A 70,994-nucleotide genomic window follows, 5' to 3' on the forward strand; every position below is an offset into this window, starting at 1 on the left:
GGTTACTGCTGGGGTGCAGGGACTGCTGATGTGGCAGTCACATGTGAGCACAGAACACAGCCTGGGACACAAACCAGGGTGACACTGCCATTTACTTGGAGAGGTTTTCCCATGCTCAGCCCTACAATTTCCATGAACTCAAGTTTAGAGTGGCATTTTATTTTGGGTGGAACTCTGAGCAGCCTGGTCTAGTGAAAGGTGTCCCTGCCCATGGCAGGGGAGTTGTAACCAGATGATCTTTAAGGTCCCTTCCAACCCAAACCATCATGATTCCATGATTCATTCTATGATTCTTTAATATTATTTTGAATTTTTAAGAAAAGGAGGGGAGGAGTGTGCCCATGCTGCCTGTCAGGACTCATCCACTGCAGCAACAGATGAAGAGCTAGAAAATGTAATAGCCTCTAATTAACCTGGCCTTACTTACTCACTGCCTCCCTATTTCTGCTGGGATTTGCAATTCTGCTTTGGACCTTGCCCATTCCTGAGCACTTCATGGTCTCTGGACTCATATGTCAGGAATCACCTGTAGCTGCAAACTCCAGCTCAAGCTGCTATCAGACTTTCCCTTTTATTTTCTCTCTCTTTTTTTTTTCTTTTCTTTTTTTGGAACACATAATTTTTCATCCCTCCAGGGGGATTTCCTCAACCTCTCCACCTTCCAAAGGCACCCCAAAGCATGATGAGGATGAGGGAGCAGGAATACATGTATAACAGCAAAAATTCAATTTTTTTTCAATTTTTGCACCAATTCTCCTAAAATAACATGTCTCAGCCCCGAATGTTGCAGCACTCATAGACAAGCCCAGCCAAACTCTCAACTTCTTGTTTGCTGAGCAGCTTTTCCATCGTCTCCAGCAAAGTGTGCCCCTGTACATGTCTGGCTGGGGGTCCCCGGGACATTTTCCATGCAGAGCATCCCCGGGAGCGCCGTGGACCAGCGGCTCTGCCGGCGAGTCCCAAATCACTAGATGGCGGCAGTGCCTCGTGTCCAGGCGTCCTGGAGGCGCCGCACGTCCTTTCTCTGATCCCCTCCAGCCTTTCCCACCCTCCCACAGGTCCCTCCGCCCTTCGGGTTACGGATATGTCCCAACAAACGCCGGGGAACACCTCTCCAGAGTTTTGGAGCTGAGGAAGAGGAAGCACGGGCGGTGTCCTGCGGCAGGAATGTTGGATACAAAGCTGGTGCAAGAGCTCATCGGGGTGGGAAGGAGGTTCTTCATGTTCACCCATCTTCCCCCCCAGAGGATTCCATCCTGGGATTTTATTACCTTCTTTTCAGCGAGATCTCTCCTGTCCCCAGTGAGACACTCGGAAAAGGGCACACAGAAAGGACCTCAACTCTCATGCAGGTCCAAAAGGCACCACATTTAATAAAATAGTAACATATAACCCTGAGCAGAACAAAAATGTCCCCATTACTCCCAGTCCTGTCTCTGCCCACAAATTGTCTGGGGTCTGAAAACTGCATTCAAACAAAAGCTTTCAGACATATAAGTGACCCAGACAACACCAGGCAGGTCAGAAAGGCAGTGATCAGGATGTTTGGGATTTTGCAATGCCATTTACTGCCCTGTACAGAGTACCTCCCAGTGGGAAGTGTGTTATATTGGCTGAGAAAAATTACAGGAGCTTATTGCTGGGGGTTGTGGAAGTTATGTGTCCCCTGCCCTCTCATGTTCAGAAGCCTGAACATTCACAGAGAGAACAGGGAGATTCTAGGTACAAACTGCAAGGTTATGACCACAAATGAAAGTATTTCAGTTGTGCCTTCTCAGAGGCAGGCACAACTTAGTCAGGCTCAGAATCTACATCAGAAAGGGGGCTAAGGAAGTTTGCAGAATGTCTGCAGCTGCACAGGCAAACATGCACTCAGAATTATTTATTTGAGCCTCATGTCAAGGAGATACAAGACAGAAATGTATGACTGTAAATAAATTAAACTGTACAAAGCTTCATCTGTGCTACAGCAAAGGTGGCTCTTTCCCCCACTTTCTAAATGTGATCTAAATTGCCAGTATCTCAGCTGATGTGAGGCAGAACTTCCACATGGATCATTGGATCACGTCCTCTCATCTGCAAATGTGCACATGGAGACTTTTCCACCTCTGCTGATTTTGCAGGGCAAGGAGCTGCCAGCATGTCAGCCCTTTCCCCACATTTGGGTGCAACACTCTTGCCTCAGAGCAAGGTGTTTCACAACCAGGTCAGGGACATCTGTGTTGTGGTTTGGGTCTTATAGGCCAAGGAAGGGAGCTCAAGGAATTGTGCAGTGCTGGCACCCTGGTGAGATATTGGAGGAGCTGTTGTATTCTGGAGAAGGTTGTGCAATCTGGTTCTACCATGCTGAAGTTCACATTTTTTTATCAATATCTGCAATCCCATAGCGTGTGGGCTCTATGACCCCCAGTTAGGGACTGGACAAGGAAGATGCTTTATCAGCTTCTCCAGGTGACTTTGGAAAAATCAGGCTCCATAATGTGCAAAATGGGGATACCTGTGCTCAGGGAGGCACTTTGCCTATAACAACACAATATAACCAAATGGGACACGGACAGTGCAATCCAGGTCCACAGCTCTGGTGGTGCTGGCACCATGGTTGCTCCCCATGGAGCATCTCTGTGGCCCTGAACCCTCAGGGTGAAAGCTCAGTTGCTGTCAGACTCCATGCAATTCTCTGCCCTCCTCACAGCTGTGTCTGCCTCAGCACTGACCCTCTGGCTGGTGCATCACTCTTGGCTTGTTGCTTTCCCCGGCCAAGAGGCACCCACCATCTCACTTTCCTTCATTTTATATATAGATTGTGGTTATATATTTACCTCAGGGAGAGACAGGAACAGGCTCCTCCCCACACTTGTCTGGCCCCAGGATTCTCTCCTTGACTCATCACCTGCAGCCCTCTGTGAGGAGCACCGAGTGAGCCACTGTGCTTGATAAATCAGCATGAAGGGGAGCACAGCTGGACAGCCAGGTGTCCCTCCAGGACTGGAGTTCATCTGACACCTGTGGGCACTTGGAGGCTGCCCAACACACCAGTCTCCTGCACTTGCTCAGATAAAAGTTTCCTTGTCCCCGCTGTGTCTCAGGGCCTCTTCATGTGCCTGGGTCAGAGGGAAATGTTTGCACTGCAGATGTGTGGTGGGGTCAGATGCAGCATTGGTTAAATCTTCACTGGCTCTGCTCTGGGGGTCTCTTCCAGACCTTTCTCACTCAAGAACATTGACTGCTAATGCCTCCATTTCTTTCCCAACATTTTCTTTGCTTGTCCTGGCACAAACTAGTTCCATAAGCAATGAGCACCATTTCCAGTCCTTTACCCTGACTGCACAAGGGCTGTGGGATGGAGAGCAGCCTCACCCCACCAAAGGCCAACCTGCTGGGACAATGCACATCCTCTGAGGGCATAAACAGAGGGTCCCTGTGCCTGGAGAGAGACCACAGCTCTACACCACAAATGTTGGAGGCAAGAGAATGGGAAGTGGGTGGTAGAGTCAGCAGCTTTATTCCTATTGTAAAGCAAGATCCCAGCAGCCGAGTCCAACTCTTCTGTAAGCTCTGGTCCCCAGGAGATCATTGATAAGCAGAGCTAAGGCTCTTTTGCTATCAGTGCTAGAGCCACCTTGACCTTGAAGAAGCAATACAAACCCTTTGCTCCCTTTGGCACCTTTGCAATAAGATGACAAGGGCTGAGGGCTGCTCTTTTCTGAATAACAGCATCGATGGAAAGCTTTATCAAGCAGCAGCTCTCTGCACAAGCTCCTGCTTTTGCATTCTTATCAGGGCTCTGATAATGACATATCTAATCTAAACCTATAGGAAATGGCATTTGCATATCTGCAGCTTGGAAGATACAGCTTGGAGGCAGGAATCTCAGCAGACTGCCAAGGGCATTTTAAAAAGAGAAGAATTTGGGAAAGATGCTGTATTTAATCTCAGTGCTGTCTTGGTAACACACCACAAGGAAAACCAAGGGGGATGGAGAGCTCTCAGCAGCAGCAGCATCTTCTCCATCCCATCCAACCTTTCGAAGCAATGCAGTCATGTGGCCTGATGAAGAAACCTTTGTACCACAAGGTTCAAACGAATGATACCAGAAATGTGAAAACTTGGCAGCAGACCAAGTTTCCAGGTTCAAGGGCAGCAGAAATAGAATTACCCAACAATACTATAAGTTGAGACAGAGGGGAGCCCACCTGGGGATCCATGACTGTCAAGCTTGTGACCAAGCTTTTTTAAAAAATGTCTAGGGGTTTTGGGGTGTTCAACTGGACCTGCACTAGAAAAATCCAGGACTGAATCATCAAAGGTCCTGCCTTGTAGCCTTTCACATTTGGGCCAAGAAAATCCTGGTGTAGAGCCCAACCCTGGCTTCCCAAAGCACTGATGTGCTGGGCTCACTGGAGTCTGGGGAGTCACTGGTGGGACAGATAAGAGAAGCAAATGAGCTGATAGAGGGGAGGTGCATGAAGACATTCCCAGACCTCCACAAGGCTGCCAGGGACCCTCCCCTGGGCCACAGGAAGTGCCTCTCCCCATACTTTGCCTGTAAAGTCATTTTTGTAGTTCAGAACTTAATTAAGAATTTCAGTTTGAACTGGAGGAGGCAGAAACTTTTTTTTTTTTTCCCCTGTAGGAGTTGTAAACCTGAAAATCTAGTTATAATGTTCAACTTACCAAGGAGTGCAGGTAGGAGGGTGGCTTCCCAGAGGCTGAGTGAAAGTGAGAGCTGAGAGCTGAGCTCAGGAATCCAGCGAAGGATTGAGGGGATGTCATAAAAGGATGCAACTGCTCCACAGGCAGCTACAGAGGTGACCGAGCCAAACTCTTCTTGATTGTGGAAGATGTTGTAACGTGAGGCACCAGCCACAAATTGCAGTTTGGGAGGTTTGGGTTGAGCACCTCTCCTTCAAGAGGTGGGTCTTGGAGACCCAGGATGAGTGCCCAGGGAGACAGAGGAGGTGGGGTTTAAAATTTGGCCAAAACCATGGCTGATCCACTGGTGATATTCTTGCCTAAGATGTTCTGGCTGTCCCTATATCTGATTCAGGTGCAAAAAGCAGAAATAAGATACTTCAGTCTTTTTTTTTCTGACAAGCTTCTAAGACCCTCAGCTTTATTTTCAAGGCAGCTTAAAGACAGAAGTACCTGCTGGCTTCCCTCAAGATGTAGCTTCCTCAATAATTTTTGAAAATGATCCATGCATTTTCTCTTTATACAAACCAGATTCAAATTTTAGGATGTGGATTTACTTTAATCAAATTATCAATTGACATGGCCTCATGTTAATGCAAATCAAGTGCATTTTCTTGAAAAGTAAAATGATATCATACTTTAAAAGATGCTGTATTCTGTTGGGGAGATGTATAAGTATTCTGAACTTTGCTATTGAGATTAAGTTTATCTCACCTGCCATTTGCTCAGCAGGCCTGGCTGGATAATAATTACCTTGGCCAAATTTCATTCAATAAGCATTTCTCCTTTCTTTAGTACGACCTGCATATCTTTGCTAAAGAAAATAAAATAATATTGAGCCCAACAGAACACAAAGTTCCAAATTTCTAACAGCAATCCATAGTCCCCACTTATAGCAACAGCAAATCAGGAGCAAGGATGTGTTATAGCTATTTACAGTTAGCAGAGGAAGAGAGGATACCTACAGAGACCAACTTGAGTTCCAAATGGGGTGAATTCTCTCATGAGTTGCCCATTTATGTGAATGGAAAAATTTCTACCCTGTTACCAAGAGAGTCCTGGATAATTATATTCCCCTTTTAACATTTGATGAGGACATGCAGCCCTTAGGAGCTTCATCTCCATGGACACTGTGGGCCTGGGAACTCTGCAGTTTTTTCAAGCCTAATCTCTCTCCCCATCATGCAAAGAGAGGGAACCTGAATTGCCTGGAGGAGCAGCTGGAGGTCCAGGGCATGAAAATGTGGGAGGCACACATGTTCTTCCAGGTGTCCCCTGGCCAGAGAATGTTGGCTGACAGGAGGCAGGGATCTGGCCAGGACACAGCAAAAGAGGTCAGTCACCGCTGTCCCCATGAGGAGGACACTGAAAAGGGACATGTCAGCACAGCCCCACGTGACACCAGGCTATTCACCTGAGGCAGGCATAAAAATGAAATGCAATTCCTAACGTGGCATCATTCCTGAGGGAATAAAATGGAAAAGAACCCAAAAGCTGTTTGGAGAAACCCAAAAGCTGTTTGGAGAAATTGCTGAGTCAATCCACCCCTCCATGAATGCTCTCTGAACCGGCCTGGCTCCCTCCATGGCGCACAGGGATGATGTCCCTGCGGATTTTCCCCCCTCCCAGCCAACTTCATCCACTGTCCGTCCCACCAGCCAAGGTTTTCCCTCTCTTGCCTCATCTGCCAGGCACTGCCTGTACTAATTAACCAGAAACTGAGGCTCACTGCTGCAGCACAGAGAGCAGGCTGAGGTGGCAGCAGCAGGACAGACAGCGGCAGAAGGCTCTGACAGCATCTCCAAATTGGATGGAGATAGGTCTTTGTCATTCTTATACATTATTTCACTTCAAAAAAGGACAAAGATGTGAGCTGACTTTGGGAGGGAGGAGGAATACATTGAGGCAAGAAGCCCAGCCTGGGAGTTCACACCCAAGAGGATGGATGCTCAGAAGCCATGAAGCAATCCTGGGGTGCTCAGCCAAAGGGACTGGAGGAGGAGCCCAGCTCTGAGTCCTGCTTTGGAGGGAGGAATTGGGCTCAACTTGGAGGCTGCTGCTGGCCCTTCTGATGTGGCACCTGGGAGCATTGAATTCCAAGGTTTGGAAAGCTTCTTCAGTACACAAGTGACTGTGGCCCCTACAGGAAAAGGAGATGAAAGTGATTTGGTAGATCACTAATGGCACCAGCTCTCTATCCACACAGGACCATAGAGGTGGAGCCTGATTCAAACTGCAGTCTTCAGGTGGGCCAGTGCAAGGCCAGGAATTGATTTGGAGCATTTTTCTTAGAGGACAGCGATGGGTTTGTGCTGCTGCTACATCTGGGTTACACCAAACCCCACCAGCACAGGTGTGTGAGTGAGTCAGTCCCTGCCGGTGTGCAGCCACTGCTCTGCCAGTGCTAAAGACCCACCATGCACACACCAGTGAGCAGAAGCCCCCAGGGCCAGCCCCAGGGCACACACAGTCACCACATTCTCCTCCTCCACATACGTGCTCCCAGACTGCAAACTCATTAGATGATTTGGTTCCTCTGATAATGAGACTCTTTGCACAATTATTATAATATTTTTATCATTTGTTTATGGATGCTACATTGCAACCTCCATAAAATGTATTTTATGGGGTTTTCCCTGCCCCCACGTTGTAAATTGTGATCTGTAAAATGCAGAGAAATTTATCACTGACCATTGCCCAGTTTTACGTTAATGTTTGAACATGCCCATAAACCAATTACATCATCTTACCTCTGGCCAACTTTTAAGGCAGAAGGATGATATAAAACCAAGCTCTGCTTACCAGCAAGGCACCTTCTCTTGTGTTAGGAGCACAGAGAGCTTTTCCACAATGAGCTTCACTGGAAAATACGAGCTCCAGCACCAGGAAAACTTTGAGCCCTTCATGAGAGCCCTCGGTATGTGCCTTCATGTGCTGTGTACTGCTTTGTCTCTGCAGATCCCACTGATTTTTGGGAGCCAGCTGTGCTGATGTGCTGATGATGTAGATTGAGACATCTCTGAGATTTGCTATTTCTGTCCGTCACCTTGTAATTATTGGGATTTTAAATGTATTTGTGTGGAGATGTGATCTCAAAATAGAAGAGAAAGCATCTCTCTGTCTGGAGTGGGAGGTCAGGAGATGATGGGTGAAGTTTATGGCTTGCAGGAAGTCAGTCCTAGCGGGTTCTGCAGCCTCTGGCCAGCATGGCTGAGTGCTGCACACACGTGGTAAGCCTGCAGGACCTTGGTGGCTTAGGGGCACTGCAGACCTGCTCCATCAGGCTGTGAAATTTGGGGACAAGCAGGACATTGCTCAGCCACTGTGCTCTGATGCTGCACAGCCTCACATCCCACCATTCATCAGAACAATAGTTGGTGTTGTTTAAATGCTGAATGATGAATGTGTCTGATAGATTTCCAGTTGTGTCTGTGACAGGGAATGTGGTCCTGCAGGGATCCAGGGGGCTTTGCAATATTTCTGCATGGTTATGTGCCAGAAGGGCTCTACCTGTCAGATCACCTTCAGGCTTTGGGAAAAGATTTTATAAACTGGTTCTGAGGAACCCTGAATCTCATTAAAAACCCACTTTGTTCCTTTATTCTTTCTTATTTAATCCATTTTTCCTTGCCTGTCAGTGAAGGAAGGAAAGCAGGATTTATTCTTAGACAGGGAGGTGGTGTTTGTGCTCCCAGTCAGGTCAGCAAGACACGGGACATGTCTAGCTCCCACACAAAATTCAGGATGACAGAATTAATCTTCCTCCCCAGCAGACTCAGGGACATATGGCTCTTGGGGAAGCACCATCACTGAAAGGTTTTTGCACACTGGAATAGAATTTTTCCCAACTGTAGGTCCCCGAATCCTGCCGCATTGATTTGTTCAGCAGCAGCATTCTGCCCACAGATGGCTCCACTGTTCACTCCGTGTCTTTTGTTCCTGGGCAGGGCTCCCTGAGGACCAGATCCAGAAGGGCAAGGACCTCAAGAGCGTCTCAGAAATTGTGCAGGATGGGAAAAAGTTCACGGTTACCGTGACCACTGGCTCCAAAGTGATGAAAAACCAGTTCACCATTGGGGAGGAGAGTGAGATTGAGCTGCTGAATGGAGAGAAAGTGAAGGTGAGTGAGCAGCCCCTCCTCTGCCAGGGCCGTGGGGGTTCAGGGACATTAAATCTCCTTTCCAGCCATTCCCTCTGCATATGAGCAAAGGGATTGACCATATCACAGGTATTAATTAATACACTGCACTTCCTGCAGAAGAAGTCTTGTATTTCTGAATCTATTTCAATAGTAATTTTGGAAAACACTAGAAGCCAGTGTTTTAATATCCCATTTGGAAAAGGGGGATAGAGATGCTTTGGTAAAAATCTTTGACAGGAAGACTTCTGAAAGATTTGAGGTGGAAAAGGATTGACTTTGTGTCATGTTGCAACACAAAATATACCTCTGCCTTAATTTGTTGATTCAAAGGTAGTGCAGGAAAATCAGAGAATCAGTTATAAACCAAAAAATTTCCTTTTGTAGTCCCAGTAGCTGTTAGCTGCTCTGTTAGCCTTTCCCACTGCTTCAGATTACCCTGGGGGAGATGATTTGGCAATGTGAGGAGTTGCCACCCTTGAACTTGGGTGCTCCCTTTCCTGGCCATAAGTTTCCAATGGTTCATAGAATGGCAACACCACTGGCAAAATCTATCTCTCATCTCTGCCTCAAGAGAAGATGGAATTGCAGGGACTTTTGAAAGCAGGAGGGATGATCCCCAAAGAAATGCCCTGTGAATGGGGCTCTGAGAGCTCTACCAGCTGTGTCACAATTTCCAGCACCCCTGCACTCCCTTTGGCATAAACTCTTTTGGAAAGAATTACTAGAAGACTTTTAGCCTCTGTACATCAGCAGCTCAAGGGCGAATGAACACAGAGCTGGGCAAGACAGATAAACAGAAATGGGCTTTGCTGTCATATTTATTTGGTTAATTTCATTGATCAGTGACAGCTGCCCCGGGGATGCTGCTGCTGTCTGTGGCCTTTTCAGATGTGCAGCTCAGGTGGCTCTGCAGTCCCCTCCTGCTATGGCAGGGGAAGGACAGCATGCAGGGGTCGAGGTGGTCTCCAGCAATAACATGAATGCTTCTGTCTTCCACCAGGCTGTTGTGCAGATGGAGGGAAACAACAAACTGGTCACAGAGGTGAAAGGGATGAAATCCGTCACGGAGCTCAACGGAGACACCATCACCTACGTGAGTGTAGAGGGGCAATGGCTGCAACAGCAGGGCTGCCTTCCCTTCAGGAGCCTGCCCTGGGAGGCTACAGAGGCACTGGGAGGTGCTGGAGCAGAGCACGTGCTTGCACACAGGCTCTGCAGCCAGGAGCTGAAGGCAGTTTCTCATTAGAGTATGATCCAGAAAGTACTTTTTAAGACCCCAGTTTAGGCATGGCTGATCAAAGTTTTGGGTAATGAGGGTGTGTTCTTACCCACCAGAGCAACAGGTATGTGCCAGGGCTTGGCACTCTTAGAGCAGAAAGCATCCCAGCTGAGGGATGCCTGCTTATCCCTACGTGCTTTTGGATAGTCATGAAGAAATTCAAAGCTTTAAAAATCCAGTTTATGAGAGATAGACTGGGGAGCAGTCCTGTTTTGATTTGCAAGACCATATCCTAAGTACAGTATGGAGCTAAATACCATGATGATCCTTCCAACTTGAGATATTCAGTGATTCTACAAATTCATAAAAAGCTAACACTTTCCATTTCTTTTTCAGACAATGACCATGGGTGACCTCACCTTGAAGAGAGTCAGCAAGAGAATCTAGAAATATTACACATGCCAGTAGTTTACCATGTAAAATGTGCCCATTAAAATAAAAATTTTTTTGAATCCTCTTCATTGTCATCAACCTCTTCATTGCTACTATAAATAGACACAAGCCTCTAAAGCTCATGGAAGCAATGGCAGAAATTGGGCAACAAACTGATCTAAGGGTGTGCTGGTTTGGAGAATGGAGCTGAGGCAAGGCACAGACCCACTGAGTGACACATGCTGATGAGTTTCTTTCAGCCCTTTCCTGGGGACAGGTGCCAGCAGCCTGCTGGGGGTGCCCTGGTGGGTCCTGCACCTATGATTGATCTGGGCTGGGGAGCACTGGGCAGGAGAAGGGCTCTGGTCCCTTTCCTTGCAGACATGGCCAAAGTGATCAGAGTGACCAGCAGGGCCAAAGGATTTGGGGTGGTTTTGGTGGAGTCAAGGAAGCACCAGTGATCCTGTTTGGAAAGCTGCCTTGGGAAAGAAACCAGCATGGAATACCAGCCCTAAAGGCTCTGGCCACCCCATCCCCATCTCCTCCCCACCCCTTCCCACCAGCAGGAGGGTCAGAGCTCCCTTCAGGTATACAGTGTGTGTTTCAGCCCGAGCTGCACCTGATAAATTGAGTTGAACTGGAACTAAACACTTCTTCCATGGTGAAATACAGGTTTTCTCTCCTGGCAGGAGACAGGCTGGTTGTAGACAGAGGGAGCACCAAAGTCATCTCCTGCACTCTTGCTTGGCACTTCAGGACAAATGGAGATGTGGTTTTCTGCTGCACACAGGAAAGGAAACTCTTTCCTCTTACCTGCCTTTTCCAAGGCTGCTGCCAGGACTCCTCTGTGCCCAGGAAGGGTTTTCATATTACAGATCAACATTGATCCTCATGCCAAGAAATGAACCAATATGGATTGTCACACAGGGCAAAGGCACCTCACAGACAAATGGAAGGGCTTAGCTAAACAGTGCCTAAAAATCAGATCTTTAGTGAACTCACATCTGGAGAAACATCAGAAAAATCACTGAGAAATGTCAAAGAGAAAAAGCCCTGGTTTTGTTTTCTTGCTATTGTGCTGAGGAGCAGGTAGGGATTCTTGAATAAACCTTTTACTCTCCTGGCTACCACTGAAAGTGTGCAGGAAATCAGTTGGATTTTGAGACATATGGGCAGACAACAAATACATTTTTTAATATCTAGAAGTCCAACTTTAGCCATTAGACTTCTCCTTAATTCTGTTAGCAGTCCACTGGCAGCTGATCTATGGACTATCCTTTATTCCTCAGTGCAAAACTGATTAAACAGCTAAGTTAAAAGACAGGTGTTTTAAGTCATTGGAGCCCCCAGCTCACCCTGAAGGTGAGCAAGGGTGGATTCCCCTCCCTGGAAACTCCTTGTCCAGTTAGAACAATCCACACAGCCAGCGCACCAAACTAGAGCAACTGGCTTCTGGCATGGCCCCGTGTCCATCACTGTGGACATTTTCTGATTTGTAACTAAGGAGAATAATTAATCTCAATTAACTTATCTTGATGTAAGGATTCCAGTTAGTCTCACTTGCAAATGGCCCACAGGTCAATGTTGCACCTGTGCCAGGTGCAAAATCATTTTCCAGCAGTTTTTCATCAGAAAAAATATCATTTAACACAAAACACCATTTGTGGGGTCTTGTTCAGTTTGCATTCATTGCCCACAGGTGAACATGACACTTCTTGGGACTGGCTTCCCACTTCTATCGTCCCTTGGACACCACTGGAAAGATATTATGTCATCCCAAGGAAGTGGTAGAACCCCTTAGGAAAGATCAATCAAAATTTAACAAAGAAATTCAGAACCAGGATGGGTGTAGAGAGAAACACGCTTCCAATAAAAAATGTAAATAAGTTTATAACAGGTTTTCTCTTTGATTATTTAATGCCTTAGTGATAGAAAAAGGGATGTTTTTTCTGCCAGGACCTCTTCTGCTTTAAGCCCTCAGAAGAGTTTTCAGGGTGCTCCCCAGCAGGTCCATTCTGTCAGACTTGTGCCACTGGAAACAATCCTTGGATATATCCCATTGCTGTATGACATTCCCAGTGTGTGGAAGTGCCACAGGTGATGGTACCCTGCAGGCATGAATTGGTGCCAAGCTCTGGGTTTATTCCTTTTTGTGGAAGAGGCTTGGTGCATTCTCATTGCTGGGCTCAGGCATGACTTGGATCTTCTGGTTCTTGAGGGCAGCTTCCCTCATCTTGTAATACATGAACTCGTTCTGCTGGAACATGCGCAGCTCCATCTCCGTCTGCACGCGCATGACCTGGGGACACAGCAGGTTACTGTGGCACAGGACCTCAAAGCACGTCAGTCAAACACTGCCAGTTTCAGGCACTGTCCCCAAGGGGTGTCCCAGGCCATGCAGGGGCTGAGGCACCTTGCCCTCAGTGTCCCACCAGCAGGACCAAAGCTGGCTGGGCACAGATATTCTGCTCCTTTCCCACTCCCATTTGCCTGCGTGCTGAAGAAGGCATCAGCCTTTCCCACATCCAGCTCCTCCACAGGCTACTGGGAAGCCTCACACTCCAAAAAGTGATGCAGGACCTGGAGGTGATGCTGTGCAGAGCCAGGAAATGAGTGCACTTCCCATCCACACCCTGGGCCTGGCCCCTGGGGTGGCCCATCACCAGGGTGGGGTCACATCAAGTGAGAGACAAGAGTTGCTTAATCCCATATTTGCACCCTTTAGACCCCAGAATTCATCAGCAGCAGTCATTCCTAGTGCTGCATTATAGCAGAGGAGCAGAAGGGATTCCAGGATATATATTTACACCTGTCTGTGTGTTTATTCAACCCTTGGTTTAGGAGCACAGGGATAAGCCTGTGCCATATATCTGCTATTTTCTCCCTAAAATGTGAAGGGAAGCACAGAAATGGAGGTGCTGTGTCTCATCCTTTGCTACATATATGGAAACAGTCAACAGATTTGCTTTAGGTAGTAGATACTAATTTTTCTGAAGATATAAAATTGCACCAATAAAGGTTATAGCTCTGCTATATGGGGACTAAGACATCAATAAAGGATTTCATCTGGTATCCTCTAATTTTTTAAAGGTAATAAAGGAGAATGCTATGAAGCAAACAGGTCACATGAAGTGGATTAGGGGCTACAGAAATGATAGATCCCCAGCTGCAATTGTAAATAATTCCTCTTATCTGAGCAGATGCAATTCCCTGGGATCTCCACTCTTGACTCTAGGCTAGGAAATGCACCTATCAGTCATCTGAGGAAAAACACACTGCTGCTGAGAAGGAGTGGGGAGTGGTAAATAAAGAAGAATGGACACCAATAAAGAAAATCAGGTGGGAAACTGGGCACATCCACCACATGTAATTTGATATACTCAAATTGCAATGTCATCCATCTGAGAGCAGTGAAATCAGCCTGCTGGAAGTATGAGCGGGGCTCTGTCTTTTGGCACAGCAATTTCAAAGAAGATTCAGGAGCTCAGCTGCCATTTCTTGTGTATGTTCTGGTGCAGAATAAAAGCTGTTTTTCAGGGATGAATATTTCCAATAAGAAAGGACATGCATTTCCCAGCAGAATGTAACAGAATCTAGATAAAACTACATCGCTGATAAGAAGCAGTCAGCACTTAATACATCTCTCAACTCTTACAGGTGGTTGTTTCTACAGCTTGGCTGTAATCTTGCCCAGGTAGAGAGCAGAGACAAGGCAGGAGATGGCACCTACCTCCAGGTCTTTGGTAATTGGGTGGGAAGGTCCATGGGTTATCAGGAGGATGGCATAGGCTTTGCAGATCAAGCCATGGCCAGCTTCAATGAGGCCAGCGTGCCAGTGAGTCACTCCCGCCCGCATCACGGCCATCCCCAGCTGAGCGTTGTTGGGATGGTAAATTTTCCTGGGAAAACATTGGGTAATTTTAGTTCAGGAGAAATCTGGGTTCCTAAAAGTGTCACTGACATGATATGTTTGCCAAAGAGCAGATTGTTTGCTCAGGTGAAGAGCCTGTTGCAGCTAATGCCCTTGAAATGTGCCCTTCTTAGAAAGGGGAGGGGACACATTACTCAAGGACAGGGCTGTACAGGGTGATGAGTTATGAAAGATGGGATGTGAACTGGGAAAGTTCAGCTCCTGGCTTGGAGAAAGCCAACCTCTGTCATCTCCTGCCAAGAGAAAACCACACTCTGTCAATATTTTGGCACAAGCAGAACATAGATCTGACCCTACAGCTCAGAGGGCTTAACCTGACACACTTAGTGGGGTAAAAATGCAACAATCACCAGTTCCTCATTCAAAGCAGGAAGAGAAACAGATGGTTCCAGAAGCTCCAGAAATGTTCATCTCACCCTCTGCAGATGCATCCCTTCATCTGGGAATTTTCAGTGCCTAAGGTGGGAAAAATGAAACCTCTCCTCTACATCCAACTTTGAAAGGTGAAGCAGAATTAGAAGCTGCTTGGACCTGCCCTCAAGGGCTTCCTTGGAATTTTGAATTGGCACTTAAAGCAAGAAAGGAAACTACCAAGGTCCTAACCATGGTCTGAAAAACTGAGGAACAAAGAGGGGAAGGAATTTTCTCTCAGTCAATCAGCTCAGCACCAGGGCTGGGACATGAAGTTGCTTGTCAGGCCTACAAGCCAGGGAGGTGACTCTGTCACCCCTCTGCAAAAGAACAAAACATAACAGGCCTTTGGGGTAGAACTGACCAAAAGTCAAGAAATGAGTGTGAGATGTCCTCAGCAGGAGGGTGAATGAGATGATAAATCAGGCTTTTCTCTCTTCTCAACAGTTTCCATTATTTTTCTGTCTTTCCTTTTTTTTCCCCTTCTGTTAAATACTCATCAGTCCTGCTATAAAACCTCAGTAATAATAAAGCACGTAATTTTTAATGTGAGGTTTACCCTGGATCTAAACCTGAATTTCTTTATTCTCTAATTTCTTTATTTCTTTATTCAGTCACAGCCCCTTTGTCCTGCACCCAGGCTCTGTGTCTTGCTGTCAGGGCAGCCCTGAGATGCCTCTGAGACAAAGCAAAAAGGCCAGTGAAAGATGTCCCTAAATCATTTGCCAGCTCCAGTTTAGTAAATCAAGGTGTTTGGAAGCCCTTGTGCATTTAAGAAGTGACCTCTCTCTATCTGGTGGTACAAAGAAGGTTCCCATATTAATTTCACCACCACTGCCCTCATGAGAACAGACTAAGAAAATGATTCCTGTGGCACACTGCTGAACAGGGCAGGAGCACAGAGCTGCCATAAGAAGGGCACACACGCACAGGTAGCCATCCACCATCCTCTTGGCATAGTCAGCTGCTTCCTCGAACATCTGCAGGTAGGAGAGCACCTCGGAGGCAATGCTGAGGATCCTCAGCAGGTAAATGTTGGTGTCCCCCAGCACAGGCTCCTGTTTCTTCAGGCAGTCACGGCACAGCTTCACAACCTGGGTGTGGAGGAAGCAGGACAGGAAGGGTCAGTCCAAGCACCTAGCTGAAATAGGAGCCTCCTCAAGCCAGCTCTCATCAGCTCTTGGAGGTCTATTTCACAACCAAGATAGCTCAGCTACCTTAGAAGGCATAAAATCAGCAGGATGGCTTCTGTTGTAGTGTTGGAAGCAAAAAGGTTTTAATAAAAGGCAAAATAACAAACTCTGTATTTACAGAGAAAAACTGATCCAGGTGCAAGAAGTCCTTGTCCCTGGTAAAACATCTCACAAAAGATATTGGTTTCTTTGTTCTCTTCTTTTTCTAGTAAATTGCCCAGGCAGGACTTTTTGACTCCTGTCCAATTAGCTGTCCTTAAGTTGAGGTGAAGTCCTCCAGGCATATAAGATGCTTTTTTCACCTAATCGAAGAAAAAACTTCTGGGCTTATTTCCTTTTTAAGGGGACAAAGGGTAGTTTTGTGACTCCATCTACAGAAGGCACATTCCTACACCTTTGGGCCTGAAGCTGCCACCCCAAGACCCTGTGGTTTGCACAGTCCAGACCAGTCCCAGAGCTGAGCCAGCCCCCTTGAAGGTTGGGGAAGAGAGGATGTGCTTTGATTTATTGAGAAAATTTAGCCTAGGAAAATTATTGGAACTCGCAGCTTTCTCTCCCAGGGTTACACTCCTAAAACTGATGAGGAAAAAGTGATTTCTACTGCTCAGGAGACACCAAGTGCCTAAAGGACTCATACCCCAGTGCCATCCACCAGCCTCCTGAAAATATTCAGTGCAAGGAATACTCTTAATGACCCCTTGGAGCTGGAGACACAGAGCTGCACTGTTCCACACCTGATCTAGCCATGAGTCAGTGTCCAGACTTCTGTCCCAGGGGGCTTCAGCCTTTACCCAAAGACGGCTAAAACCCAGAGGTCATTACTCAACCTGGAGTGCTCTCTGAGGAGAACAATTAAATATTTCCTGGGTGAGAAAAAGAGAGAGAAAAAAGAAACTACTTGAGTTTTCTCACCCATTGCCCTTGCAGCTTGGTCTCCAAGGTGGGACATGGTTCACCCAAATCACACACCTATCCTCAGCACCCAACAAATGAGCAACACAGAGCACTAAAGAGATCAACACAAAGACCCCTGACGGTCTTGTTGCACTTCCAAACCCACTGTCCTTTTTTAGAGGCTAGCTGGCAGAGCTGACTTGCTACACCTGCCCCGTAACTCATGAGTTTCACCCAGGAGCTTCAACACCTGTGTTGGCCAGAGGTGCTGGAAGTCACCTGAATCTCCTTGTGTCATCACTATGAAAGAAGTTAGTCTGGGATGCCTCAGACATGGCTGTGCTTTACAGTTTCATCCATAAATTGTGAATCTAGAGGGGGACAAGGCCTCCTTTCCTGGGCAGGGTGTGTGCAGTGAGAGAGCAGAAGCCCCAGGTCTCACCTCGTGGTAATGTCCCTCCATGCGGGCCTTGTTGATCTTCTCCAGCGTGTCCTTGGAGAGCTGGATCACCTCCTTCACTGTGTCTGCAGAGGGCTGGGGACAGCAGAGGGGACACCAGTGAGGAAAAGGCACTGCCTCACACATGCCAAGAGGTACTGCTTGGAAGGATGCTTGGTCCAAATCAGCTTGGTGGGATGCTTCCCACCACATCACCACTCCCTACTGCTGGTTGCAAATCCAGTGTGCTCCTCAGACCTGCCCAAGGCTGAAATGGGCTGCAGTGTCCCAGTTCCAGGTCAAAAGGGGAAGGTCCTGCTGACTTCAGTGAGTGTTGCCCATCAGGGTAGTGGCCATGTGCCTCTGAGATGCATGACTGGGTTCCTCAACCCTCCCCACCACTCTTCCCCTCTGGAGAAGGGGCAGAATTCACCCTGCAACTGAGAGGTCTTGTGAGATACCAAAGAGGCTGTGAAAGCCACCAGCTGGTGGGTATCAGGTGCTCTCAGTGCAGCTGCTAGAGAGGAATGAGAGATCGGTGGAATTGGAAATATCCCTGAATTTTACCTACCCTGAGAAATGCTGTCATTAGTTCCAAATTCCCTAAGATAGCTAAGCTCAGATTTCAGCTGCACCCCGATAGGGAAATGAGTTTTCCTGCACACCTCAAAGAAGTTTGTGTTTCACCATGCATTTAGAGACATGAAGCACATCTGGGAACACCTGGCAAAACACTAATGAGCTCATAATTAGCTGTCACCTCTTTATTATCTTAATACTGAAATATAACATGATATCCAGCACAACCATTCATCCTCTGCTTCTCTGAGCCCTTCAAATTTGCATTTCCCAACTATTGTATCTATCAGTCGTGGCCTTCCTTTTAATAAATGAGGAAATCTGAAATCAGCCCACAGTCACATGACTCTGGAAATTTTTGGGAAGATCCTGATCTGGAGACACACAGCAGAGCCAGCAGCCAGGAGACACCTCTGGGTGTAGATCAAAAGCAGAGTCCCAGTATTGCAATGAAGGATGCAAAGACTGGGAGTCAGGACTGTAGGACTGACCTATTGTCTTTTTTCCACACCTGGTCAATTGGACTTTTGATGAATCTGAAATTCATCTAGTTGGGAAATTCTCTTCGAAGTCTAGTATTTAAGGAAAACCCATAATTTTCAGATCCATTTACCCCTATCTGTTACAGATGTTAACAAAATGTTAACATTTGTGTTATGATTTATTATTCTATAGCGTTATACTGAAGCTACTGCAGCTAATCAGGTTTGGGCAGCACAGGGTGTCCTGGGGCACAGAGCACACCCAAAGGCAATGTTAATGTCAATGTTAATGTCAGTGCAAATCACATTGCTGTGCTGTCTGAGTCAAGACTCCCAGAATAGGCACCTTAAACAGCATTTCCACAGTGGCTTTGTCTAATAAAAATCCTCCCTTGCCTTTACTAGACTTCTAAGTCAGTTGCCACTACAAACAATGGGAACTTTGCTGCTCTTTGGAAGGGGTGAAGGACTGGAGGTCAGAGCAGCTGTTGAGGATGGGAGCTGTCCATCTCCCATGTATTCCTAGCGCTTTTTCCATGCAGCTGTGAGTGCTGCTGCCCCCAGGCAAGGGTGCCTGAGCTCAGGAAATGTGACACAGCCAACGTGCTCTGAGGGTGAGGTCAGCCTGGATACTTATTGTCTGTGGATGGGGTGTATTTTTAATAGCTGAAATCATGCACCTTGCATACTCACAGGATTTTCTGCACAAGCCCTTCAGGCTATGGAGGACATTCCCCCAGAAGTGCTGTGCTCACAAAAAGGGGATGCTGCATGTCTAGTGGAAGGGTGTCCCTGCTCGTGGTAGGGCAAATGCAATGAGATGATCTTTAAGGTCCCTTCCAAGCCAAATCATTCTGTGATTCGTGGTCTCACTGTTCAGTCAAGACTTGACAGCAGGTGTTGAATGAGGGATGAGATTTTTTTATGCTGTCTACTGGAGAATGTGTTCAAAAATACTCCTGCTGAAAGCCAGATAAAAATCCTTCTGCATCAGAGAACTGAGCTCTGGAACAGCTTTATATTTTTAGTGGAGAGGTACAGCTGTCAGCATTAGCTGTAAGGTGAAGCTTGATGATTTAAAATGGGTTTATAGCAGGGTCATTTGCAGCAGAGGAGAACTTGACCCAGCAAGGAAAGGGTGTCCTGTAGTCCAACCTCCTGTCTCCCTTATCAGCTCAATACTATTTCTCTAAACCTTTCTCAAGGAGAGATTTACCCTCTGCAGTATCCAACCTTTCCTGGCTCCATCTCTCTGAAAGATGAGTTACAGGGCTGAGCTTGGCTTCCTGGCACCTCCTGAGAGGGAGGCTGAGGGTTCTGTGCTCCTTCCCAGGAAGCTGCATCTCACTGGGCCTCTCCTGGTGGCCCTGCTTCTGTGAGGTCACATTTCCTCACCCCAACTTTTCTGTTTTGCTTCCCACATGCTGCACATCAACCCTGGGCTGTTTGACTGCTCAACACTGCAGATCAATGACTTGGGGGTACACTTATTGCTCTGCCTTGCTTTGCCTTCCCTTATGCACTTTATAAGGCTTGCAGGGGTAGAAATCCCCAAGGTAACACTGCCAGAGATCACAAAACCTATGAGCAATTATATCCTTGGGCAGAGTAACTAAAAAGAAACTCTTAGAGCTGCCAGCACACTCAAAAACTGGAGCTGCTGGCCAAGCCACCGCCAACAGCAAGACACAGCCTTATACCTCCTACTGGATGGCTTGTGAGACCTCCAAGGAAAGGAAAGATTTCTTAAAAATGAGCAGTTCAACATGTTAATTCCTCACAGTCAGTCTGCCTGCAGCAAGCATGCAAAAAAAGTCAAGTGATGGTGCAAACTCCTTGTGACAGGCCTCTGCAAAGAGGGACTGGAAGTTCAGGCTTCCCACGTTCCTGGAGCCAGCGCTGGAACTGTCACCACGGATCACCTGCAACACATTTCTCTTTCTGCACTCAAAATGTGGAGTCCCTTGCAGTTTTTCAGGAAACAAAAAGCAAGCAAGCAAACAAACAAACAAACAAAACAAACAAAAAAACACCAAAAAAAACCCACAAAAAACAACAAAAAAACAACCAAACAAAAAACTACAACAATCTCAAAATGCCAGCATTTTTTCTCAGCTCCAGACCTAATTTTCCAATATTTTTGCATTCTGTCTATTGTTGGACTTTTAGGTTAAAGGCAACTTCTGGGGCTTTTAAAAATTAAAAACTGTCCTTGCATAATAAGGATTAAGCCCACCATTGTATGGTGGGCTTGAATTGCTGCTGTGCAAGGTCCAGTTCTGTTCTCATTTTTTCACATTGCCAAAATCTGACCATGTTCCTATCGAGACTGCTGAGAAGCCACAATCCTAGAGACCCACAGATGCCTTGGCAGAGGAGAAGCAGCCACCACTGGGTTTGGGCACTGCAGGACAAACCATACCTTGCTTTCCCCTGCCTTCACTGCCAGCATCAGGTCATCCTTGAGCTGTTTCTTGCAGTGCTCACAGGCGCAGTCGAAGTAATATTGCTTCTTGAGCTGCGCGCGCCGCTCCTCGCTCAGGCTGAGGAAATCCACGTAGGAAACCGTCAGCTCATCCCCCGGGGAAATCTTGCTCAGGGCCCTCAGCTCGATCCTGGGGGCACAGGAGATGGGATGTGCGCTTGGAGAAGCAGCAGAAGCAGAAGTGCAGCCACAGAGCCGGCAGGGACAGTCCTGCAGCCCGCCCTGCTTGCAGAGGTGAGCCCTGGCCCTAAGGCACGGCTTTAAGGCTGCAGGGAGGCAGTGCAGAGGTGAACAGCAGCCTGGTAACTGAATACAGGGCATGAACACTGTCACAGCAGTTTTTCCTGCCCCTCTACAAGTCCCTGGTAGGGATATGTAAAGGTCTGAGCTATAGAGAGATTATGGCCCCAATAATTTATCCACATGGTGGCTCAGCCTAAACATCAATTTCTAGTTTGTTGCAGATCTCACCAGAAGAAAAAAACAAAAACCATTGAGATCAGAAATACCCACCAAAATGCTGAGTTTGGATTTGGGGTCTTTTTTTAAGTGCTGTTTTGCATGCTACCCACACACCCCTGGCTATACTCCCAGATCCCGAGCTCTGCTGCCTTCAGTATCGTTTTCACTTTGAAAAGTTAAGATAAATTCCCTCTGGGTGCTGCATAAGAGATGCCCTCACCCTGTTCATGCATTTCCACATAAAAGCTTAGAAGTAATTATCTGGAGAGAGTCTATTTTTAAACAGCTCATTTGACCTATTACCATAATTCAATTGCCAATCTCTGTTACTGAAATCCATGGCAAGCCCCTGATGATGGGATTTGGAAAGCCAGACCTTTGTATCTCTCTTTCCCTTATTCATTCCCTGCAAAAGGTCTTAAATAATATGGAGATTCAGAACTATTCCCTTGCTGTTTCACTCTACATACTGAATGTCCCAGTAACTCTGGGCCATCTCTCAGATGTAGGGGCTAAGCAGGCACAACTGGCTAGAGAATTTGGCCAGAAATTTGGGGGAAAAAATCTATCAAATACCAGCTGTGTGGGGTTCTTTTGTATCTACCTCCTCTCCCAGCTACTAGTGAGCTCAACAGTGTGTTTAATGTACATGTCTGCCCTGAGATGGACCTGGGGGAGACCTGCTGGCTCCCACCTGAGCATGAGATGCTCTAGGTGGAACCCAACAAAAGCCTCACTAAAGGCAGAGGTGGCAGAGCTATCACCTGGTGCTTTAGCAGTAAGCTTTTTGGGGAGGACAGGACTTATTCTGTGTGATCATGTTTTTGCAAAGGGATTCTCCTGTAATTCCCTTTAAATTCCCTTGGAATTCCTGTTACAGGCTCTCAGTACCAAGGGCGTAGCTCTGAGTCTTCCAGCTCTGCTAAAGCTGCTGTCAAAATTCTTCTCCAAGGCTGGTCTTGATCTTCTCTGGGTGTTGCCATATCAGCAACAAGTTTCATACAAAATTTACCACCAAACATGCCATTGTCACAAAGGGCAGCTATTAGTTATGTCACAACCACAGGAAAGTGCCAGACAGAGAAAGGTGCAAACAGCTATTCCAGGAGGAAGTGCACAAAAAAGAGCAATTCCCAGCTGAAAAGCTTACACATATAAACATTCCTGTTCACACTTCACAGGATCCTTGTCAAAGCGAGCCATGCAACCAGAGAAGCGAAATCAAGCCTCTGACTTTCATGATGCCCCTGATAGCCCAAGCACCACAGGGGTATTTTAAGCAGCCATCCCTTGTGGGGAGGGCATTGATAGCCTTTGGGGTAAGCCAGGAAACACATGGCATATTTTAAATACTGTAGTTAAAGAGACACTGTCAGCCAGGAGCACACCACTGAGCTTCTCAAGGGCTCTTTCCCCACGAGCAGCAGGGAAAGAGCTTGATAGTGCACGCACAGGCACAGCGAGTGCCTGATAGCTCAGAACTCAAATTGCCCCAAATAGCAACTCTAATCAGAACTGAAACTCTTTTTCCCCCTTTTTTATGGCCCTATCTATAATGTACTGAGTAAGATTCAGTCGTGAAGAAAAGCACTTCAAATATATTTTGCATCTTCTTTGAGGAAAGTGCATGCCTGCTTGAAATTAAATTTTAAAGGCAAACAGTGTCCCTTTAAGAACACTGACTATAATATACCAAATGCCATGAGTTAAGCAAAGATTCTTTTTTTGCACATATTTTTGTGATTTATTTAGTTTGGATCAGGTAACAGTGGCATCATTAAAAGGTGGAACATTAATCATGGATTATGATAAAAAGGAATTGAAACCTACATCTCATGGTATTACTGCTCCTGTAGGCAACACATTCCTTGGGCACAGTTTGTTGCAGGAGAAACATGGAGTATTTAGTGTGTCAGTAACACAGTCATTTCTCATCTCCTAATATGCAAGGCTTTATTTTGGGCTGTACAAGATTAGCAAGACCTCGTTCTGACTTTCATGCTCTTGCCATGGTCAGGGGAGGAGAAATGAGAAGTGGAGAGGGGAAATACTGACAGGGAGGCAGCCAAGGGAGAGGGTGGGAAGGCAGAGAGGGAATTCACCCTAGGGAAAACAGTCTATTACTACTATTATTTTAATTTACTACAAAATGCAGAGTTAAATGAGGTTTGGGTTTAGTGGGGCTTTACACAGGGGAAGAGGAGAAGTTTAGAAAACAGGAGAAGTGGAATTTGGAATAAACAGAGCCCCTTGGGGTCTTTGCATCTTTTCCATTAGACATGGGGGGTACAGGGTAATGGAGGAGGATGATGCTTTCAAGACTGACCCACCTCATCTGTGTGTGGAACATTGATCTTACAGCCTCATGACTGAAAGACAAAACAAACATCTGCAGTTTACACATGTACAAGTACAACAACAAAGAAATGGGTACATGGCATAGCACTGGACACTGCACTGACAGGAGACAAGGGGGCTGCCTGTGCTGGCCCGCGTGGCACTGCATGAGAGCTTCCCTTTTGGTGTGCACTGCCAGGACCAAACTGTCCATCACTGGGCCATAGGGGATTTGGTGGAGTATGCCCTGGCACGGTGATTTTAGGAGTGGTCTAGGTCAGGGAACATGAAAAACCTGCTCCTGATATTTGGCAGGAGCAAGGGGACTGGATCTCCCGCACAGAAAGGTCTCCACTGACATCAGCAGTTGTGCTCTCTAGAACACAGCTTGAAATGGAAATCAGACTGGGATATCAGCCACAATTCACCTGGCCAATAACCCCATGGTCAAGTTTAAAGTCAGTAACCAGATACATGTGGGAGCTTTGACAATCTGCCAGGCAAATCAATGCCATTCCTGTACTTACCCAGAAAGTCAGGGCTGTTATCACTGCTGGGAGCTGTTTGGAGAGGCTTTTCTATCAGCCCACCATGGATCCAATCCAGGACAACTGGATGTCATAGTACAGACTCCAAGCTGACTTTGGATCAGACCCTATTTCCCACCAAGGTAATCACCCAGATTTGTTTTCTTTTGGCTCATTTACCAGCCGCTTGGTAAGTGCTGGTGTAGTTTTATCAGGGAAAACCAGCAGTGATAACTGGAATGCAGAACCAATGTGTTAGTTAAAAAATGAGGGGCTGGGGGGAAGAGGGGTGGTTAAGTTATAGCACTAAAGTTTAGTGAAGACAGGTAGCTGTAAAAAAGCAGCAGAAAGATCAGAGGAAATCCTGTGGCTGTACAGTTTTTGGCAAGCAATTCCCCACAGTTAATGCTTTACACACACTGCAACTTTCTGAATCAGCAGCAGTTTATACCTGTCATGGCTTGGAAACTGGGAAGGGCAGAGCATCCCTCCTGTGGGCTACCACCTTCACCATATCATGGTTTCACTCCCAGCTCTGGTGAAACATCTCCCATTTCCCACTGAATCTTTTCCCATCTCACTCGTCCTGCAGAGGTTTTCTTACAGGACTGGGGTGGGAATAGGGAATGCCCAGAGACTGAGAGCATCCTGCACTCTCAGGTGACTCTGCTTGCAGATTGCAATCCCATCTGTCACTAAAGTCCCGTTGCTGAAGAGTTAATCAGTGATTAATTGGGATGGCACACTCTCACCAGATGGGGGTTGTGTTAGGAATGGTTATAAACACACCAGCAGATTGTGATACACAGCTGAGTGCAAGCTTCAGTTGGAAGAAACTCTTGGGTTGTAGACTCAGCATAATCCTTGATAATTTGCAGGTAGAATTACTCCTCAACTATCTATAAATGAGACTTCAATATAAGGGGTGAGTTAAACAGCTGCTTCTTACTTTAGCTACCTATTTTGAGACTAGTTACAAAACTCATAAGAAACCAGGGAAAAATTCTTTGCTTGTTGCTGGATTTGGTGTCAAATCTTATATATTTGTTAGTGCATCAGATGACAATTTTTTAAATAACAAGGAGAGAAACCAGTTTGTCTTCAACAAGAAAATACTGTTGGGTTTTTTTTTTTCCTGAACTAGAGAAGGAAAGAAGAATGAATAAATTTTCTGGGGCAGGAACCTGACCCTGGGGGTGGCAGAGCCTGCTGAGTTTTGGCTGTTAGGATCCATCCCTGCTGCACCAAAGGACAGAAATGCACTCACTTGCCATTGTTGAAGACGACAGTGCAGTTGGGCCAGCAGTCATGGTTGGCCTGGCAGAGGTTGGGGAAGATTCCCACTCCAACAGCCTGCAGTCCTCTTTGGTCACTGAGGGTAAAGCCATTGCAGCTGATCTAGCCCCAAAACACAGGCAGGGAGAAGGGTTAAAGCAGAAAAAGCTGAAACTCCATTTGGGATAAAACATCAGAAGAGAAGCAATGCAGGACTCGTGCAGAGGGACCAGACCAGAGCTGAGTCAGTGTTACAGAATATTTGCTGTCAGCGTTCACTTGGGATGCCTAAGATAAACTTGGTTTGGCCACGCATTGATTTCCTTATATTTGGTTCCTGAAAATAATCCAGAGAAAGGTCACAGGAAAATGACTTTGAGGCAATTCAAGCAGAAAGCAAAGTTCACACTCCTGGAAACAGGTATCAGTTAGAAATTAACCTTGACTGCTGTATTGGACCTGGTCATGTTTGCTGGGTTGCCCTCAAAGCTCATAAAAACCAGCTACTACTCTTTGCTGTGAATTTTCAGCATTACTACTTTTGCATGACATATATTCCAAGAATGAATTATTTCACTTTTCTATATGATACACTACTATGAACAGAGCAGTTTTTAGTCACAAGCATAAATAATGGAAATATCTGCAAAGAGAACACATTATAGGATAAACCAAAGGAAATAATTAACTCAGCTACTGATTATTTTACCCTGATAATAGTTTTGTCTCCTTTGTGAACTGATTCTGTAGTTTTTCTGTACTTCCTTGCTCCTGCACAGACAAGCTGTGCTGGTCACTAGCACATAGGGTCTCCCTGTGTGCAGTGGACTGGGTTTTCTCTGTGGTGTGGGTACCAAAGCATGCTGTGTTCTCTCCCTGTACTGGGAGTGGCAAAGGCCAGCTTGTCTTGCACAGCAGCCACGGGCAGAGGGTATTACTGTTTTTATTGTATATATTATGTCAATGTCAAAAAACTAATTCACACAATATTAGTAGACATTAATGCATCTACTAAACCAGATCTTCTATATTCAAATATATTGTGGATGTATTCACTAAAAATATACTTTCTCAGCTGTCCCAGGTGCAGAGAGATGCCCAGTGGGACTTGTGATGAAAATGCAGCACCTATGATTGAGCAAACCACTTGTCTGCACATTGAGACAGACAAAATGCTTCAGCCTTTGCTATGGCTCAATTCCCAGTATCAGCGCAGAGGAGGAGCAGGTGGGGAATGGGATGGAGCCAGCCATCCTCTCATGAGGCCAGCTGCAGAGTTTCTCCCCAAGCTGGCATTACAAACCCTCCCCACGTGCCCCCCTCGGACGTACCACCCCGAAAATGTGGGAGATGAGCTGCATCCCGAACTGCTGGCAGTGGGGCGGCCAGAACTCCAGGAAACTCTCCACGTCAGCTCGCAGCTCCTTCTTCTCCTCCTCCCCAAAGCTGTCCACGTGGTTCTGCAGCTCCTCGATGGGCACCAGGCAGCCCTCGGACAGCCCCGTGCCCTCCCGCTCCATCTTCCACAGGATGCGGGCAGCCAGCCTGGCCAGGGGACAGCAACGGGTCACGGCACCAGCACCGCGGGCAGAGAGCAACGTTCGGCGTGGGGAGAGCAGAATTCATCAAAATTCGTCATGGGGAAAACAAAATTCATCAAAATTCATCGTGGGGAAAGCAGAATTCATCAAAATTAATCATGGGGCAAACAAAATTCATCAAAATTCATCTCCTGGAGGGAATAGTGTGAAGGTAGATTGACTGACACAGGCTCAGCATCCAGTGGGTGATGGATGGTCAGCATCCCCAGCCTTCTGAAGGACAGGGAGATGCAGAGGTTTGTCCCAGCACCTGTGTTCTCATCTGGAGATGTTCTACAGATCCCCAGCCCTCCACAGCTACTCCCATTTCCTTGAGGATTCCTCTCATTTTTTTATGGTGGAGCCAGAATGTGAAGACAAGTTAATGTGGCATTCACATTCTCTGAGAAAATCCCTTCACCCAGGATTTTTCTCCTGGGAAGCTGAGAAGCCTCAGATAAAAGGAAAACAATTCTTATCTCATTTGCTTCTCCTGTGTTGTGCTCATGTGGAATGTGTTTGGAGATTGTTCACCCACAGGTGATTGTTCCATTGCATTCTGCTGGGAGTTGTTTTCACTCTTTGGCCAATCAGGGCCAAGCTGTGTCGGGACTCTGGAGAGAGTCAGGAGTTTTCATTATTGTCTTTTTAGCATTCAGTAACTATCCTTTCTGTATTCTATAGTATCGTATTCTTTAATATAATATAGTATTATAAAATAATAAATTAGCCTTCTGAGAACATGGAGTCAGATTCATCATTCCTGCCTTTGTCAGGCCATCCCTGCAAATACAATAAAGTTAATGTATCCTATAGGCAAACTGGGGAAGAACCCATCTCTTCTTTCACTTTCCCACCTACTCCCCAGCTTCCCACACTTCCTAAACCATGCAGGGTAGGTTTACCTCACCACATTCAGAGTTTTTGAGGCCCAGCACCAAAAAAACCAAACAGGAACACATCTCTTGCACCACTGATGCTCCTCTGTCACCATGATACTTTATGAAAAAACCCTTTGCCAGGATTTTTTCTCTTGGCAAGATGAGAAGCCTCAGCTTCTCCATGTTTTGCTCCTCTGGAATGGGATTTGGAGAATTATTTACCCAGCATGTGACTTGTTTTAACTTAATGACCAATCACAGCCAGCTGTGTCAGGACTCTGGTCAGTCATGAGTTTTCATTAACATTTCTTGTCTCGCCTTCTGATGTATCCTTTCTCTTTATTCAGTATAGTTTTAGTATATAATATAATATATAATAATCAGCCTTCTGAGAACTTGGAGTCAGATTCTCATCTCTCACCTCATCCTGGGGACCCTCACAACACCACAACACTCCTCCACGTACCTTCCCCATCTCAGGGATGCTCCTGGCCTGTCCTCAACCTTCTCCCACCTCCACCTTGCCCAAACCAGGCCACCCAGCTGTTCTTTGCCACGAGAAGAACGTGTCCCAGGTCTGTCCCATCCTCTCCCAGGCCACGGGGGCCAGCTCTCACCTGATGTTTTCGGAGGGTGCCTTGCCATGCCTCTTGATGGCAGAGCACTCGTTTTTGTGGTTGAGCCAGGCCGCTCTCTGGCAGGTCCTGTCGCAGTAATGGGCAAACTTGCACTGCCCGCAGCGGTGCAGCCTCTCCTGCCTCTTGAAGCAGGTGTGGCAGATGACGTGGGTCAGGCTGCAAGGACACAAGGACACCTTGGATCAGTGGGGCCCCAGCTCTGCCCAGCGAAGTTCCTGCCGGTTTTGCATCCCTGCACACAAAGGAACTGTCGCCGTGATACTTTATGAAAAATCCCTTCACCAGGATTTCTTCTCCTGGCAAGATGAGAAGCCTCAGCTTCTCCACGTTTTGCTGCTCTGGAATGTGGCCTGGAGATTGTTTATCCAAAAATGTAAATTGTTTTTAATTAATGTCCAATCACATCCAGCTGTGTCTGACTCTCTGAGTCTGTCACAGGTATTTATTACTCATTCTTGTCTGACCTTCTGATGCCTCCTTTCTCTTTCTTTAGTACAGTTTTAGTATATAATTTTAATAATATTATATTATATTATATTATATTATATTATATTATATTATTATATAATACAATATGATATATAATATAATATCAACCTTCTGAGAACTTGCAGTCAGATTCTCATCTCTCACCTCATCCTGGGGACCCTCTCAGCACCACAACAATGAACCCCTCAAGATTTTTGGGGAGGATGGAGAAACATCCCACCCAGCTTAATGGTTGTGTTCTTGCCTGGTGCTGTTGCTGTAAGTTAAATGGTGATGGAATAACCGGGACCCCTTCCAAAGGGGTGTTTCATCTCTGGGGATTCAAAACAGGATTTCCAAGAAGCATCCTACAATTGTGTGCATGTAACCACAACCAAGGCTGGGGGATGATGAAGTCTGACTTCACATCCTCCCTCTGAGAGTGTCCATGGTTCCATACTGAGGAGAAACCTCCTCCATATCCCCCTTCAGGTGTCCAGCTTTTGCTCCTACAACTTAATTCACTGAGAAGGAGGGGGGAGACACTTTGGTCTCCTATCCAAAAAAATTTTGGGACTTTCCCCTTGCTGCTAGGGAGGGCTTTTCACTGCCTGATTTGGTGTCTGCAGCTGTCTGCTTCTCCAGGCAGCCACCCACTTCATCTGGGCCTCCAGCCAGGCTTGACAGTGCAGGAGAATTTAAATTCCCATCACTCAGCCACTGCTGGTGCCAGGAGGGAGGTTCTCCTCACTGCAAAAACCTCAGGGACCACAGAGGCTTCGTGATCAAAGGAACATTTATAATTGTGCACAGTGCAGAGTGGGGAAACTGAGGCACGGGGAAATAAAAAACAAATTATTGATGAACCTGTAGGGAGGATGTGCCACAAGCAGGAATCAGACTCACAGCCCCAGAGATTCCAGCCCAAAGATTCTCCTTTGTCTCTACTATACCTATATATAGGTACACACATACGCATATTTATGTTTTTATCACAGTACATTTTAAATGCATTTTCTTTTCCCTGAAAATATTGTGTGAGCTGCTGACTTAATCTACCCTGTGCCGTGGCTCTTGCAGGATAAAGAGGGGCACAGATTTAAAAGCAGGATGACCCACATCAGACAAAACCACGTGCAAAAATGAGGTTTGGAAAAAAAAAAAAGGTTTGGGAAAGTGAGCAGTGCTGGAGGGAGCCCAGTGTAAGGCAAGCAGCTGGGATGGGGCAGGGGGAAATGTGTGTGGGAAGGGGGATGCAGGCAGCTCCACTGTGCCCAATGGAGAGCTGAGAGCTGGTGAGAAATGTGAGGCTGTGCTCTGTCAGCTGTCAGGTCAGGGGGGCAGAGAGGTGCAGGAGAGATTAAACTCCTTGTAAGGCAAAGCAGAGCCAGGGAGCTGATAAACCCACATGCCAGGAAGCACGGGGAGATATCTCACATGGGGAATGGGGGTCCCTCCTGCCCCCCGGGTGTTTTAAGGGCAGTCAAAAAGCAAAAAAAAAAAAAAGTTTCCTTGTAGAGAAGAATGACAGGTTGGAAGGGAACATGGTGCAGAAAAATCCAAGTCCTCCACCAGGTGCTTCTCTATCCTCAGTTTGCTCCCTGAAAATAAAAAATACTGAAACGCTGACTTTGCATTTTGCTGTTCATAGCATGGGTATCCAGATTTTCCAAAGCAAACCTGGCTGGCAGAACTTACCACCAGCTCTGGAAATCCCTCATTTCTGAGGAGATGCAAAATGCATCAAAAATGTTGTACAAGACTTTCTGAGAAAGAGAAGGAGCAGCCCTTGTGGTATTGAAACTGCAGGGACAATTACTCCCAGGTAACCTGACTGGCAAGTGTAAGAAACACTGCAGCTATTAACAAACCATTATGGGACCCTCTGTGCCCCAAAATGGTCTCAAAGAAGACTGGATTTGTTGATATTGTGTGTTATCAGGACTCCAGAGGCCTGGGCTCAACTCCTGGCACAGTAAAAAATCAGGAGACATAAAACTTCAACTAGAATTGCTTAAACATCTGCAAGCTCCTAAATCTGCCCCTTGGCAGTTGTGAAGCTCCTGCTGTGTCAGAGGAGCTCCGAGCTGGATGCCCCAAAAGGGAAGGACGGAGTGGGGCTCTCCTTGGCTGGGTTCTGGTTCCTCCTGTCCTGAGACACACAACACCCAGGCACCAAAGCCTTGCATGGCTCACAGGCTCCTCTCTCCTGCCCTCTGCAGAGCTCAGGCTCTCCACGTGGAGCAGCCTGAGATTAAATTTAAGTCTCTCGACCTGTGGGAATCATTGGTCTATAAAACCTTCTCTGTCTGGCCCAGAAAGTGTTTAACACAACCCAAAGTGGTTCCAGGTGTCCCAGATGTCCCCTCCAGTACAGAGAGCAGCATACACCCGTGTGGGCAGGGTGCTGCATGGCCAGGCTGATGCCTTGGGAAGGCTGACCTAGAGCAGAGGCTGGACAGAGCTAAAGAATAAAGCAGGGATTTATTAAAAGGATCTCCTCAATGGATGCACCTTGGGCAGCACCAGAGCTCAGCCAGGGCTGCACCCAAGTTGAACCAAATTGGTCACAAAAAATGGTCATAAAATGCACGAGTGGTCATGAGGTCTCTCACTTTCATAAGTTCTGCTCCATTTGCACCTTGCAGTTCATTGTCCCGTTCCAGCTTTAGCCCTGCAGTCCCACCCTGCTTGTTTTTCTCTCTCCAGCCCACGGGGTTTGTGCTCCTGGGCTGAGATTTGGGTCATTTGTCCTTGGTGCCCAGCTGGAGCAGGGATTGTTTTGTCTCCCTGCTCTGTGCACAGAGCTCACCATCCCCTCATGTGAAGCCCAGACCCACACACTAAAGCAGCACAGAATGTGAAAAATATAAAAGCCAAAACCCGAGGCACAAAGGCAGCACTAGAAGTCCCTGGAGAGGAGCCTGGGGAGGTGCCTGCTGCTGTGGCAACCCCCAAGGAACCCTGGAGCTCTGAACCCTCTGGGTCCTGCTGCTCAGCTTCCCTTGCTTCATCACAGGGGCAGCACAACTCATTTCTGCTCTGTCTGTGCCCTCACAACCCCTGAGGTGATCAGTGCCCTTTCCCACACATAGTGAGAACTGGTTCTCACCCTGCCCAAACCAGGATCTCCTTCAGTACAGTGATGCCTCCAGCCCACCACAATCCTTGCCAGGTCAGGATTTAGGGCTGACACAGAGGGCAGATGCCACTGGCTGACTCACTGAATGACTTTCTGGGGAGCCTCAGGTTTCCTTGGCCACTCTTCCTTCCCACCCCAGCATCAACCAAGCTGAACTCTGAAGGGCTCATGTGCTCTGGTGTCACTTAGGTGTGCAAACCCAGAGCAGTGGAAATATTTATTTGTCTTCTCTGGGGTGCCCTGACCCCCAGGGCAGCACTGACTTTCACCCTCATCCATGGAGAAAGTTTCCCAGACTTCAAGATAGACTGGAATCCACAAAAGTGTAAAACACATTATAGAGAGCAGTGCAGGTGTGTCACTCGGTGAGAAATTGAGGGTTTGGGATTTTTAGTGTGTTGTGGATGGCAGCAGGATGGAGGGCACAGGGTGTCATCCTGGGTTTCTTCTTCATGCTGCTTCCTCCTCCTTCTCCATGGGTTTGGGTGGCATTTTGTAATTGGGCAGAAAAGTCTGCACTGTGGGCTCTGTGGGATCAGTTATTGGGTTAAAAGGGAAAATAATCCAGGTGTCAGTTCTTAATTGGGTGGTTTAGTCTTAAAAGCCCTTGTAACAAGAGATTGTTGGGCATTTTGTGCCTTCTAATGAAAAGCTGCTGAACTCACAGCAGTGAGACTGTTTTACTGATCAGAAATAATAAACACCTGAGTCCAAACACAAATTACTGTCTCAAGTGCCTAAAATCCAGAGCCAGAGAAACCAACAACTGGGACCCCAGCAACTGGGACCCCCACACTTAGTCGGACACACAACTCCAACTAATCCTGAATGCAGCTGCAGTGACAAAAGCAGTGATTCAATGTGCCAGCCAACAAATGCAAGAGGGAAGACAGCACTGACAGCTGAGCCATGGCTCCTGCAAGCCCAGCCTGCAGTGAAAGCACAAGAAACAACTCTTGTGACTGCTTGGATTGCATTCAGACAGATTAAGGTCTGTTGGACCTGCCAGGGTCGAGCACTGTCACAGGAAATGTATTAACCTCATCTCTGAGACATGCACAGCACAAACATCTGCCACCCAGCACACAAAACATCTCATTCAGTGGCCTGGGAAAGCCAGGTGAGATGGCTTTAGTGCAAAGAACCAAGGAGGATTTCATTGAGGAGATGATTGGCACAGTGAGTGGCTCCCACACTGTTAAACATGGGTCCCTGCTGTTCTGTACACCACAGATGACACAGAGATGGCCTAACTTACACCTAAATCCTATTTATGATTGCTTGGCAGGGCATCTCTCTCCTCAGTCTGCTCCAGAGAGCAGCATAAGAACAGCTGAGGGTGTAGGGCAAAGTCTCCTTGGTTTTCAAAGCAGAGGCTGTAGCACTTCACTAAAGACAGCAGCCTCAGAAAATGCACCTGCTACCTAAAGATGAATTATTAGCATAAGAATGGGTTTGCTCCTTTTAAAAGGAGTTGGAGTTTAGTGCTTTCATCTTTAAAATGTCAGGGATGAGATACCCTGGTTTTTCTGATTTGAGAGGAGGATTTATTTTAGACTAATTTTTGACTATTTTATTTTTAGTCTTTCATTACAAGATTTCCCAGCCTTTTCTTAGAGGTGTGGGTGAGATTTTCTTTTAAAAATCTGGGTTTGTTCTCAGGTTTTAATTAGGCTTTTGAACAAATGAGATAGTAATAAAAAATCAAACCTCAGAACATTTTTTAAAATATGAATATGATCCCACTAGCTCTCAGTTTTTATCGGTGTCAGCTCAAAGAATTTGTTCCCATAATCTTTTCAGTCATGCTGTTATGGAAAATTTTGTATTTTTTATACATCTAGGTCATCCTAACTACAATAGAAGAGCTCCCCACATTTCCTTGGAAAATGTTTTTGGCCTCTTTTTACATCAAAAGACATGCAAAATTTGCATGATCTCAGTTTTTTATCCATTTGCAGATCCCTCATCAAGCAGATCTCCAGGTGATCTCGATTTTCCACCACATGACACTGTTTCCCTCGACTACTGTCCCTCAAATCCTGCTGGTCAAAGAGCAAATTTCTCTTGGCAAAGGCTGACAGAGACAAATGAGGCATCCCCTTGCTTATAGGCAATGTAAACTCCTGCAGGCCTGAGAGCCAAGGGATGTGCCAGAGGAGAAGGTCACAGAGAGCACACTGAGCCCAGGCACTGGGAACGCCTGGCCAGGAAGGTGGTGCAGGAAAGGAGACCTGGGGTCTGCAGGGAGAAAGCAAAGAGGGAGGGAGGGTCAGAGAGAGCCTCAGTGAGAGGCTCAGGGCCCTTGCAAATTGAAAAATTACCCCGACAAAAGCAAAGAATCCCTTGAGAAGATGCATTTCCAGCTTTCTGTTTCTACATCAGGGCAAAGCCTGACGGTGGTGTTTTCTGGGTGATATTTCAGCTGGTGACAGCAAGGGTAAATCAGAGATCAGGCTGTGTCTGCACTTCATCCTGGAAATCACACAGAGCTCTGCACCCCTTTGCCATCATTATTCACCATTTCTTTAAGCAGCAGCCTGCTCTCAGTCAGATAGGTTTGATACAGGAGTCAACACTAAGTATACACTGTGTGAAGCAACTGAGTTATAAAATCATAAAATCAGAATGGTTTGGGTTGGAAGGGACCTTTAAAGGTCACCCAGTCCTAGTGCAACCCCCCTGAAATGAACAGGGTTAGCCTTGTGAGTCATGCTCTGGCCTCAAAATCTGACTGTGAGCTGGCTGGTGTTTATAGGAACCTCATTTTTCTTTGAGTTTTACGTTCTTCTGGATTAATAGTCTCTGGCACTGTGTAAAAAACTCCTGCTCAGATGACCATCATTGGCCTGAAGAGCACAACCCTCACCAACTTAAACAACTTCAGGGGCTTTCAGGGTCCCTGTGACCTTCAGGGCTTTCCAGGGTGGGATGCAGCCTGTGGATTTAGACACCAAGATGTGTCTAAAGGGTCTAGAAAGCCATTCAGCTCAAAGGTAGATGTCTGTGTTCACTGCACATACAAAGTTCCATTGATTATATCAGCATTTATTGTTGGAGTCACTCATCTGGACACAGAAGTCCAGTGTTAGGCTCTACCTGATGATAGAGTTTTGTCAAAGAAAACATTCGTCCTTTTTCCTATCAAAATAAAATCTCAATTCCTCAACTCAGCCCCCTGCTGAAAGACAGACATCAATAAAGTGCAGTTGGGTGACAAATGACTTTGACAGCTCCTCACATGTGTCTGTTTGTCCAGATATCCATCTCCATCTACACATGTAAGTCAGGTTGGTGTCTGTACTGTGATATCCACTATATATATATATATATAAAAATAAAATTTTTATGTATGCATGTATAATTTTTATGTATGTATATGTGTGTGTCTATAGATATATATATGTGTGTGTGTGTATATATATATATATGTATGTATATATATGTATGTGTGGATATATATGTATGTATGGATATATATGTATATATATATGTATGTGTATAAATGTATATATGTGTATATATGTGTATATATGTGTATATATATGTATATATATGTATATATGTATATATATGTATATGTATATATATGTGTATATATATATCTATATGTATCTATCTATATATATCTATATCTATATATATCTATATATCTATATATCTATATATATATCTATATATCTATATCTATATATATATATAGATAGATATATATATATGGGTTGGATCCATAGTGGGCTGATAGAAGAACCTCTCCAAACAGTGATAACAGTCCTGACTTTCTGGGTAAGTGCAGGAAGGGCATTGATTGATTTGCCTGGCAGCTTGTCAACGCTCCCACGTGTAACTTGTTACTGACCTTAAACTTGACCATCTGGTTATTGGCCAGGTGAATTGTGGCTGATATCCCGGTCTGGTCTCCATCCCAGGCTGTGCTCTGGACAGCACAATGGTTTTGGATCTCTGCAGAGCTGCTTCTCCTAATCTCAAAGAGACCTTTGCTTTGCCTGCCCATCCTATGCAGCCACACAGAAATCCCTGTGTGGCCTCTGCACTGCAGCTGCCTTCCAGACACCTTTCAACAGCAAATCAGGGGAAGGATTTCAGGGTCTCAATACCCACAGAGTGGGAATGGACTTCCCAAAGGACTGAGTTCTTCAAAGGGCTGCAAAGCAGAGACCAGTTCTGCGCTCTGGTGCATCTGTGTGGTCTCAGAGACAGCTGAGATCTCTGGAAAATCTGGTCACATATCTGGTAGGGCCTGAGACAAAAGCTTAAACCCAGCAATTCTTCCAATTTGAATCCCTTTTCCATAGTACACAGTGCTTTCAGCAAGGCATGGAGGATACTGAGTTGAGTTAGGATGAGGGACTCTGGATTTTGGGTTTCCCTGTGCAGACTGAGGCCCTTTTTTAATAGTGTAGATTCAATAGCAATTTTAGGAGATATACACCTGTGTTTGTGGGCTAGGAAAGGCACATGCCCTTTCACTGGGCTCTTCATCCATGCAGAGGCAACAGCAGCTCCTCTAGGGTAAAGCCAGCTACCAAGGCCAGGTGTGGATTTAATCTTGCAGGAATAAAGAGTATGAGGATGCAGGCAACCCTTCTTTGACAGCACTTAATTCAATGGAGTTTGATGCAGCTGAAACCCAGGGATAGCAACACAAGGGACCTTTAAAGCCAAAGCCCTGGGTGTGGAAGGAAAGCATCAAGGTAATTTCCACAAGAAAAATGTGTGTTTCCATTTTATCTCACACCCAGGGTATATCCTGCCAAGCTCTTACCAACAAGCATTTGGTCTGTTTCAGAGATTTTGGGGCTGTGTTTCACCCCTGACCCAAATTCAGTGCTTTGGGATGAAATGTGCTGCAGGAGGGTCAGAATCCATGATTATTGCTCAACAGTTGCAGAGAAGGGCTGTGTTTGCCTTGACTCCTGCACCTGCCCTCTGGGAGCTGCACAAGCCCAGCCTGGGCAGGAAGGGAGGGAAGCAGGGAAACACATCTGAGCTTTTCTGTTGGAAACCTCAGCCTGAGGCACAGCCTGCAGTCTGAGCTGTGATGGCTTCTGCCCGTGTCTCACATTACACCAGTGACATTTGAAAATGCAGCAAAGTTGCAGCTCTTCAACATGGGCTGCTCTGCTCTCTGCATGGTGCAACACTGCACATGGAAGAAAAAAATGTTTTTAACCCACCATCAAAAGCCAAGATGTTTCCAGCTGTTTAAAAAGTATTTTTAATAAGGTATATGAGAGAAATAATTGTCCATAGCGCTTCCAAAGCAAATCACCACAAAATTCCAGGTAGTGACATGAGTGAAACTGAGGTACTGACTGAAGAGCTAAAAGGACACATCAAGGAGAAATTATTTTGTCACCAACTCCTGGAATTGAGCTCAGGGTTAGGACTTCAAGAACTCAACATTTTAAAGTGAAAAAACGGCATTTTTAAAGTGAGCTCTTGCAATGACATATTAAAATAAAAACTAAAGGTGTCACTCCTGCTATGGCAAAGATTCATAATCATGTTCACCCGCTGACAGTTAAAGGACAAAGAAACAGTGAATGAAAGACACATAAAAAACTTATTTCTGCCTCTGCCCATTTAATATCCAATTCTCTGCTGCTGCCAGATCACACAGTGGCACTGAGCAGCTTCAGCTACGATATCACCAGGGCTAATGCAGCAGCACAGCCTCTGCTTGTGCCCCAGACTTCGTTAGCAGAGCTGATTTAATTAGACAAACTCAGCTAAACAGAATTACTCACACCCCTGTTAGGTGTGCAGGGTATTTACTGGAGTCATTGGCTGTTTGGGGCTAAAAATTCAGTCTCAGGACTCACCATGATGCCCTTGATGAACACTCATAACTTTCTTAAGTTCAGAATTAAAACTTCAGCTGCCATCTAAGCCCTCAGTTTAAAAACCAGGGCCACATTCTGTTCTCAGTTACCATATTATAAGGCTGAAGAAATTTAATTTGTGTCAGAGGCTTTAATTTATATTTAATCCAATGGAAATCAGCACAGAAACCATTTTTGCATCTTTTCCAGGTTATTTAAGTGAATCTTCCACTGATCCAAAGGGCAGAAGTGGGCACCTACCAGCAGCACAGGTTGGGTGAATGTTGTGATTAAAACAAGCGGCAGAAAAGAAAAATATCCTTGCACCAGAACTCAGAGTCTGGCTACATCAGTGTGAGCATAAATTCAAAACCAGTCTCGTGAAAGAGCAGAAGCAGACGTTTGTCTCCTGTTGGCTCCGGCAGCTGTAAATATTAAATGTGTTTAACAGAAACAGTGTCACTTGCTGATCCCCACCAGCTCCTCGCTCCAGGGCAGCGGTGATGGAGCTGCAAGTGCAGCTGGGGATGGTAAAATGAGCAGAGCACCACAGAACTCACTTTTATCGTGTTTTACCCACCAGAGGCTTGAGCAAAGCCAGTCTGGGGCTCCTGTACCTGAATTCCCCTGGCTCCTGGCAGTTCCCTGCAGTGCAGCACTGCTGCTTCTGTGAGGCACTGAGTGCATCCCGCTTTCCCTGCTTTTCTCAAAGGCTCCACCACCAAGCACCTTGCAAGGTCACACCCTGGACACAAACTGCACCTCCTGCAGGTGAGCAGGCTGGTCTGAGCCCTGGGAAGGACATTCACTGCAAACTGTGAATGTGTCTCTCCAGAAGTGCTTCTGACTTCCCTCTGATCCTTCTCTGATGTCATCCAGGCACCTCCAAACTTTTACACAACCACCCCGATGGAATTTTGCAGCGGGATTATTTTTGCCCTGAGCTTTCCAAACGCTTTTCTCTTACCTGTCAAAAACCACGGCTGCGTAGGCTGGCTCCGCAAAGATGACATCCCCAGGCAGGAATTCCTTCTGGGCTTTCAATCCCCTGCCTTTGCCTTCGGCTGTGAACAATTCCACGGCCTCCATTCCTCCTTTGGTCATCCCAGGGAGCCCAGGCTGTGGGCGGTGGGTGTCTCAGAGCAAGGCAAAGCTCCTGGCACTGCTGCCAGCTCGGGTGTGCTGTGGGGTTTATAAAGGGAGGGCTGCTCTGCCCCCTCCCCTGGGCACATGGATTCCCATAGCAGGGCCAGGGGGTGGGAGCAGGGGAGGCAGGAGATCCTCTGCCCAGCAGCCCTGAGCTATGCGGGGATGGGACAGGCCTGGCGGTTCTGCTCCATTAGGAAAACCCTCTCCGAAAGTGACGTGGGGAGGTGTTTCTCCCAGCCACAAGAAGTTGTATATGTTACAACTCAGCTTAATTTACACTCTCCCATTGGAGAGAGAGCGTATTCTCCTCACAGGGTATTTTTAGCCACCACATGCTTCTGTCTCTCAGGAAGCAACAGCTGAGACAGTGGGATGGGGAGGGCTGGGATGCCTATTTCTGACCCCTGCACTGCCGTCTGGCTTTTTCTAGAAATCAAACAAAGCTGCTTTATTTTTACCCTCCAAGAGATGGACAGCGATTTCAGAGGCAGGGATAACAGAGAAACACGTGCCTTGACATTCTCAGCATCCTGTCAGCACCAGGAAAAGGGGAATTCACATCCCAAATGCCAGGGGCAGTGGGGAAGGAGCTGGAAGGACACCAAGAGTTCAGCACAGACTGCAGGACAAGCAGGACATCCTGACGCTCTCACCATCTTGGATGCACTAAACCTCTTTGAACCAGCACCTGAGAGCTGTGGAGGAGAATCTGAGCCTCCTGAGAGGAAAAGGATGGTCCAACAGAGAGCCCGAACTCAGGAGCAGCAAGGCCCTTGCTTCACTCCCTGCACCAGTGCGAGCTCAGTGAGACACAAGGAAAGGCCCTCATGTGTAAGAGCGAACTCATTGTGGAAACTGAACCCAGCCCACACTGCCCTTCAGTGTGTTGAATGATGATTTCTCTATCATTTAACAGCATTCCCAGGGCTGCTTCCTGCTAATCTCACCCTCCACTGAGGAAACCTGATGCTGTGTCCTGCTCTAAGCACTGTGCAGATAACAGTGATTCAGTGCTCTTCCCACATCCCTGTGCTGCACAGGAAAATCTGCCTGGTCAACAGCAAAACTGAGCGCAGAGAAATAAGGAGGGCAAATCCTGTGCATCCTGTGGCAGCAAAATGAATCCTTTACATTTCCAAGGCGGTGGGAAGTATCACTGGGCCCTTTGAGACACAGAAGTGCTCAGCATCTCCTGCTAAAAGCCTCTGGCAGTGTTTCTTGCCTGCAGATGAAGTCTGGTGTCATAACAAATCCCTGCCTGAGAGCCTGCCTGTGCCAAGCACAAACAGCATCTATCTGCAGCTCCATAAATTCAGGGTGATCTGGCTACTCATGTGGCTGTGAGCAGTATTTCCACACCAACCAGACACCTGCACTGCTCCTGAGGAGGGCCAGAGCTGTCCCAGAGCCACCAGCACCAGGCTCCCAGCTCACCCTGTGCAGCCCAGCAAAGTCACTACAGGCAATTAAATCCTACCAGCAATTGCAATTTTAGCTGCAATGCTCTGCATGTGTGGTAGGTGATGGCAGGATGCTCAGGTCCCATCTCTTGTTCAGAGGTTATTCCCTTGGCTCTAGGCATCTTTTGGAAGGAATTCAGCTCCTCAAAATCACTGCTGATTGGTTTTTTCCTCCCAAACTCACACAGCTTGGAGTGTGGCTGTATTGAACATAAGTCATTAATCACTCCAAGCACTGTTTCTGGTTCCCAAATAACAAATAATACAGAACAGAATAATAAAATTACAACAAAGAATCTGTATTTTCAAAGCAGGTGCTGGATATCAGGGATTCCTTCTTTATCAATCCATATTTAGGGCAGGGAACCTACTCTGAGCCCCTTGAAAAAACCATTGAATTTCAGAGACAGCTGGAGAAGAGCACCAGTTTTGGAGCATGGAGCAGGGCTGAGCCCTGAGCAGGAGAATATTCTGGGCTTTGGGTCTGTCTGGATTCTGGGCTGGAGGGGTGAGTGGCCCCATCGTCCCCACAGGGGAACTAACAGCACCCTCTGCTGCCCTCTAAAAATTACCCAACGCGTGATTTTATCAAATTTAATGGCAGCAGCTTTGGACTGTTGTGAGCAGAGCTCAGATGAGCCATGAATTAGAGAGGAAGAAAAGGAAAAACCAGGAGGAAAAAAAATCCCAGGGCCAAGCAGGAGCTGCTGAGACTCCTCCAGCCACTGCAATCCAGCTTTGGCCACCCAATGTGACCCCTCACGGGTGAGGGGAGGCCCTGATCTCCATGAAGCCCCTTTTTGGGGAAAAGTGGGGGGAAATCACTCTGCTCCTTCTCCTTGGGGTGGGAACAATGGGAATTCAGCTCTGAAAAGGGCTGGGATTAGGCATTCTATTAACTAGGCAGTTACAAGGCAGTTCTAGTAATTATTAGGCAGGTATTAAGTAGCTACTAGGAGCTCTTAGGCAGTAACTGTTATTTACTAGGCAGTTACAGGGCAGTAATTGGTAATTAGTAATTGTTAGATATTAGATTAGTAAATGTTAGATATATATTAGTAATTGTTAGGTATTAGATTAAAATATTAGCTATTAGACACGACAAAGTCGTTACTAGTGGTTGTTAGGTACTAAGATGTTACCAGCAGTTACCACAAGTTATATTATATTATATTATATTATATTATATTATATTATATTATATTATATTATATTATATTATATTATATTATATTATATTATATTATATTATATTATATTATTATAATGTTATTATTATTAAGTTATTGCAATAGACTCTTCCTCGTAGTTACTGAGAAACTCTTCTTGCAGTTACTGAGCAGTTCCTAGGGACTTACTAGCTCCAGTAGTTACTGGGAATGACTAGACAGGTTCTACTAATTCTGAGGTAATTACAAGGCAGTTACTAACTAATTACTAGCAGTGATTGAATGGCTTTGGTCAGTGGTTTATAAGCACTGACTGATAAGTTGTATAATGAAAGTCAAGTTAAAAAACTTAAAACCCACACACTTAGCAACAAAAAAATGTGGGATTTATTTAAAATATGTGAGACATCCATTAGCAGCAGCTTTGCCCATTGTCTGTTAAGTTTATTAGTATTCTTGGGAGCAGAAATAACTCCAGTGGAATTAATCACTGCCTTTAGAAAGCTGACAGCTATTTTAAGCAGACAGCTTTCTGGAGGAAAGTATGAGAGCTCTCCAAAGGAATATACTTGGGGAAAGTTCCAATATGGCCTTGCTATGTTTAGGTTTAAATTCCTACTTTCGCACATATTTCCTAAATTGAATTGCCATGTTTCTGAACTCCAAAATCTGCTTTGGTATACATTTACAACTTCAGGAGCACTCTGAGCTCCTGGAAATTGCAAGGGTTTAGGAGTCTGAGGGTTGTGGGTTTTAACCTTTAGAGGTAGCTCACACTCTTATTTTTAGTGCAGGGCTGGTCCAGGTTTTGTCATGAGGCAGACACAGCAAGGATTGTTGGTTCTGTTTGTCAGTTCCTACCTCTGCCAAACAGAGGTGTGGAACTGCATTTTGTGGGCACTTTCTGGTCTGAGAATCTGCGAGAACAGAGGGTATCCTTTTCTTCAATGCAAAATCAGCAGTAACTTTCAGCTTTGTAAAGATTCAATGGCACAATTCTTAATGATTTTACCACACAACACACACATCCTCCCTTTGGAGCATGTGTGTGTTATTTGATTAAATGATAAAGAATTTATAATTTTTGTTTCTTTTTGTTTGTTTTTGTGTAAGGAATTTCTTTTGACTCGGTGTTAACAAGCTAAAACCCCTTGGTGCCTGTAGGAATGCAGTCAAGCTGTAGTTAAAGTCATGCATCCTTTTTCAAGACTCAATAAATAGCTCTCAGATGTCAGAAATTACTCATTTTCCCCTCTCCCTTCTTCAGCACATCTTATTCACTCACTGGAGAGGAGAAAGAGTTTGGGTACCAATTTACTGATTGTGTTTCTCACCCAATATTCCACAAACCCCTCTGAAAGGGCACTGAGAGGAGGCTGGGAAATAGCACAGCACAAAATGCTCTCTTACAATCAAATGGGAGCATTTGTATGGCAGCAAGGAGCTGGGCAGAAGGACAAGAACCTTGTCTTGACCTGCCCCAGAGAGCCTGCAAAGTGAGGTGTATTTCTGACTGTGTTCTTAGGGCACAAGGAGCAATAAAACATGCCAGTGTGGAAAGGGAAAAGAGTCTATTATCCTAAGGATTCTTCTTTGGAAAGAATCAACCACTCAGCATAGACTTAATCAGCTTTCTGCTGCACCCTTGTCAAGTTTTTTGGTGTATTTCAAGAAGTAAAGCACAGCTGGATCAAACCATACTCACAGAAACTGAAACAAAAAAATCAAATACTTGTTTTCTGAAATCCTGAGCTACTGGTTTCAATGAAAATCTTTTTGACACTTTAAAAAAGTGCAACTTTTTTTCTTTTTTTTTTGCTTCTGATAGAATCAGAATAGCTGATTTCTGTCTGCTGCAGCACTGATAACCTGGCCCAGTTCTCATGGGTGTGATAGAAAGGAGGAAGCAGAGGACAGGCTTAGTCCTGGGTTGTAGCCAAATTAATGCTAATGTAGTGTTCAAAGATACCCATGAAAATTTGTAAATTAACTCTTGTTTCAATATTCTGTGGGGGAAAATTCTTAGGGTTTGAGTGATGAAACTAGTTTATGGAAACACGCAGTGCCAGCATTAACAGCATTCATTTCCAAGCAGAAACCAGTCTGGTGTTTCATTTTTGTGCATTCCCGTGAGCATTGAAAAGAAAACAAAAATCACTCACAATATATTCAGAGAGTAAACTCACTGAGAAAATGAAAATTTAATGCTACTACAATATTGTTTCCTTGGAGAAAAGTCTTTCACCTAACTGCAGAAATGGAAATCTCCCTGGGAGAGCCTCCCCTCCTCATTTGGAATACAGAGCTGTAACAGCACAGTCCAGTGTACTTGATAGGGGATTTAAAGTCTGTTAGCTTTGCCTGCCCTTTCTAAGATGAATTTCTGTGGGTGTCTGAGTGAATTTCCATGTTTGCTGTCTGACTCCTCCTGTGCACTGCCCGCGCTTCCTGCTGCCCACAGCCAAAAGGGATTTCAGTGCTGCCCTTTGCCCGCAGCCTGACACATCTAATGGTCTCAGCATCCAAGATTTTGCTCATCTTTCCTCCCTTTATGGATGGCCCGATGACAAGCAATGGCGTTTTACCATCATGTGGATCTGCACGCAGCCGGCTGAGACAGGGGCAGCCTGCAGGCGCCTGCCTTTGCTGCTTGCGGGGTGAAACGAACGGGTGTGGATTAACAAGGTGCACGCGATGCAGATGGACTGCTCCGTGTGCTGCTGGGGCAGGCTGGAGCGTGCACAGCTCCAGTGGGGCTGCCAGGTGGTCCTGGCGGGGTTGGTAACCCCAGGATTGCCGGACAGGGGTCTATGTACAAACCACAGGCTGGACAGGGCTGCTGTGGGACACATCTCCAGCTGTTTTATTTTCCAGCATCAGCCTCATCCCATGGGTATGACAATGGGAAGATGCCAGCAGCTCACATCTCAGGTAGCAGACAAAGAACTCAATGTTACGACTCACTTTAGAATTTTTTTGACCAATCACACAAAGCAAAAGCAGATTGACAGTAGATTTACCCAACCACCACAAGCGCATGTATGTAGCCTCGTTTCTCTTCACAGAGAAAAGCAAGGCACAGCTTCCCAAGAATATTTCTGGGATTCACATTCTCTGAACCTCAGAGAAAGGAAAAAAATCAATTCTTATCTCATTTGCTGCTCCTGTGTTTGTTCACAAGTGGAATGCATCCTGGAAGATTGTTCACCTGAAGGGAATTGGTGATTGGATTCTGGTGTGAGTGTTTTGATTCACTGACCAATTGAATCCAGGTGTGTGTGTCAGGACTGTGGGCTGACAGTCACAAGATTCTGTTCAGTGCAGTGGAGTTGGGTGCTTGTGCAGATTCAGATTATATGTAGTGTAATATAATATTATATATAGTATAATATAGTATAATATAGTATATATAGTATAGTATATACTATATATATAGTATATAGTATAATAAAGTAATATAATATAGTAATAATGTAGTATAACGAAGTAATATATATATAGTATAATAAAGTAATATATAGTATAATAGTATAATATATTATAATAAAGTAATAGTATAGTATAATATAATATATATAGTATAATAAAGTAATAATTAGTCCTCTGATATTCATGGAGTCCTCATCAATTCTCTCCCCTCGTCGGGGTTGCCCTGCTTTCCGATACACGTACTTTATTAAAACAATTTAAAGCAATTGCTTATTTTGAATACAATACCTGCTTGTAACCTTAAAATACAATGCACAGAGTTCCATTATGAAGCTTAGAACTTCCTAACATCTTCGAAAATGTACTTTTCTGTAGTTTAGGGAGTTATTCTAGCCAAGCGTTAATACACAGACCAATGTTCTATTTGTCCTTACTTTCCACATCTCATGTAACTTTTCTGCTGACAAATCTTGTGGCTGCTGCTTAGCTCCAATCACAGCTCTCTGAGGCTGCCTTTTGCAGCTTTCCCAAAACCCTCTGATTTTAAGGATTCCCACAGCCATGGCTTGTGAGGCTGTGGAAGGGCTCACAAACTGAGTCAGTGTTTGCTCTGGAGGAACTGCAGTGATTGTTGTGCCTGGTTCATGCACATCCACCCACTTCTCATTGAAATGCTGAGTTTGCTCTTGGTGTCTGAAGGTACAATTTGGCTGGGTCATTTTGTGGGTTCAGTACCTTGAACTTGAAACTTTTTGCCTTTGCCTTAAGGGGTTTGTCCAGCTTAGACATTTTCTTTACTCCATTATTCTGTTTTCTGTCTTCTTCGCCCTGAAGTACTGGGAAAGAAAAGTTAATAATAGGCTAAAGCTGGGAGCATTTCCTTTTTAATCAAGAGGTAGAAAATCCTGGGGTGAACAGACTTTTTAAAATTACCTGGTTTCTGACATTTTAATTAATGTTAGTATTTTTCCTACCATGTTTATATTGCCCCCAGGGAACACTTTTTTCCTTGCCTTTCCTACATGGAATTCTACAAAGATTCCTCTACAATTAATGCAGCAAAAGTAAGGAAACAGACAGCAAAGGTTTAAAGTTGGAAAGACATTCTCAAACTTCTCTCAAGTGGTAAAATTTGCAAATATAATAATGCTAAAATGTCCTTAAGTGTTCTCATATCAAAGTTTTAGTGGCTTTATGGAATTGCTGTAACAATGAGGAAAAAAAACTTTTCAAAAAGCTGGGTTTGATTCTAAGATCACAATGAAGAATAGAGAAACAGTAAGCAAATCATTATCTTTCAATTCACACAGCAAGAGTCTGATTCATTATTATTAGGTAACTTGTTTGGTTTCAGGTTTTCAGAATCCACCTCAGTTACTTTAATTCTTTTTATTTATTTAAAGGGCTTCAGGTTTTTTGTTAAGAGAACCTTAAGAGAATCAGGTTTTTTGTTAAGTTCTCACTGCCTACTCAATATCCATAATTTCTGTATCTGAACATTGAAACAATGAAGTTGTTCTCTGTCTTCACTGTTATTCACTATTATCTCAGACTGCTTTTGATTTCACTTCATCTGATGTATTAGGTGCTGTGTCCTTCCTTCAGAATGCACAAGTCAGAAAATTACACCAATAAATAGCATGCTGGCTTTCAAGCATGCATTTATTGTTGTGATTTATTCTGTTTTAATATCAGTTTCTTTCTATTTATTCATGTCATTTTTAAGTCACATTGGAGATAAGAATGAGAAGTCATTTTTATGAGAGTAAAAGTGGATGTGTTTAAGAAAGTCTTCATCTACCAGTCTTGGTAAAGTTTGAGTGGTTTTTGGTAATTAATAAATTTTCAGTGACCCACAGCTTGTTTTAAGCTGGAAAACTTGCAAAACTGAGACCAACTCACTAAAACATTAGTTTTGAATCAAATTATTTCTTTACAAACCTCTGTCTCGAGCTTTTAAAATGGCATTGTAAAAAGTTAAACACTGGCTCAGAGGGACCAGTGATGCAGCAAAAACACTGACTGTGTTTGCTCAAAGGAGTCCAGCACTTTGAGCAGTTTTGAAACACCTGTTTTCTGATAAAACCAGTGAGTTCAAACAAAGATTGTTCATACCCCAACTGAAAACAGTCATTTAAAGTGATGCTGCTTATGCCAGTGCTGCTGATTAGGGTAATAGTGAAAGGTCCATCAAAGTTACACTCATATCTAAGAATTAAGTTTTAACTCATCCCTTTGCAGTAACTCATTGCTCCCGTGCTACCTTTGCAGGATCCAGAGATGCACAGAAGTGAAAACCAGATTTCAGACTTAAAAGCCTAAATACAAAAGTACCTACAAAAGTGAGAATGTGTAGTGAAGGGTGTTGAGCAAGTGTTGTCCCCTGTCTCTGTGCAGAGCCATGAACCAACCTTCCAGCCTTCTTCTTTCCCACCTCCTCCCACCTCTCTTTCTTCTCTGCTAGGGCTCCATAGCCTCCGGAGCACATTTGGAATTTAAGTCTGATTGTAAAGCAGCCCTTTATTAAAATACCCAAGTATCTCAGATGAGTGCTATAAATGAACAGTGTTACACACCCAGGAAGGAATACAGATTGACTTCTGCTTTTTTAGCATTTTGCAGGCATTTTGATAGATAAAATCTTTTTGGCACCCATTCTTTGTCCTAGACTTTAAGTTCTTGAATCATCAAAGAGCTAAAGTAATCACGGGAAATACTTTATGGCTGCTGAGAGTTGGTAGTGAAAAGAATCATGTCATTCTGGGCAGCAGTCTCCAGGGTCTGCTTTCCTTGGCCTTGACAATCCAACAACAATAATATTCTGGTTTTTTTGGCACAAATATCTGCTATTTAAAGGACAGCTTTTAGGTAGTACATTCATGGAGGCCTGGGCTGTATTCCACATTTACTTTCTGGGCACACAAGTGAAGCATGACAGAACAGGAAGATGTTGCCAGTTTTATTGCTGGATTTTCCCTTTATGACTGGATGGTGCCTGAACACTCATCTCCCATTCTGTCTAATCAGCTTTGACAGGTGCTTTCTGCAGCCCAGTTCCCTCTGAAAAGAATTATTTCTGTAGTGCTTGGGAAGGATGGTGGGGCAAAGCCAATGGTACAGGCGAGGCAGGTGGTGTGAAACTGAAAACAGGGCCATAACTGCAGGGGGACCAATCTGTTCAGTGGGATTCTCACCCCAGGAGCCACAGGGAATTGTTACAGCTCCACACTTCCCGTGAATGTGAAATTAAATCTTGGAGGGATCTTTGCAATTCTCTTCATGGAATCCCATGCGTGTCTGAGGCTAAATATCTTGTGCTAAAATCACCTGCCAAGCCCTTCTTAGCATTCCAGTGGGATCAGATTCATAATTTGTTCTCTAGAAACTCCTTCTGTTTGCTGCTTCATTAATGCATTCCTTTGAGGTGCTTAAACTGCTGTTAATATTTGCTGTAGCCACGGTATGTCAGTGGACTTCTCAAGCCATGAACCCTCACAGCATGTTCAAATTCCAAAACACAGCTGAGGAACCTGTGGCAAGGACAGACCATAGGATTTACTAAAAATCACATGAGGAGGTATTGCCATTGGGTCCTGGTAAAAAGGAGATGTGGGCTGGATCCGTGTCTCCAATCAGAAATCTGGTTTCTGGTAAAAAGGAGATGTGGGCTGGATCCATGTCTCCAGTCTGGAAATCTGGTTTCCCCTCTGAAATTTGGCTGTTGACAAACAAATTGTTTAGACTAAAAATAAAGGGAAGGAAACACTGAAAATTGTTTGTTGACTTCATCATGTGTTATGAATGTTTGTATCTTTTATTAAAAAAATTAATATCTCATCTTACATTTCATAAGCATTTTTATCAATAACTTTTTATTAAAGAGCTGCACCTTTGTGACAATCAGTAGTTGGTCTGCTCTGCAGTGAACCATTTCTTAATGTCAGAAATGTGTTCCACTCCAAATTCACACCACCAGCACCATTAAATATTTTGGAGGCATATAAATGACAATATCAGTTTGGCAGTTCTGCAGGGGCACAGCTTTTGATTGATTCTCTCAAAAGTTTCTGATGACGTGGTTACAAACTGTCAGGTAGCCTTGTAAAGAAGTTTTTCTTCATTGCCAGGAAAGATGTCTTGTGAATCTGAAAGCAAAAAAACCTAAAATTTTGCTTAATATTTCTAGAACTGCTTGCACACAGGCAGTGGGAGCATAGATGTCCCCATGCTCTGCCAATTTTGTGTATAACAAATGGCCTTGAGGCAGAGTTAGAAGGAGAAAGGCCAGACTTGTTCATAGCCCCTCTCTGGGAGTGAGCAGGGATGTGTCATTTAGCAGCTGTGGATGTGTGTGGTGCCCTTGGGAAGTGTCCCAGAGCAAACTGAAGGCCATTTACAGCTCACTGCCTGGTTGGGATTTAAGTGAGAGACACATCAGTTCATTCCTGAGCTTGCCTCGTGCAGGTTTGTCAGAATAACACGTAGAAAAACCCTGCCCAGGTATTACATATATATATATATATATATATATATATATATATATATATATATATATATATATATATGTATGTATGTATATGTATGTATATATATGTGTATATATACGTATATATGCATATATGTGTGAATATGTATATATATGTGTGTATATGTGTGTATATATGTGTATATATATGTATGTATATGTATATATATATGTATATGTATGTGTGTATATATATATTTGTGTATATATATGTCTGTATAAATATATATATATATGATAGATAAGATAGATATATATGATAGATATATATGATAGATATATATATATGTCTATATACATAGCTATATGTACACATATATGTACATTTATTTATTTATTTATTTATATGCAACCATGTTTTTGCCTAAAGATCTGGTAACTTATAAAAGTTGTTGGTTTTTCTGGGTCGGGATTAAAGGCACTTGAGACAGTAGCTCATGTTCAGACTCAGGTGTTCATTATTTCCTATCAGTAAAACAGTCTCACTGCTGTGAGTTCTGCAGCTTTTCATTAGAAGGCACAAAATGGCCAACAATCTCTTGGTACAAGGGCTTTTAACACTAAACCACCCAATTAAGAACTGACACCTGGATTATTTTCCCTTTTAACCCAATAACTGGTCCCACAGAGCCCACAGTGCAGACTTTTCTGCCCAATTACAAAATGCCACCCAAACCCATGGAGAAGAAGGAAGAAGCAGCATGAAGAACAAACCCAGGATGACACCCTGTGCCCTCCATCTTGCTGCCATCCACAACACACTAAAAATCCCAAACCCTCAATTTCTCACCCAGTGACACACCTGCACTGCTCTCTATAATCTATTTCACACTTTTGTGCATTCCAGTCTATCTTGGAGTCTGGGGAACTTTCTCCATGGATGAGGGTCAGAGTCAGTGCTGCCCTGGGGGTCAGGGCACCCCAGAGCAGACACAGAAATATTCCCTGTGTGCCCTGGGTTTCTACAGGTTCCAAAACAGAGACAAATGTTTTGAATTCTGTGTATTTTGGTTTTGAGGCTGTTTCTCTCATGGGACAAATGAATTAACAGCACTACAAGTGTTATACTGAGGTAAGAGGTTGTTGTAGCTCTGCATTCATCACTGCTGACTCAGCTGTAGCAGCTTAATTTTATATTGGCAAAGATTGAGCACAAACAGAGGCACTACATTGTTAAGAGGTGGGAAATTGACTCAACGAGCACGAGAAAAGACAGTAATATGAAAAGAGAACTAAAATACGATGAATTTACAAAGAAGAAAGAATCTTAAGTCCTGACAGCCTTTTTACAACACTGAGGATTGAAAATGGATCTTGTAATAACAAAGGGTAATACTTGAAGCTGTCCCTAGATTATATTTCTGTGCAATTCATCAGCTACTGTAAAATATTGAGGACAGGTCACAGCAGGGTTCAGGATTGCTCCAGGAGGCACAGTAGATTCTACTTGGCCAAACAGCCTGTTACTCCCTGTAATCCAATCTTTCCAGTACAGTGGTCAGGAAGAAAAGGGTGAACTGAACCTCATTTTAAATTTTACTTTATAAAATTTTTGGGCTTTTTTGTAGTGTGTTCTTGGGTAGGTTATGTCTGCCAAGAAGGCTGTGCAGTTCACTGCTAATTCAAGGAAAATACACAGAAACTACTGTCGTTAATTCATTCATCAAGAAGTCTGTCTTTGAAACAAATACATGTTTTCCAGTGAGAAGTTATGCAAATTGAAATAGAGTGAATACTGCCCTTGATAGTAACATTTCACAGACTTGTGCCTAACTGCAATTGGCCTTTTTTTAACCGGGTGGGAGTTTTTTAGTAGAGAATATTGTTCCTTCTATCTTTCTCTAGGTAGCTGTTTTTACAGGTCAGTACACTTGAGCAAATTGCAATTTTCCTCTGTAAATGCCTTTTCTGCTACAAACACTGGCAATTCATGTTTTTTGTGTGCAAGAAGGGGCTTTTATCTAATGGTCAGAACTTAATCACTGGATTTCCATGTGTGAATCAACTCAAGTTGTTGTGTCCATCTTTCACTCCTCTGCTTGAAGGGGTTAAGCAGCATAAATCAGTAACAGTAGAATATTGAACTTTTATGGATGACTTACACCACAGCATACAGAATCTTTAAAACATGAGTCACCAGGCCCATTGTATGTCATGAAAATGAAGTTTTAATTGGAAAATTAATTCCTGTATTGGAAACTAATGGCCCTCCATGCCACTCAGCAGCATTTTGATACCCAGTTTGTCATTCCTTGTTGGGGCCCCACTCCTGGGGTGATACTGTCTCACATAAGTTTAAACTGATCTTATTTTAATTAAATCTGGACTGGCTAGATTGGTATCTACTGGTGCTTGCTTTGGGTTGAGTGTCTATAATACTGTTTAATTTTTCAGAATGGTTTATTCTCATCAGCACTTGACAACATTTTGCTGGAATTATCTTGCATCGCTTCAGACATCAGAAATACTCTTTGTTAATGTTTAAGCCATGGTTACACTGCAACAGGACACCTCAGCAGCTCCATTCATAAATACGAGTGTAAAATTCATCAATTCTGGTGCAAAACTGCAGCAGAGCTGTGTTATCTATAAATCATGTCATTGTGTCAGGACTCCTGCATTGGATGGGATCATGGTGTGTTTTGAGTTTTGTGCCTCTTTTACAGTCTCTAACCTACAGATTCCTTTTTTCCATCACTTTGGGCTGGTTGTTCCTTGTGCCCTGTCTATAATGTCACACTTACTTCCATAGTAAATCCATTTCATAACTCCATTCTCACATGGAATGAAATAAACACCAGACTAAGTAAGTGAGTAACTCTTCTGTTATTATTCCTCTGCAGTTTGCACTTTCAGACTTTTTCATGAGCCCTGATGTCTGCTATTAACTGACTTGAATAAGTTCTTGGGGATTTTTTTTTTTTTTTCTGTTTGGTTTTGGATTGGGTTTTTTGTTGTTGTTTGGTTTAATGGTTTTAAGAGGCACTGTCTACTTAAACTGAGATGCAGTCCTAGACTTTTCATAGTTACATCTTCAGTGATAGCCCCAGAGAAGGTCCTTCAACCTCTGCAGATTTCCCACTGATTTCCCACTCTCTGGGGGTAGCAGCACCTATTTTGGCACAGCATCTGCAGTGCTCAGTCTAGAAGGAAGTGGGCTGAACTTAAAGATTCCCTTTGACAAGGCAAAAGTGACCTTAATCCTGAAAAGTGCCAACTCTGCATCAATTCTGTTGCTTTCAGGGTTCATTTTACATTTGGCATAAGAAATTTATTGAATTGAATTGAATTGAATTGAATTGAATTGAATTGAATTGAATTGAATTGAATTGAATTGAATTGAATTGAATTGAATTGAAGCTCTTGTACCTTCCCTTTTACCCAGGAGAGGGCTGCTGAGTGTTAACTGCAAAATGGATTTTGTGGTGATTTCAGATGTACTTCTTAGAGAGTGCTGTGCAACTGGGCTAAATGTCAAAATTGCTTACATATTAAGCATTTTGATAAAACATTTTATAGAATTGTTGAGGTTGGAAAAGACTTCAAAGATCATCAACTCTGGCCAGTAAAAATTTTAAGTGAAGGCACAATAATAATAAAAGTACAAAAGACTGATGTAAAACTGATGTGAGTTTAATTATTTGTTTAGAACAGAATTAGAATTCCCAAAACAGGAGTATAGGAAACTGCTATAGGCCTATCTGCAGTTTAACAAAATTGTTACTCATGTTATTTGCTATTGGGGTTTTGGTTTGCTTTGCTTTTTTGGTTACCAGTTCTATGTGGAAAATGAGTCCATTAAACACGGAAATGGTTGTAATGTACACAATGCCTAGGAGATTTTCCTCCTGTATTCCTGATTTTTAAGGAATGAGAGCAGCCCTGCTGAAAACTGATCATTTAAAAGCAATATCATGAGAGGCTGTTTGGTGTCTCTCTTGTTGGAACCCAGGACATTCCTCTGGCTGCCCTGGAGGACTCCAGACCCTGGCAAGGGGCTCAGAGACCTTGGCACACAGTCACAAACACCTGTACCTTCAATTTTAGCCCATGGAAACAATTACCAACTTTGTGTGAAGATTTACAAGCCACAAGAGTTTGAGTAGAATGATAGTTAATTTATCACAGGGTGAAAAAGTAGAATTTTGGGGATTTAGAATGGGGTTTCAAGAGGCAAGATGGAGGATTTTGGGTGTGTCCTGTCTTTCTTCTGCTTCTTGTCCTCCATTTTCTTCTGTGATGGTGACACTTCTGGTTTGGTTTAGGATAGAGACAGATTGTCTAACATAGGTGATAGGTATTGGATAATTATTGTAAATAAAGTACACGTAGTTTTTAGTATAAAAAATAACACTGCCCCAAGGATGGTCAGTGTGCCACAACCCGACCTGCCAGACAGACCTCAGCAGGTCAGAGAAAGAATGTAATAGATAATAGAAAGCAAACAACCTTGAAAACTAGATCTGAGGAATCTCAACTTCTTCCTCGAGCACGGGGCTGGGGAAAAAAGACTTTTTAATACCTCAGGAGCCATTTCAGCAACAACAAACCCAAGATCTCTCATTGTCCTCAGGTCACAGGAGAGCTTCTGTAGGCCTTGATGTGGGCCCTGGAAGCCATCACTGTGTTGGTGTGCAGCACTCCAAGTGTGCTTTCCCCAGGGTGGGTCTGTTTGAAGAGCCACCTGTGCTGAGCTGCTGTGCTCAGTGAATCTGCCCAACTGAAGCCTTCTGTTGTGGGTTATTGTGCTGTGGGATAGAGTACAGACCAGGGCCCTCAAAACCTTGAATTCTGACTGATTTCTCTTAGTTTTGGTTTTGTGAGTATGAGAGGAGGGTTGAAAAGCCCTGAAAAATAATGTAGTCTGCTTTTTCTTTCTCATTCTTTTTGAATTTGTATTTTGTTGTTGATTGCAATCTTGGCTCTAGATCTTTCCTGCTACTGCTAAATTATAAATCTGGGTAGTCAGAACCTGAGCTGTCAAGTAGTTTAGTCCATCCTCTAACAGACAAAATGAACTAAGCTAAGCTGAGCAGGGACTTGTAGGTGCCATTAACAATTCATTGGGCAGAAATCCCAGGAACCTCAACCCAAGGTCCGTGAGGATTCAGTTTCGAGTTCAAGGTGTCCATGGGGTTCTTGTTTCAGTCCCCTTTCCTCTTTCAGTCTTTATTTGAGACTGATGATGCCTCCGCTTTCTTCAATGTCTCTTTTCTCACTCAGATCTGATCTTCCCTCTGGATTTCTGCCACTCTGTCACAGAGGGCTGTGCAAATTTGGCCAGTGTCATTTATTACTAGGGAACCCTTGCTCCATGTGCTCCATAGACCTCCTTTGCTTAGGAAAAAGTCTGTAAAACTTCCCAGGAGATGGAAAGGCCATGATGGAGTACTCCACTTGAACACTGTGAACACACTAATTGAAGGGGAATAAGTGCCATTTGACTCACTTTTGAAAAAAGAGTGGCACTTCTGGAAGTCAGGAGGAGGAGATTAACGTCTCTGAAAATATGGAAAAGGTGTGATTGGGCAGAACAAGTAAATGGTTTTAGTTTGGTCATTCCCAAATGTGAACTCTGCTCACCCACCCACTGGACAGCGGTTGCAGAAACTGTGCTCTAAACTAAGGTTCTTGGTGTCAAACATGAAAGATAAGATCCCAAATGAAGTGTTCTTTTCACATTTCCATTAAAAAATGATGCATCTCTGACGTAAATGCTGCAAATGAGATGCAACATCTAGCAGAAATGACTTACAGCTTTAATTTAGGTAAGCAATAACCAATTTTCTATGTAATAAATAATGGTTATTGTTGGTGTGTTTCCTGCTCTCCTTGTTCCTGGCCTTTCGCATTTGTGCCAGTAGTTCTTTACTTTTAAAGTACTAAGCACAGAGACTGATGATGTTATTTACTCTTTACTTAAACACATCTTTTTTCACTTCTTAGAGACACATGTCAGTAATGAAACCTAATTCTGCTCATCTGTTCCTCCCATTTAAGCCAAGAAAGCATTACAATTCTGATTTGAGAAACAAATGGAGCCACAGATCTTTGTCACATGCAAGCAGAAAATCTTTCAGATCTTCCTGGAGACCCCTTGGAGACCACAGTGTCCAGGGCAGGTACAATCATTCCTCTCTGCAGCACTGAATTAGATCTGTTCCTGGTCTGGAAAACCCGTGTGCTGCTTGGCTCTGTGAGAGAACTGCTCTGTACATAAAGGACAAGGTAAAATTCTGTACATGTAGAGCACAAAACCAAGGTTAGAGCTGCTGTTTAAAACTCAGCTTGAATGGAAGACTCCTGCATTTCAATTTTCAGTTTTGCTCTGTCCCTGGTTCACCAGGTCACCTGGATTAAGTAGCTCTTCCAAGGCCTCTTGTTTCAGCTACAAATGGTGCAAAAATATTCTGGCAGATTTCTCCTGGCCATACTATGCCCCTGAAGCAGATTTTCTTCCCTTCCTTTCTCCTGAAGGAATTCCATTCCAATTCCTTGGACATCCTTATGTCCCTGTGTCTGCTGCTCTCCCTCTCAGGCAAACAGATCTGCTGGAAGTCTCCAAGAAGGGCAGCCAACACCAGAGGGAGGCAAGACACCCTTCTGAGGGAGCAGGAGTAACAGCAAATGCCTGCAAGCAGTGGAATTGCTTGTTCAGTGAACACAGTGGAGCCCAGATAGCTGTGTTCATCTCTGAACACAGCTGTCACACTCATTGCACTGTGAAGAGTGCAATAAATTGCAAAATACTGTCACTATTTTATAGTTTGTTCTCCCTTTTATGACTTTTTGTGCGTTGATTTCGTGACTGGCTGCAGAATGTGAATAATTTGTGGCAAGATGCTGGTTCACAGTCTGCCTGAAAAAGTGAAACAGAACATCTCAGAGTGAAGTGAGCAAAAAGTTCTTTCCACAGTGGAAGGTTCTCACCAAAGGAAGGGAGAGCCACTGAATCACCTGAATCACCTTGTGTGCCCTGAACTTGGGCTGTGGTTTCAGAGAGGCACAGGGAGCACCAACACCTGCCAAGTGAACCCCACTGCTGGCTCATGAGCCACATCCCTGTCATATTTAACCTTTCAGCTTTTCCAAGCATGTCTCCTTAAAGGTTGAGAGGCGTTCAACCAAAATCACTACAAATTACCCAATACAACACCTTGTACTGCATCTCAAATGTGCCATTTATATATGGCACATTTGACCACAGTGTAGAACACCTGCAGCTTTTTTAACCACAACCTGTGGTAACTGATGGTTCTTCTGGACCTGCAGTGGTGGAAATGGCTGAGGGAGGAGGTCAGAGCCCTGCCAGGTCTGCTTGTGTCTCTCCAGCTGTATGTACCTTTTTCCCATCCTGCTTCTGTTTTCAGAGCAAGGTGTTGGGCAGCCAAGGATGGCATCTTCTTAACCCTGACCAGCTGTAAGAGTTCTTGAGTGTACCCTAAAACAGGTGTCAAAAAAAATCCCCAATGAATAGGAAACTATAAATAAGTGCAGTGCCATAAACCTGTGGGACAGCTTTGGAAAAGGAGCACCAAGGGCTCTTCATTTCCCTTTCAGAGCTCAATTTACAGTTGAAAGCAATGATTTCAACCAGGTTGTGCTGGTTTTTGGGGTTTTTTTCTGGCAAAATGAAGGTTTAGGCATTGATTCATATTGAATTTAGGAAAATCCTGCTTTGATTTCAGAGGGCTGCAGAAAACTGCCTGCCCAGATTTGCTCCTAGGGGTGTGCTGCCAGTCACTCCTGCTCCAGGGTGGAACACAGAGAGTGGGCATAAAACTTAAATCAAAGTTTCCACAGGGGACTGACATAGCCACAAGCCCTGAACACCTGTGGGAGAGCACCTTGCACAAGTTGGGCTTCATTGCAGAATTGATGCTTAGCAACACCTGGCAAAACCACAGATCCTCAGGTCCCCGACCTTTTCTTCCTGCATTGGCAGGCTCAGGTCCTTGCTGCTTCTGTACTTGAGATATAAAAGTTTGAAAGAAAACTAGATTCTCAGTGGGGGGACTGTGAAAGAAGTAGTACATTGTGGGGTTTTTCTCTGTGAGAGCTGTGGAGAAAACTGAAAATCTGTTTGTGTGGGAGAGGGGAGATTTAAAAGACACCTTTAAAGCGAAGTAGGATTCCTTAGAATTAAGGAGGAAACAGTTCCAAGCAGTAACCTAACAAAGAGTTGAAATGAAGTTGTTTTCCCCAAAGCTAAGTGCTAGATGTTTCCAAACCATCTGCATTATAAATTCAAGCTCAAAAACTGAGCCACAGTTATCAATAATATCATGATATGTGAGAAATACATTGGCTGTGATACCTCTTGCATTTTGGTAAGCTTTTTCCCTCAAAATGTTTATTTTGGAACTGTGTTATGTCAGCCTAAGTGTGTAGCTTCTTTAGGTGATAGAAGATGCCAGAAGGTCTCCCTGGAGCCTTCTCCAAGCTGAACATCCCCAATTCTCTCATCCTGTCTCCACAGCAGAGGAGCTCCAGCCCTCTGAGCATCTTCACGGCCTCCTCTGGACTCCCTTCAGCAGATCCACATCCTTCTTCTGCTGGGGGCATAGCCAGCTGCTGTGCTTAAAAAACCACAACAAATCGCTCTGCCTTGCTCAGCTGCACCCCACTAATGCCCCCTCTCTTGCTTTGCACTCCCCCTGTTGCTGCAGCACCAGGAAACTGCATTTCTGCCTGGACAAATGAGTCAGGCTGGGCAAAGTGATGTGGTGTGTCACCACTGAACATGAGACTTCTCAGCAGCTTGCAAGGTTTGGCTCTTTTGCCCATTTCTTAGAGGCCAATAGAAGTTTTGGTGCTGTAGTTTCATGCAAGAACAGATCAGGGCACCGTGGGCAGAGATTTTGTGGGTTTCTCTCAAGCAACACCTGGGCTCCACTTCAGGAGCAACATCTGGGCATGCACAGGGTCTCAGGGCCTTAAGCTCATGTCAGTGGTGCTTGTGGTGCAGAGAGCTCAGAGCCCCCTGGGAAGGCACCTTTTTCACCTGTATTGTGTGAACTGCTCCAATTTGAGTGTGCACCAGCAGCTTCTTCACATGTGAGCTCCATCCCTGCTCCATGCTGCCATACTCAGCGTGGAAAAGGATAACTGGGAAGCTGATGTGAAATCAGCACCCTGAAAGCAGAGTTGTATCCTGCAAAGCAGCATAAGGTCCCATCAGATATAAATAAATATGAATTTATAAAACAATGTAAATCAATATATATAAATATAAATTAATATGAATAGATATAAATTTATAATTATAATATAAATAAAGTCTGCATTTTGGAGCTGTCTGTGAATGGCCAACAACATGGCATTGCTGGCATTTGTGTCTGTTCAAGCCCTTACAATTCTGTGATATTTTTTAAAAACTCTTGGGATGAACATCTCTTTCCTGCTCAGTTATTCCATGTCACTCTCTGAGGGTATCATAGCCTAAAGAAGGAGATGGACTCATTTCCTTAGAATTGCCCTTAAAATTAGGAGATTTTATACAAGTGCTCTGCTTTAAGAAAACTCCCTCTCAAATCAAATGGAGAAGGTGATGCCAGCTGTTCACTGCCTGCCTTCAGGTTTGTTTACAGCTCTTTTTAATCTCTTCTTTGTTTGTTTTTTTTTTTTTTTTTTTCCTGAGCTCAACAAGTGCAGAAATCTGACCGCATGTGTTTGGGGTGTCTGTGGCGGAGGTGTTGTGGCACCAGCCCCTGCCTGCCCTGCCCTGTGAGCAGGGGGGTTCACAGCCTGCCTTCCATCTCTGCACCCTGCTCCAAGCAGAGAGAAGCAGCTGCTGGCGAAGGAAAGGAGCTGAGCGACCCCCAAGGTCTGTCCATCTGTCTCACCCTGTGTGGCATTATCTGCTCCCAGCGCCCATCTCACAGCTCCCTGCTCCCAGCACCCATCTCACAGCTCCCTGCTCCCAGCACCCATCTCACAGCTCCCTGCCCATCTCACAGCTCCCTGCCCATCCCACAGCTCCCTGCCCATCTCACAGCTCCCAGCACCCATCTCACAGCTCCCTGTCCATCTCACAGCTCCCTGCCCATCCCACAGCTCCCTGCCCATCTCACAGCTCCCAGCACCCATCTCACAGCTCCCTGTCCATCTCACAGCTCCCTGCCCATCCCACAGCTCCCTGCCCATCTCACAGCTCCCAGCACCCATCTCACAGCTCCCTGCTCCCAGCACCATCTCACAGCTCCCTGCCCATCCCACAGCTCCCTGCCCATCTCACAGCTCCCAGCACCATCTCACAGCTCCCTGCCCATCCCACAGCTCCCTGCCCATCTCACAGCTCCCTGCCCATCTCACAGCTCGCTCACCTCCCAGTGTGATTTCACTGCTCTGGCAGCTCGCTGGGTTAAGGTTACAGACGAGGTTTCAGATGAAGTGTGGAGGAAGTGGGGACACACACACCGCTGCTGTTGTGGTGGTGCTCTCTTGTTCACTGGTGGGTGGGCTGTTAAAACAAATGAACCTTTGTTTCTTTCTCTTTTTTTAGCAATTTTTAATAGACTTCCTGCCATTTGCTTAGGCAAGCATAGGCAAGCAGGCATCTTTGCAGCCTTACAACAACATTTGCTCATGGAGAGCAAGGATAACTTAAAGGTTGTTAAGGCAGATATTTTCCCCCCATATCTTCTAGCCTGCACTATTTCAAGTAACTTCATGATTTTCTATTCTCTTTCCAGATACCTATGACTCTTCTCCAATGGTGAGGATGCTGAGAGCAGCAAGAGGAACGAGAACACTTTGTCCCATGCTGTAGAAGGCCTAATTCTTAATTACACTCTTTTGTTAGCTATGCCAAATCCAACAGTCACATTAGTGATAGGCATCTCTCAAAATTGGAATTTGTTTCAGTTGTGTTTTATTTTTAAGAAGATGAGTGAGCCCACAAGAATGCCCTCTGCAGGATACATCTTCAGTCATTTCAGCACTCCTAAGAGTAAACTAACTCCCTGCTGAGTTATTCATGACCCTTCTCAGCCAGCCTGATGCAGATCTGATCACTTCCTGAGGCTCTTGTGAGGAATAAACCAAGCATCTCCCTTCATGCTGAGTGCTGGCACATCACAGAATTTCTCTGAGACTCTATGAAAGAATATAAAATCAACACAAACCATAATCTGTCCCACATCCTAGATAAGCTATCCAGCATTTTAGCTCTCAAACCAAATCTCCTTATTGTGCTTCTCAGTCCTGATGCTCTTCCTAAAGCTCATTTCTTCCATCATGCCCATAAGCTGTGGTCAGCCAGGTTGTATCACTGCCCTTTTATCACTGTCCCTGGGGCTTTCTCACTCCTGAGGGATGATCTGGAGTGACAGTCACACTTGAGAAGCACGAAAAATGGTATTAAGGAAGGTGGAAAGCAGCTGGTGCAGGGAGAGGTAAAAGTTGGAGATGGGAAAGAGGGAAGAGAGAGAAGGAAAAAGGGCCATGGCCAAGCCTCAAGTCTGAAAAGCAAAGTTCACAGCAGAGGGTGGCTGTGGTTAAAATGCTGATGACGGATTTGAGAGGCAGCTCTGACAGAGAAATTTAGCCAGCTGGCCCTGCCCAAAGAGATATGAAATTAACCTCGATGGTCTTTAGGGCTTTGCAGGCAGAACCCCCCCAAAAAGCTCCAAGCTTTGTTGAACATTTTTTGTGAAAATACAATGCTGTAATCTGTTTGGGGATGGGAAATCCAAGTCTGAGCTTTTTCTGAGCCATGTGCTCAGGTACCAGCCCAGCCAGGGAAGGACCCAGGTGCAAATCCCTTCTGCACTGGACTGGAGCCCATGTGGGAGGTTTGGGCTCAGGGTATCTGCCAGGTCCTTACCCCAGGGCTGGCTCTGCACATGGCCCCATGCAGCCATGATCTGATATCTCAGATATCTATCTCCACTCACCTGTGCTTTGGAGGGGGTGGAGACTCTGTGTCTGCCCAAATGGAGTGAGGAGCTGCTGTGGCACCTCTGTGTGGTGGATGGATGGATGGATGATGGATGGATGGATGGATGGATGGATGGATGGATGGATGGATGGATGGATGGATGATGGATGGATGGATGGATGGATGGATGGATGGATGGATGATGGATGGATGGATGGATGGATGATGGATGGATGGATGGATGGATGGATGGATGGATGATGGATGGAGGGATGGATGATGGATGGATTGATGGATGGATGATTGATGGATGGATGGATGGATGGATGGATGGATGGATGGATGATGGATGGATGGATGATGGATGGATGGATGGATGGATGGATGGATGATGGATGGATGGATGATGGATGGATGGATGGATGGATAGATGAATGGATGGATGGATGATGGATGGATGGATGATGGATGATGGATGGATGGATGATGGATGGATGGATGGATGGATGGATGATGGATGGATGGATGGATGGATGGATGGATGGATGGATTGATGGATGGATGATGGATGGATGGATGATGGATGGAGGGATGGATGATGGATGATGGATGGATGGATGGATGGATGGATGGATGGATGATGGATGGATGATGGATGGATGGATGGATGGATGGATGGATGGAGGGATGGATGATGGATGGATGGATGGATGGATGATGGATGGATGATGGATGGATGGATGGATGGATGGATGGATGGATGATGGATGGATCGATGGATGGATCGATGGATGGATGGATGGATGGATGGATGGATGGATGATGGATGGAGGGATGGATGATGGATGGATGATGGATGGATGGATGGATGATGGATGGAGGGATGGATGGATGGATGGATGGATGGATGGATGATGGATGGATCGATGGATGGATCGATGGATGGATGGATGGATGGAGGATGGATGGATGGATGGATGGATGGATGGATGGATGATGGATGGATGGATGGATGGATGGATGGAGGGCTTCCACAGCCCACTGCTCACAGGTGCTGCACAGAGTCCACTCTGCCCCAAATCAGAGAGGATAGGGACACAAAGACCAGGGAATAAATCCAGTTGTGTTACCCACTTGACTCAGAAGAGCAGGCAGGTTTGGGTAGAATCTTTTCTGGCATCTACTGAAACTGCTGGCAGAGCAGACAGATCCTGAAGGCCTGTCCCCAGGCTGCACCCCCAAGTGTGTCACAGCCACAGCAGTGGGGCTGCTGCTGTGAAAACAGCCCTCCTTGGTTTGTGGTGATAAACAAATGGCAGTTAAGGGGGGAAACTTCATCATTTTTCTGAACTTTCCCAACCCACATGCACACACGAGCTGGCTGTGCAGAGGGAGCAGCTCGGTGCAGCTGCAGAGGATGCACGTGCAGGGCTCTGTGCTCAGCCAAAAGCTGTGTGTAGCTGTAGGAACCCTTTCCCTATGGCTATACCCTCATCCCAGGGCTCATGTGTGGGACTGAAGAGTGGATAATGGGAATTTTCTGTGGTGTAAGGGGTAAAGGCTTTGTGTAAAAGGGTAATTAATCACTGGGAAATTAGTTCTCATGAAACATGTGAGGTGCAAGCAAGTAAGAAAGGTGCTTTAACCAAAATAGCTCTGTGCTTTCTGTGAGGCTTTGGGATGGGGAAACTGAAGGGAGCAGCAAAGCATAGAGGGGATCAGGTTATGACCCTTTCCCAGCCAGGTGCGAGGGGTGAAGGGAGAGCTCAAACTCGCATCCCAATTGTGAAAAGGGTGTATTTGTGGTTCTTGGAGGGAAAAAAATAGATTTCTGTGGGTTTAAACCATGATTTATTTATTTATATTTTCATGAGCTCAGTTATAATGTATATTTTTAAGGGGAAGTGTCTTTATGAAAGTTTTGCATTTCTTTAAAACACCTATGCTGCAGCACCATGAAATTTCTCTGCAACTCTCAGCCCAGTGATTGTGAAAAGTGGGTTTTAAATTTATTTCTCAGTTTTCATTTGGTTTCTGCTGGATTAAAGGATTTTATCTATTTATTTCAACCTAAATTGCAAAGGGTTTTTTGTCTGTGTAACCCGCCACCCCCTGCCCCATTCTCAGAGAGTGCAGCACCTCTGAGATTAAATTGAACATGGCCTGGAAATGACGTGGTTGATCTAATTCTTGAAATTGCCCATGTTTTAAAATTGTTTGAGACCCCCTATGTGCATTTTAAGGCTCTTTCTGTATTCATAGGCAGGGGAGAGATGCAGGTGAGGAGGGGCAGAGTGAGAGATAGGGGTGAGTTTGTGCATCAGCTCAGAGCCCCATCCTGCAGGCCAAGGCTGAAATCTTTGTGTTTGAGTGAATATTCTGCAGACAAAAAAGCAAGTGAGAGATCTGGGCTTATAAAAGAGGGGGGGAAAACCCACATTTCTTTCTTTTAACCAGGATTTCTCTTTCCCAGGGTAGCCAAGGGTACAAGCCTGGGTAGTGAGTGAGAGGCAGTGATGGAACAGACAGCCCATTCTCTAACAGACAGATTTATTGAGTACATGCACAACTAAGCAAAGCAAAGCAGTGAAGTCCAGGCTCCAAAAACAAGATCTCACCAATCCGCTGGCCAGGCGTGCTGGGAGTCTTGGGAACCTGGAGGTGATGCTGCAAAGGTCCATGTGGATTCAGCTCCTTAAAGTCCATGGTGACTACAGGGTCTTCTGTTCTGCTCATCTTTTATCATCTTTGCAAGTCTTTGAGGCTGCTCACACCCCTGCTGTCTTCCATGGGTGCTTTTCCAAGTTCAGGTGTTAAATTTCCTTCTCTTTCCTTCCAAAGACAGTGTCCTGTTGGAACTCAGTGCATCTCTCTGGGTGTCCAGGATGGCCAGGACCCCTGCCAGGGGGCTCAGAGACCCTGGCACACAGCCCAGAACACCTGTGGGTTTGATTATGACCCCTGGAGCAAATTACCAGCTTTGTATGAAGACCTGAAAGCCACAGAAGTTGAAGTAGTGTAATAATAAAATTATCACTAATTGAAAAAGTAGATTTTGGGGGTTTTAGAATAGGGGTTTTGGGGACAAGATGCAAGGACTTGGATGTGAACAGCCTTTGTTCTTCTTCTTCTTTACCTCCATCTTCTGCTGTGATGTTGGCACTTTTAGATTGGTTTAGAGTAGAAGCTCACTGTTTAACATAGGTGATAGGTATTGGGAAGTTATTGTAAACATTGTAAATGTAGTTTGTAGCATAAAGAGACAGCACTGCCCCGGGGGCAGGCAGAGTGCCTGGAACTGTCCTGCTGGACGGGCCTCAGCAAGGCAGGAGAAAAATTTTATAGATAAGATACAATAAACCTTGAGACAAGAAATGAAGAACTCCAACTCATTCTTTGAACGTGCGGGCCGAAACAGAGACTTTTCATATGTCTCGGGCTGCAATAGACCACAACCTTCCAAGAGTGTCCATGGCTTTCCTTACCCCTATCTCCCTGGTTTAAGGACTCTTAAATCACACAAGAGCAGCATCTTAACATTACTATTTGGGGATGGGAAGTTCAAAAACAAGCTACTTATGCTAACTTTTGCTTCTTTGCTATGAGGGTGATCAAACAATGAAACAGGTTTGCCCAGAGAAGTTGTGGAGTCTCCATCCATGGAGGTGGTCAAAACCCAGCTGAACACAGTCCTGGGCAATATGCTTGAGCAGGTGGGTTCAGACTAAATGAAATCTCTCTAGAGGTCCCTTCCAACCTCAGCCATTCTGTGACTCATGCCATCTGCAGGCTGCTTGGCCTGTCCTCCCCTCCTAGGTGGCCCTCTGGTAACAGAGAAGGCCATCCCTGTCATCAAGGTCTGGCATGGCGTGTGTCCCCACCGCTCAACGCCTACTGGGTTGCAGCCAACAGCGGAGCCAAAAGATCTTCTTGGTGGCAAACACAGAGGCCAACCCAGTCTTGCCCTTGACTATTTCAGGAGGCTCTTGGCCAGCCCTGCTCCTTTCACCTGGTTATCAAAGCAGAGCTTCACCTGCCTCATCCGGTAACAAGTGGCTACCATGGCAAAGCACACACAGATTTGCATCAGCAGGATGACTACAATGGGGTGCAGCAGCGTGTTGAAAATGCCAGTGGCCGTGGGGGACCAGCCAAAAAAAACTTCCCACCAGTGGTGCTCTCCCGCCCTCTTAATTCGCTCCATGACCTGTTTTATAACTTTACCATCATGGTGAACCGTTATTAGGATCTTTTTAGCTTGGGCCTTGGCATTTTCTAGCAGCTGCTGCAAATCTGCATGCTCTAACATTTCTTTTACAAGTGATAAATCCATACCGATGGGGGTCGGGGTTATACTACGATACAAGGTATAGTTTCTGATTAGCAACTGGCTAGTAAACACGGGTGGTTTATACACAAAATCACAGCCTCTAATAGTAGCTACATTGCAAGCACACATATTTGAGTCACTAAATACAGTCTGGTTATAAGCTTCATTAATCTGCACGTATTTACATGTCGTTCTGAAGCACACGCAGCCTTTCCCTACGTACACTAACATGGTTCTGTTACTGCTCTGGGGGTTGATCTCAAAGTGGCACACCCCTTCTTTGGTGTCAAAGCACACATCACTCGCCTTAAGGGCATCATCTTCGCATATGAATCCCAGCCCCCTCTCCAAAATGCAGGCTTCCAAATCCACCGTCTCCCACCTCCCGTCAGACACCCTGGCCCACATGCGGTGCTCCAGGGGGTAGACCACAGACCCGTTGGTGTTCACCCCCAGGGCCACGATGGGGTAAACCTTTTCAATGCGAGCCTCTGCCACAGTGAGGACGTGGGCAATGACCGCGTTGAGGGCCTGGTCGTGGGTGAAGTTGACGAGCCTCCACCAGGCCTGGAGCTGCCGCTCCTTCTCTGTGGCCGCGTCCCACACGATCTTTCGGATCTCGGTGGGCAGGACACCGTTGTCGCCGTCTCTCAGGATGCCTGCAACAACACTCTGCACCCACATCTGGGCCTGGATGCAGCTAAGAGCAAGAGAGACGTTACTTTGTTCCATGCCCAGGGCTCGCAACAGCACCTGATGGTCTTTCTCACTTATTTGTTCCCAGGTGGGAAGCACCTCTGACACAAGCCACTGCCCCATCCCAAGGCTGGACAGGGATGAGTTCAGGGGTTTGAGGAGGCCCTGCACGCCCGAGGTGACAGTCTCCAGCTTGTTTGCCAAGACTTCAGCGTCCATGCTGTTGAGGACTCCCAGGCCAGCAGCTCCTCCTCCCAGGGCTGTGGCCAGCAGGTCCCTCCTGGCCCGGGCGGCCTGGAGGGAGCGGCTGTGGAGCCAGGCCAGCCAGCCAGTGTGCAGAGTGGACAGGAAGGGGGCACAGTGTGGGCTGACAGAGGAAATGTTAACAGTGGAGAGAGACAGCACCACCTTCTTTAGTGACCGGACAGGCCCTGTCAACAGCTCCTGGATGTGATTTTTCTTCACTACGTAAGGACCTATTTTGGAAACGAAAGGGGGCAAGACAGCAATGATGGCAAATTCTTTTTTAAATCCTTCAGGGCCTCCTATCCACCACTTTCCACCGAGTTTGGGGGACATTTCTATGCTCAGGTTTCCTTGACACCACACCTGGAGGGTTATGATCAGGTGTGGGCAGCGTCCATAATCCTGATTATACCATGAAGCCTCCATATCTAATTCAGATCTATCAAGGCTTTTGGTCTCACAGAGGCAGGTCAGTGGAATGATCCACTTGTGGCTGTCAGGGGCTGTGACAGTCACGGTGGTGCCATTAATTTGCATTGGGTCAGCAACACTTTCTTGGGAGTATTTAATTTCCAGTTTTACCTGGTTGCCAATTTCAACATAACGGGGTGCATGCCAGGCCAAAAAATGGCACTTTGAGATCTTAATGGCAGCAAATGAGGGTGCTGTGGTGCTGATCTTAAATTTAAAGGACAGCCCCACACTGTTGTGTGCCCAAAGGCAAACCACAAAGACTGGCTGGACCAAAGTAAAATTGTACCAGCAGTCCAAATTCTCCACAGCACAGATTTTGTTCTGATTCTTCTTAGTTTTTATTTCAATGACAGAGATTTGAGTTACTCGCTGGTGAGTGGATCCGTTAATTACCCTGCACCCCACCTTTATTTGCTGTCCCACCTTTCCCAGCAGCTGTGGAAGTCTGTTTGTGCTATCCCAGCCCCACTCATTTTCCAAGTACACCTCTGCCCCATGCATAACCACTGTTGACAAATTTAAGCCTTTGTTAGAATTTAATCCCATGATTCCTGTGTGTTTTATGTAAGCTTGGGACCAGGGCCAATCAGTCCCAGTTTTTGTGTGCCTCCTAAGCCTGTGCTGGGCTTTGGCCTGTGTGTCAAGGTGCCTTTCTAAGTGAGAATGAGTGACATTTTTACCAAGATGCTGATGGGTCAGTTGGACACAGTGGGTGCTCAGCACTATGCACATACCAGAAAGCAAAGTAAATACTGCAATCACAAATTTGAAAGCATTTTCCCCGCAGCACAAACAGGGCTGGTGATGCCACGAAGATCGCCCTTCCCGCTGGTCACAATCGCCTTCCATTTTCCTTTATCTGCAAAACATAAGCAAGGAGGCCTCTCCAGCCCCGTTAGTTTCCCTTCCATGCTTTTAATTGTGAAGAATGGAACCATTTCTCCTGCCTTTTTGCCCCTTTTCTGATTTCTACCTGGTACACAGAGGGGCTGGCCTTGTTCACAACCCTAACAGGCCCCAGCCACTGGGGTTCCAGCACCTGGTTCTTCTCCCTAACCCCTCTGTATATGACCAGGTCCCCTGTGTTCCACTCCACGGGGCGCAGGAGCACTCCCAGCTGCTTATCCATCTTAGGGATGCTGGTCTCCTGCACTGAGGCAAGCTGGTGGTAGGTGGCTGACACCGTCCTCAGCATGTCCTGGACCCACCTGTCCATCAGCACGCGGGGCTGCATTTCATCTGGGGGCTCCCCTCCTTGCCACCAGTGTTCCAGAAACTTCGGGTCTCTTGCAGGAGGAAATTTTGTGGGGGAAAGTGTTTGAGATGCCAGAGACCCCCTCAGTGCCAGCAAGGTCAGTGGGAGCTTATGATCCCAGTCTTTCCTTTGCTGGCTCACAAGCTTCCTCAGGGCTGTCTTCAGTGGCTGGTTGGGCCCCTCTGCTGAGATTGGCTTCTGGAAATGCCCTGTGATGTGGAGCTTTTGCTTGATTCCCAGGGCCTGGCACACCCCCTTTGTGACTTCCCCGATGAAGCGCTGGCCATGATCCGAGTGGATCTCCTTTGGGGTGCCCCACTGTGAGAAGATGTGCTCTACCAGGATCTTTGCAGTTGCACTGGCTGAGTTGTTCCGGGCTGGGAATGCTTCCACCCATTTGGTGAAGATATCACTGACCACTAGGCAGTACTTATTGCCTTGGGCTGTTTGGGGCAGAGGGCCAATAAACTCCATCTGCAACTTGCTCCATGGCCCAGAAGCCCTCTGGTGGCCCAGGATGGCTTTGGCTGTTTTGGCATCGGGATTGTTGGCTGCACAGGTCAGGCAGTTGCTGACATACCTCTCCACATCCTCTCTCATTTCTGGCCACCACCCAGCACCCTGCAGCCTCACCATGGTCTTGTCTGTCCCCAGATGCCCCTGCTCATGAGCCAGGGCCACCAGCTCTGTCCGGACAAGCTCAGGCACCACCCAGACTGGGAAATCTGCGCCCTCCCTCCGTGCCAGGATCAGCCCTGAGATGTCTTTCCACACCTTGCACCCTTTGTACTCCTTGCCCTGCACTAAATCCCTGAGCCTGGGGTCCTGTGCCTGCAAGCCCACCAGATCCACGCTCTCCCAATGCCTGCTGGGAGTCACCAATATTGGGCCATTCTCTGATACCTTGCTGGCCTTCCACATCAGCCCTTCCTTGGCACCCTGCTTGGCTTTGGCATCTGCCTCCTTGTTCCACTTGGCTTCCTCTGTTCCCTTCTTGTGGGCCTTGACCTTGATGATCTGTGCCGGGCACGCCCTCTGCTCTGCCAGCCTGGCAAGGTACAGCAGCTTTTTGGCATAGGTGACAGGCTTGCCATCAGCAGACTGCATGTCCCTCTCCCTCCAGAGGGGCAGCCACTCCAGTGCCACACGCACCACCCAACCCGAGTCTGAAAATATGGCCAGTGGCTTGTCTGAGGGGGTGTTTTCCAGGGCAGCCATCACGGCCACCAGCTCGGCGGCCTGGATGGAGTGTGGCAGGCACCTCCCCTTCACCACCTCCCCCGTGCCCCTGTTGACAGCGGCATAGCCCGTGTAGGGCACCCCTTCCTCGTGGTAGTTGGACCCATCCACGAACCACACAACGTAGCCTCTCTCCTTGGCCTCCTCCAGGCTGAGGCTGCTCTCAAAGAGGGGTGCCCTCCGTGGCTTGGGGTCAGTAAGGGACACTCCCAGCTCCTCCTCATCCCTCTCTGCACTGATTAGCACCCTGTAGGCACCAGGGGAGAGGTCCCCGGGGACCTCCTTGTTGGTCAGTGCCAGCGCCCAGTTGGCCATCCTGGGGCAGCACAGGGGACCTTCATCCCCCTTTCCCAACAAGAGGTACCTCACCGGGGTGCAGGAGGTCCTCAGCAGCACTGGGGCCGAGCCCAGCAGGTACTCCCAGTGCTGCAGGGCCCAGGTTAAGGCTAGAACCTCCCTCTCATAGTCACTGAACTGTTGCTCAGCTGGCGTCAGGAGACGCGAGGCGTGGGCCACAGGGAGCAGCTTGGCACTGTGCTGCTGGCCCAGGGTGGCCTGCAGCCCCATGCCCGTGCTGACCAGCTGCAGAACATAGGGCCTGTCCCCCCAGGGATGTGCCAGCATGGGGGCTTGTGCCACACTCTCCTTCAAGGTCTTCACTGCCTCTTCCTGCTCTGGCCCCCATTCCCAGGGGGTGTTCTTTTTCAGGAGGTGGCAAAGGGGGGCTGTTTTCTCTGCATAGCTCTCAATGAACTCACGGCACAACCTCAGGAGGAACAGGAAGGACCTCAGAGTGGTGACATCAGACGGGGCTGACATCTTCTGTATTAGCTCAACCCTCTGCTTTTCCAGTGAGCACCCTTCCTCCCCCAGGGTCACCCCCACAAAGGAAACCTCCTTCCAGCACAGCTGGGCCTTTGTGGGGCTGATCTTGAAGCCTGTCTTCTGGACAGCCCCCAGCACCTCTGCCAGCACCTCCAGGTTCTTCTCTTTGGTCCGGGTGTGGATGAGGATATCCCCAGCACAGGAGAGCACGCTCTCCCTATGGCTGACCTGCTCCCACATCCTCACCACGCGGGCGTGGCAG

General features: G+C 45.7%; 3 protein-coding genes across 5 annotated transcripts; 1 reads left to right on the plus strand and 2 right to left on the minus strand.

Moving 5' to 3' along the window:
• The first annotated feature begins 7,472 nt into the window (after positions 1–7,472).
• Positions 7,473–10,569, plus strand: FABP1 (fatty acid binding protein 1). The gene is made up of 4 exons (XM_058804195.1): positions 7,473–7,609; positions 8,640–8,812; positions 9,834–9,926; positions 10,449–10,569. The coding sequence occupies exons 1-4, from the start codon at positions 7,543–7,545 to the stop codon at positions 10,497–10,499; spliced, it is 384 nt and encodes a 127-aa protein (XP_058660178.1). The 5' UTR covers positions 7,473–7,542; the 3' UTR covers positions 10,500–10,569.
• A 928-nt stretch (positions 10,570–11,497) lies between these two features.
• Positions 11,498–39,398, minus strand: SMYD1 (SET and MYND domain containing 1). 3 transcript variants are annotated; one of them, XM_058803670.1, is made up of 10 exons: positions 39,022–39,398; positions 28,578–28,754; positions 26,831–27,044; positions 25,492–25,622; positions 23,691–23,729; positions 20,836–21,028; positions 17,356–17,448; positions 15,757–15,920; positions 14,215–14,383; positions 11,501–12,783 (listed from the first exon to the last, which is right to left on the minus strand). In XM_058803670.1, exons 1-10 carry the CDS (start codon positions 39,156–39,158, stop codon positions 12,625–12,627), a joined length of 1,476 nt encoding a protein of 491 aa, XP_058659653.1. In that variant the 5' UTR covers positions 39,159–39,398; the 3' UTR covers positions 11,501–12,624. The 3 variants fall into 3 exon arrangements, with proteins under 3 accessions (XP_058659656.1, XP_058659653.1, XP_058659654.1); XM_058803673.1 differs by lacking the exon at positions 23,691–23,729 and having other exon boundaries at positions 11,498–12,783; positions 20,836–20,956; XM_058803671.1 differs by lacking the exon at positions 23,691–23,729.
• Positions 39,399–64,200: 24,802 nt separating this feature from the next.
• On the minus strand, positions 64,201–68,262 carry LOC131556831 (uncharacterized). The gene is made up of 2 exons (XM_058803717.1): positions 64,608–68,262; positions 64,201–64,565 (listed from the first exon to the last, which is right to left on the minus strand). Exon 1 carries the CDS (start codon positions 68,260–68,262, stop codon positions 65,638–65,640), a length of 2,625 nt encoding a protein of 874 aa, XP_058659700.1. The 3' UTR covers positions 64,201–64,565; positions 64,608–65,637.
• Between the last annotated feature and the right edge of the window lie 2,732 nt (positions 68,263–70,994).

The sequence above is a fragment of the Ammospiza caudacuta genome, chromosome 4 (genome assembly GCF_027887145.1).
Source record: "Ammospiza caudacuta isolate bAmmCau1 chromosome 4, bAmmCau1.pri, whole genome shotgun sequence".
Taxonomy (NCBI): domain Eukaryota; kingdom Metazoa; phylum Chordata; class Aves; order Passeriformes; family Passerellidae; genus Ammospiza; species Ammospiza caudacuta.

Coding starts and splice junctions, on each gene's coding strand:
- FABP1 (XM_058804195.1), top strand. CDS start 7,543: ATGAGCTTCACTGGAAAATACGAGCTCCAGCACCAGGAAAACTTTGAG. Junction 8,813..9,833: donor TGAATGGAGAGAAAGTGAAG/GTGAGTGAGCAG, acceptor GTCTTCCACCAG/GCTGTTGTGCAGATGGAGGG. Junction 9,927..10,448: donor ACGGAGACACCATCACCTAC/GTGAGTGTAGAG, acceptor TTTCTTTTTCAG/ACAATGACCATGGGTGACCT.
- SMYD1 (XM_058803670.1), bottom strand. CDS start 39,158: ATGACCAAAGGAGGAATGGAGGCCGTGGAATTGTTCACAGCCGAAGGC. Junction 27,045..28,577: donor GCACCCTCCGAAAACATCAG/GTGAGAGCTGGC, acceptor TCCCCTGGCCAG/GCTGGCTGCCCGCATCCTGT. Junction 17,449..20,835: donor TGAAGGCAGGGGAAAGCAAG/GTATGGTTTGTC, acceptor TGCTGTCCCCAG/CCCTCTGCAGACACAGTGAA.
- LOC131556831 (XM_058803717.1), bottom strand. CDS start 68,262: ATGGAAGGCGATTGTGACCAGCGGGAAGGGCGATCTTCGTGGCATCAC.